Raw genomic sequence first — 72,089 nt, forward strand, 5'->3', positions numbered from 1 at the left:
TATGCAGTACCTCTTCCTCTCTCTCTCTCTACCTCCCTATAAAGTACCTCTCTCTCGCTTTCCACCTCCCTAAACAGTACCTCTCTCTCTCTCTCTCTCTCTTTCTCTACCTACTTATACAGTAGCCTCTCTCTCCCTCTCTCTCTCTCTCTCTCTCTACCTCCCTATACAGTACCCCTCTCTCGCTCTCTCTCTCTCGCTCTCTCTCATTCTCTCTGCCTCCCTATACAGTACCTCTCTCTCTCTACCTCTCTATTCCGTACCTCTCTCTATCGCTCTCTCTCCCTACCTCCCTATACAGTACCGCTCTCTCTATACCTCCCTATACAGTACCTCTCTCTCTCTCTCTCTCTCCCTCTCTATACAGTACATCTCTCTCTACCTCTATATACAGTACCTCTCTCTCTACCTCTATATACAGTACCTATCTCTCTCTACCTCCCTATAGAGTACCTCTCTCTCGCTCTCTCTCTCTCTATCTCTCTAAACAGTACCTCTCGCTCTCTCTACCTCTCTAAACAGTACCTCTCGCTCTCTCTACCTCCCTATACAGTTCCTCTCTCTCTCCCTCCCTATACAGTTCCTCTCTCTCTCTACCTCCCTACACAGTACCTCTCTCTCTCTCTCTCTCCCTCTCTATACAGTACCTCTCTCCCTCTACCTCTCTATACAGTGCCTATCTCTCTACCTCCCTATAGAGTACCTCTCTCTCGCTCTCTCTCTCTCTCTCTCTCTCTCGTTCTCTCTCTCTACCTCTCTAAACAGTACCTCTCTCTCTACCTCCCTATACAGTTCTTCTCTCTCTCCCTCTCTACCTCCCTATACAGTACCTCTCTCTCTCAATTCAATTTTCAATTCAAGGGGCTTTATTGGTATGGGAAACATATGTTAACATTGGCAAAGCAAGTGAAGTAGATAATATACGTAAGTGAAATAAACAATAAATATAAACAGTAAACATTCCACTCACAGAAGTTCCAAAAGAATAAAGACATTACAATATTATGTATATATACAGTGTTGTAACAATGTACAAATGGTTAAAGTACAAAAGGGAAAATAAATAAGCATAAATATAGGTTGTATTTACAATGGTGTTTGTTCTTCACTGGTTGAACTTTTCTTGTGGCAACAGGTCACAAATCTTGCTGCAGTTATGGCACACTGTGGTATTTCACCCAGTAGATATGGGAGTTTATCAAAATCGGGTTTGTTTTCGAATTCTTTGTGGATCTGTGTAATCTGAGGGAAATATGTGCCTCTAATATGGTCATACATTGGGCAGGAGGTTAGGAAGTGCAGCTCAGTTTCCACCTCATTTTGTGGGCAGTGTGCACATAGCCTGTCTTTTGCGAGCCAGACCTGCCTTCGGCGGCCTTTCTCAATAACAAGGCAATGCTCACTGAGTCTGTACATAGTCAAAGCTTTCCTTAGGTTTGGGTCAGTCACAGTGGTCAGGTATTCTGCCACTGTGTATTCTCTGTTTAGGGCCAAATAGCATTCTAGTTTGCTCTGTTTTTTGTCAATTCTTTCCAATGTATCAAATAATTATCTTTCTGCTTTCTCATGATTTGGTTGGGTCTAATTGTGTTGCTGTCCTAGGGCTCTGTGGGGTGTGTTTGTGTTTGTGAACAGAGCCCCAGGACCAGCTTCCTTAGGGGACTCTTCTCCAGGTTCATCTCTCTGCAGGTGATGGCTTTGTTATGGAAGGTTTGGGAATCGCTTCCTTTTAGGTGTTTGCAGAATTTAACGGCTCTTTTCTGGATTTCGATAATTAGTGGGTATCGGCCTAATTCTGCTCTGCATTATTTGGTGTTCTACGTTGTACACAAAGGATATTTTAGCAGAATTCTGCATGCAGAGTCTCAATTTGGTGTTTGTCCCATTTTGTGAATTATTGGTTGGTGAGCAGACCCCGGACCTCACAACCATAAAGGGCAATGGGTTCTATAACTGATTCATGTATTTTTAGCAAGATCATAATTGGTATGTTGAATTTTATGTTACTGTTGATGGCATAGAATGCCCTTCTTGCCTTGTCTCTAAGATCGTTCACAACTTTGTGGAAGTTACCTGTGGTGCTGATGTTCAGGTCGAGGTATGTATAGGTTTTTTTGTGTGCTCTAGGGCAACGGTGTCTAGATGGAATTTGTATTTGTGGTCCTGGCAACTGGACCTTTTTTGGAACACGATTATTTTGGTCTTACTGAAATTTACTGTCAGGGCCCAGGTCTGTCAGAGTCTGTGCAGAATATCTAGGTGCTGTTGTAGGCCCTCCTTGGTTGGTGACAGAAGCACCAGATCATCAGCAAACAGTAGTCATTTGACTTCAGATTCTAGTAGGGTGAGGCCGGGTGCTGCATACTTTTCTAGTGCCCGCGCTAGTTCATTGATATAAATGTTGAAGACGGTGGGGCTTAAGCTGCATCCCTGTCTCACCCCACGGCCCTGTGGGAACAAATGTGTGTTTTTTGCCTATTTTAACTGCACACTTGTTGTTTGTGCACATGGATTTTATAAAGTCGTATGTTTTTCCCCCAACACCACTTTCCATCAATTTGTATAGCAGACCCTCATGCCAAATCTCTCTCTCTCTTTTCTCTCTCTCTCTCTCTCTCTCTCTCTCTCTCTCTCTCTCTCTCTCTCTTTCTTTCTCTTTCTTTCTACCTCCCTATACAGTACCTCTCTTTCACTCTCTCTCTCTACCTCCCTATACAGTACCTCTATCTCTTCCTCCCTATACAGTACCTCTCTCTCTCTCTCTCTCTCTCTACCTCCCTATACAGTACCTCTCTCTCTCTCCTTCTCTCTCTCTCCCTACACAGTACCTCTCTCTCTCTACCTCTCTATACAGTACCTCTCTCTCTCTACCTGTCAATATAGTACCTCTTTCTCTCTCTCTCTCTACCTCCCTATAGAGCACCTCTCTCTCTGTCTCTCTCTCTCTCTTCCTCCCTATACAGTACCTCTCTCTCTTCCTCCCTATACAGTACCTCTCTCTCTCTCTCCTTATACAGTACCTCTCTCTCTCCCTATACAGTACCTCTCTCTCTCTACCTCTCAATATAGTACCTCTTTCTCTCGTCTCTCTCTCTCTCTCGCTCTCTCTTCCTCCCTATACAGTACCTCTCTCTCTCTTTCTCTCTCTCTCTCTGTCTCTCTCTCTCTCTCTTCCTCCCTATATAGTACCTCTCTCTCTCTCTTTTTCTCGCACTCTCTCTACCTCCCTATACAGTAACTCTCTCTCTCTCTACCTCCCTATACAGTAACTCTCTCTCTCTACCTCCCTATACATTACCTCTCTCTCTCCCTCCCTATACAGTACCTCTCTCTCTCTCTACCTCCCTATACAGTACCCCTCTCTCTCTCTCTCTCTCTCTCTCTCTCTCTCTCTCTCTCTCTCTCTCTCTCTCTTCCTCCCTATACAGTACCTCTCTCTCGCTCTCTCTCTCTCGCTCTCTCTCTTCCTTCCTATACAGTACCTCTCTCTCTACCTCTATTCTGTACATAACTCTCTCTCTCTCTCTCTCTCTCTCTCTCTCTTTACCTCCCCATACTGTACCTCTCTCTCTCTACCTCCCCAGACTGTACCTCACTCTCTCTCTCTCTCTCTACCCCCTATACAGTACCTCTCTCTACCTCCCTATATAGTACCCCTCTCTCTCTCTACCTCCCTATACAGTACCTCTCCCTCTCTCTTCCCCTCTCTACCTCCTTATACAGTACCTCTCTCTCTCTCTCTCTCTCTCTCTCTCTCTCTCTCTCTCTCACTATACAGTACCTGTCTCTCTCTACCTCCCTATACAGTAACTCTCTCTCTACCTCTCTATACAGTACCTCTCTCTCTCTACCTCCCTATACAGTACCCCTCTCTCTCTCTCTTTCTCTCTCTCTCTCTCTCTCTCTCTCTCTCTCTCTCTCTCTCTCTACCTTCCTATACAGTACCTGTCTCTCTCTACCTCCCTATACAGTAACTCTCTCTCTCTCTCTATACAGTACCTCTCTCTCTCTTTACCTCTCTATACAGTACCTCTCTCTCTCTACCTCCCTATACAGTACCTCTCTCTCTCTCGCTCTCTCTCTCTCTCTACCTCCCTATACAGTAACTCTCTCTCATTCTCTCTCTATACCGTTCTTCTCTCTTTCTCTCTCTATCTACCTCTCTATACAGTACATCTCTCTTTCTCTCTCTCTCTACCTCCCTATACAGTACCTCTCTCTCTCTCTCTACCTCCATAAACAGTACCTCTCTCTTTTTCTCTTTCTCTCTTTCTCACTCTCTTTCTCTCTCTTTTTCTCTCTCTCTCTCCCACCCTATTTCTTGCTCTATCTGCCTCCCTCTTAATGTCATCATTCTTAAAAGGAAACTCCACTCAAAAACAATATTTTGGTATTTTTTTCCATTAGTCCACTGTTGATACGGTCCCAAAATGTTTTGCATGTCAGTCAAGTTCAAAAAGTATACCAAAAGATAGTTTTTGAGTGGAGTTTGCTTTAAATTTTACTGCAGTGGGCTAAATCAGGGTCACACAGTGTTTCTTGGTAGTCTTAAACACATCTACAAAGTATACACCTCACATACATGGTTATGGTCTTTAAAAAAGAAGACACTTGTACCGTGTCAGATATATTGTCACGTCCTGACCATAGAGAGCTCTTATTTTCTATGGTTGAGTAGGTCAGGGCATGACTGGGGTTTTTCTAGTTATTATTTTCTATGTGGGGTTCTAGTTTAGTTTTTCTATGTTTGGGTGTTTGGTATGATTCCCAATTAGAGGCAGCTGGCTATCGTTGTCTCTAATTGGGGATCATACTTAAGAAGCATTTTTTCCACCTGTGGGTTATGGGATATTGTTTTGAGTTAGTGCACGTAGCATCTCTGTAGTCACAGTTCGTTTATTCATTTATTGTTTGTTTTGTATTTTGCTAAGTTTCACTTTCTAATAAAGATGTGGAACGCTACTCACGCTGCGTCTTTGTCCGACATTTATTCCAGCGAACGTGACAGAATATCCCATCAAACCAGGACCAAGCAGCGTGCCCAGGAGGAGCAGGGATCCTGGGCCTGGGAGGAAAGCCAGGAGTGGAGGACATCTTGGACGTGGGACGAAATCATGGCAGGAGACAGAAGCCTGCCATGGAAGCAGGTGGAGGCAGCGAAGGAACAACAGCGACGACACCGGGGTTCGCGGCCACAGAGAAAGCCCAAAAGACAGCCCGAAAAAGTTTTTTGGGGGGGGCACATGGAGTGGTCGGCGGAGCCGAGGAGTGAGTCAGAGACCATCGGAGTTATTGGATAAATTGGAGGAGAGTGAACGGAGGGGTGAGTTAGAGACCATCGAGGAGTTGTTGGATAAATTGGAGGAGAGTGAAGCGAGAGAGCTGTTGGTTTGGCGTAGTATGCATGGCATTTGCCCTGAGGAGCGTGTTAGCTGTCCGATGCCACCTGATTCAGCTCCCCGTACTCGTCCTGAGAAGTGTGTTAAAGTTCCGGTACAATTGAGGCCGGCTATACACACCAGGTCACCAGTGCGCCTTCATAGCCCAGTACGTCCTGTGCCAGCTCCTCGCACTTGCCGTGCGAAGTGTGTTAAAGTTCCGGTACAATTGATGCCGGCTATACGCACCAGGTCTCCAGTACGTCTCCACAGCCCGGTACGTCCTGTGCCTGCTCCTCACTCCTCGCACTCTCCCTCAAGTGCGCCTTCCCAGTCCGGTACGTCCTGTGCCTGCTCCTTGCACTCTCCCTGAAGTGCGTGTCCCCAGTCAGGTACGTCCTGTGCCTGCTCCCCGCACTCGCCCTGAAGTGCGTGTCACCAGTCTGGTGCCACCTGTTCCGGCTCCACGCACCAGGCCTCCAGTGCGCCTTCACAGTCCAGAGCTTCCGGCAACAGTTCCCAGTCCAGAGCTTCCGGCAACAGTTCCCAGTCCAGAGCTTCCGGCGACAGTTCCCAGTCCAGAGCTTCCGGCAACAGTTCCCAGTCCAGAGCTTCCGGCGACAGTTCCCAGTCCAGAGCTTCCGGCGACAGTTCCCAGTCCAGAGCTTCCGGCGACAGTTCCCAGTCCAGAGCTTTCGGCGACTGTTCCCAGTCCAGAGCTTCCAGCAACGTTTCACGGTCCGCAACCTCCTGAGACGGTCCACGGTCTGCAACCTCCTGAGACGGTCCACGGTCCGGAACCTCCAGAGACGGTCCACAGTCCGGAACCTCCAGAGACGGTCCACGGTCCGGAACCTCCTGAGACGGCCCACGGTTCGGGACCTCCAGCTTCAAGGCCAGAGCCTTCTTCTGCGTTTGTGCCCAGTCCAGGCACAGCGTCCAGTCCCGCTCCATGGCCGGAGCCTTCCCCTGTGCCGGTGCCCAGTCTAAGCACGGCGTCCAGTCCAACTCCAAGGGCAGAGTCTTCTTCTGCATTGGTGCCCAGTCCAGGCACAGTGTTCAGCCTAGGTCCCTGGCTGGACCCGCAGGATGAGCGGGTTCTTCGGCCCGCACCAGAGCCGCCACCAAAGCTGGCAGATCCGTAGGATGAGCGGTTCTTCGTCCCGCACCAGAGCCGCCCCCGATGCTGGTGGATCTGCGGGATGAGCGGGTTTTTTGCCCTGCACCAGAGCCGCCACCGACACTAGACACCCCCCCAACCCTCCCTTTTTGTTTCAGGTTTTGCGGTCGGAGTCCGCACCTTTGGGGGGGGGGGGGGGGGTACTGTCACATCCTTATTTTCTATGGTAGAGTAGGTCAGGGCGTGACTGGGGGGTTTTCTAGTTATTATTTTCTATGTGGGGTTCTAGTTTCGTTGTTCTATGTTTGGGTGTTTGGTATGATTCCCAATTAGAGGCAGCTGGCTATCGTTGTCTCTATTTGGGGATCATACTTAAGTAGCATTTTTTCCACCTGTGGGTTATGGGATGTTGTTTTGAGTTAGTGCACGCAGCATCTCTGTAGTCACGGTTCGTTTATTCATTTATTGTTTGTTTTGTATTTTGTTTCACTTTATAATAAAGATGTGGAATGCTACTCACGCTTCGCCTTGTTCCGACATTTATTCCAGCGAACGTGACATATATAGTGGAAATGTATCACATTTTTAGTTTGCATCTCAATATTACACTATATACATCACAGAAGACTTAAAAATATATCTTTTTAAACATTTGACATAGAAACAGCAGATTTCCACCATTTTTATTTTTTATATGATTATGAAATGATGAATAACATTGCACCCATGAGGCCACTAGGTCATTTGACTGCAGGAAAGGGCTACTGTTAATGAATCAGCTTTTTTTGAAGGACTTAAATCAGCCTTGATAGATATATTTTTCATTTCAGTTTCCATTAGCAATGAGGGAGAGAACATAAATAAAAGCAGGGAAGAAAATAATTTGACAACTTTTTAGTATTGGCCCTCTTATCCCTCTCACTCTCTCTCTCTCCCTCCCTTAAGGCAGCCCTCCGCACCTCTGATTCAGAGGGGTTGGGTTAAATGCAGAAGAAACATTTCAGTTGAATGCATTCAGTTGTACAACTGACTAGGTATCCCCTTTACTTTCCCTTTCCACGCTCTCTACCCCTCTCCCTTCCCCTCTATCGCTCCCTCTCTCTTGCTCTCCCCCCCTCTCAGGGTTGGACGCACTTGAATGCAGAGCTGAGAGAGTGATTCTGGCACGGTGGCTTGTATGTAATGACTTCTGACAGCAGTGGAGACACAGTGAAGAGCATGTCTGTCTTTGCATGAGTATTTCTGCGTCTGAGAACCACATTCCAATTCTGGAATCATTATTATACATGACTCGCCCCCAGCAACCGCATGTACAGGACGCTGAACAAACCGGAGAAAGAATTCCTTCCAAACACATAGGGAAGGATAAGATAGTCATCCAGTGACTTCAACAGTTGAAGGAGAATCCTGGCATACATTATCTGTACAAGGCATACATATATTATCTGCACAAGGCATACACACATTATCTGCACAAGGCATACATACATTATAAAACAATATCCTCAATCTCCTATGTTTTTTCCCCCAAAGAAATAAGCAGAAAATAGAGTAAGGTGTAAAAATATGGAAAATAGGGAACTACGGTGGAAAGAAAACCTGGGATATGTTAGAAGGGGTACATACATTATCATACGTTATCCTCAGTCTTCTAAGTTTTCTTCCAAAGAAACAGTCTGAAAATAGAGTAAGGTGTAAGAGTAAAGACTGTCAGACAGTAAAGTCCTGGAGATAGTAACTGAGGGGTCCAGAGAGGGGGGAAAGCAGCTGGCTGCTCTATCACACACACAGACACGCTGGCTTCAGTGAATCTGGGCCTTGTTCATGCCTGGCCCTAGTCCAATGCTGATGGGATTCTGCTCTGCTGTGTGTAATACTCTCCTTCGCTCAAAGAGAAACGCAGTCAGGAACACTACATAAGAAGACTTCTTCCTTTAGAGCTTTTAGAAAATGTAAATCATTCAACATAGATAATATTATACGTCTGAGGGCAATGTGATATTTCAGTAATGTAAACATGTTTTGCAATTTGTGGGACTGAATCACTGTAAATCACAGAGGCTGGGTTTGAACACACCCTGTTCCCTTATACAGGGCACTACTGTTGACCAGAGCCTACATAGGAGAAAGTGGTTAACAGATTCACTAAGAGGTGGTTTAATATGACTTGAGTATGATCAAACATGTGTGTAACACACTCATATGTGTGTAGTAACATGTGCACAGGGTTGGGTAGGTTACTTTCTAAATGTAATCCGTTACAGTTACTAGTTACCTGTCCAGAATTCTAATCATTAAAGTAACTTTTAGATTACCCAAACTCAGTAGAGTAATCTGATTACATTCAGTTTCTGTTAGATTACTTTCCCCTTAAGCGGCATTAGAAGAAGAGAAAAATGTATGTTACCAATTGAACCACATCTATTAATGAATGTAAAATTTTACTTCATAGGTTGGTAATGTAGGCTTCTTCTAACCCATTGCTTTCTACTACATATAATAACACAATTAAATTATATCTTCACATTAAATACCAAAGTCTATCAGAATTCCAGTCATCCAATAAATGTTATACTCCTTGATCTTCGAAAATAGGACTTGGAAATACGGAAGTATAGATTAGCCTATTTTTTTTACCTGAGTATAACCCCAAAACTATGGACTTATTAACCAGCCCTACTCGGTTGTTTATGATTTTGTTGTCATGGAGGACTGATTGGGCTCATTAATTCAATTTGAAAAAGAAATGCAGTGCTGTGCTCATGGAATGGCATGCTTTGAGCACTACTGAATAGTGCTATTTACATGTGAAAAATGAATGCCATATGCTGCATTTGCTATAGGCCTACTGTTAAACTTTTTGTTGGTGACACTTTGATATCTAGATAATCCACAGATAACAAAACGGTTGCCCCGCCTCTGTTTTGGTAAAAAGCTGAGGGATGGGCCTGGAGAAATGTAACCACTCTCAGATTAATAGGCAGAGCTATGGATGCAAGGACTGACCATCCATGAAATCAACATTACTGTTTTAACCATGTTATGAGGCTATACAGTGTTTATTTGCATTTACAATGTTTACAAACATTGGAGAAAAACAAGCTTATATTTTGGGTTCTCATGGAGTGTGAGAGTTGAACTAAACTCATGAGGCATTTATAAGTTATATTCTTCAAGAATCAATGTATATATACATATATACTTAATTTTGTATATATATATATATATATATATATATATATATATATAGAGAGAGAGAGAGACTTAATTTGATATATATATATATATATATATATATATATATATATATATATATATATATATATATATATATATATGTGTGTGTAAGTCCAAAAATGGATGTAGCAACTACAGATTGCCCCTTTATGTCAAAAGTGTGTGAGTTTGAACATGTGTCCATTAGGCCTATGGAGTTTTTATGTTTTTATCAGAATTAATTAGATTGAGCAATGAAAGCCCCACTTTTATTCCATAGGCTGGGATCTGCACTGTGCAGCTGTTGCAAGCGTGCATTTTTCACTGGCTGTCCACTGGTTTAAAAAACAAAGATTGATAGGCAGCTTAAACTTCTTGAACTCAATCATTATTGGGTTCAAATACACATTTAGATTTGTGAACAGCAATCTAAAACAACCACAATCCGTAAGGCGCAAATAGCTAAATGAGAGAGCAACAGTGTGATTCACATCAATGCACTATTTCGATAACATTAATAAGTGATATCTGTATCGCCGTATACCACACCACTGCTGTCATCCTTACCTCCAAGCGTTTATTAAAGTTGGATAATCTTTGGACGCCGACAGCAGTCGTACCAGCAGTCGTACCATTTGAAGACATAGCTTGGACTGTAGCCTACAAAAGCCTATTCCTACTCTTTTACCGCGATCCATCCAACCCAATTGTTGTGTCATCATAGTGGTCTCTGACTTGTGGTCTCTGACTTGTGGTCAGACTCGCTCAGGTGGAACAAACTTAAACTTGCCTTTATTCAATGCTGATTTGAATGTCATTGAGAAAACAGAAGTGTCAAATATATATTTTTGCTGGTAACGTAAACGTTTTTTTGTAATCCGTTACTCCCCAACCCTGCATATGTATTAGTTCAGATCCACCCATCTGTTTTGATGGAGCCGCTCATATTAAACTGCAGTGTACAGTCAGAGGAGGTTTGTTTGGATCGATCTGTTTTGTTCATATTAAACTGTAGTGTACAGTGGGCTCCCTCCCAGCTTGCAATAACCTTGTGTCTTTGATCAGCAGGATGGAGGGAAGCCACACAAGACCCCAAAGCAGCCAAAACAACACTTTCACACCAACTGGGGAAACGACCATGCATTTACATACTGTATGTACAGTATTACACCACTGCTGTGTTTAAGCATACAGCTTTTAGTTTAGAGCAGAAAATGATTGGTTTGAGAGAAGAAAAAAAAGTCATAATCTCATTGAAGTGTACAAAACCTTACCTCTCATCCTCACTCCTAAAAACACAAAAAATACATTTTTTAATTTTGTTTTATTTCACCTTTATTTAATAACCAGGTAAGCTAGTTGAGAACAAGTTCTAATTTACAACTGTGACCTGGCCAAGATAAAGCAAAGCAGTGCGACACAAACAACAACACAGAGTTACACATGGAATAAACATACATACAGTCAATAATACAATAGAGAAAGTCTATATACAGTGTGTGCAAATGAGGTAGAATAAGGGGGTGAGGCAATAAATTGGCCATCGTGGCAAAATTATTACAGTATGGCAAATTAAACACTGGGGTGATAGATGTGCAGAAGATGAGCGTGCAAGTAGCGGTACTGGGGAGCAAAGGAGCAAAATAAATAACAATATGGTGATGAGGTAGTTGGATGGGCTATTTACAGATTGGCTATCTACAGTTGCAGTGATCTGTGAGCTGCTCTGACAACTGGTGCTTAAAGCTAGTGAGGGAGATATGAGTCTCCAGCTTCAGTGATTTTTGCAGTTCGTTCCAGTCATTGGCAGCAGAGAACTGGAAGGAAAGGTGGCCGAAGGAGGAATTGGCTTTGGGGGTGACCAGTGAGATATACCTGATGGAGCGTGTGCTGTGGGTGGGTGCTGCTATGGTGACCAGTGAGCTGAGATAAGGCGAGGCTTTACCTAGCAAAGACTTATAGATGACCAGGAGCCAGTGGGTTTGGCTAAGGATATGAAGCGAGGACCAGCCAACGAGAGCATACAGGTCGCAGTGGTGTGTAGTATATGGGGCTTTGGTGACAAAACAGATGGCACTGTGATAGACTGCATCCAATTTGCTGAGTAGAGTGTTGGAGGCTATTTTGTAAATGACATCGCCGAAGTCAAGGATCGGTAGGATAGTCAGTTTTACTAGGGTATGTTTGGCAGCAGGAGTGAAGGATGCTTTGTTGTGAAATAGGAAGCCGATTATAGATTTAACTTTGGATTGGAGATGTTTGATGTGAGTCTGGAAGGAGAGTTTACAGTCTAACCAGACACCTAGGTATTTGTAGTTGTCCACATATTCCAAGTCAGAACCGTCCAGAGTAGTGATGCTGGACGGATGGGTAGGTGTGGGCAGCAATTGGTTGAAGAGCATGCATTTAGTTTTGCTTGCATTTAAGAGCAGTTGGAGGCCACAGAAGGAGAGTTTTATGGCATTGAAGCTCGTTTGGAGGTTAGTTAGCACAGTGTCCAAAGAAGGGCCAGAAGTATACAGAATGGTGTTGTCTGCTTAGAGGTGGATCAGGGAATCACCAGCTGCAAAAGCGACATCATTGATGTATACAGAGAAAAGAGTCAGCCCGAGGATTGAACCCTGTGGCACCCCCATAGAGACTGCCAGAGGTCCGGACAACAGGCCCTCCGATTTGATTTGACAATACAATAAAGTATATTCGCTCTCTGCCCCACCAGCAAAATTATATGCCAAAATTGCCCACATGAATACTCTGTATTTTATCTACAAGTAGACACTCAAGGCTAATATGATATGACGTCACCCTCTTAGAGGGTATACTGGACATCCTTGAGTGATTTGTCAGTTGGAGGATGTCACGTTTTTCAGATGACCTCGTCTTTGATGTGGCTGTAAGTGTAAGCTGACTCTCCAGCAGGCATGTTGCTCTGGTATGCCATCTGGAATGTCTGGAGCCTCTATGGGTGATATGAGTGTAATTTGTAGAAGAGAAGGGGGGGTGGAGATAGAGACATAGAGAGAGACAGAGGGTGAGAGGGAGATAGAGCGGGTGAGAGAGACGAGGAGAGGGGGGAGGAGAGAGAGAGTCGAGGGGCCTGGGGTAGCAGTGGGTTTTCTTCTGCTCTGCCTGAATCCTCTCTGAACTCACTAATTGGGGTAGGGGGTCCTCGGGTCTCCAGGCAGCTGCCAGAACTTTGTGGTCAGAATGGAGTGATATGACGGGGTGTCACAGGGGGCAGGTGTATCACAGTGACTGAGTGGTCCCCTCTGGTTTCTGTCTATTTCTGTCTGACTTCTGGCCTGGCCTCCGGCCCGGACATATGCTAGAGACCTATAGGGTACAGGGGCACCAAGGTGGCGGGCGACGGCTGAAGGGGACAGATGAAACACAGGCGACCATTGTAGGTGAAAATTCATGACTATGGTTGATTTTCAGTAACCTATACTGTTTAAGTTTAGATAAGTTTAGATATTAGACATGTGTAAACAGAAGGAAGGCTGAGCCCATGTGAGTGTAGAAAGCTGGATCAACATCGAATTGACCACTGGACATGTAAAAAACCAGAACGTAAGCAAAATCTGTGTGGATGAGGCAAGGTAGACTAACAAGACGTGACTGGTCTGGGCCATATCTGATCATGTGAAGGCTACTGGACACGCACATGGGTTAGTCATACATAGACAACATCGGCCTGAACTTGTAAAGACCTTTGGACAGGAACATTAGCTAATCAGTGAGGTGCACCAGTAGGAGGGGGCATGTCACGCCACCAATAGAATCTATGCCCCAATGTCTGAGCCAATAAGAGAATAGAAACTAAGTAAGACAACAAGATTCATAAAGTGGAGTGACGATGTTATGTAAGGGTAAGACTGTATGAAAGCCAAGTACTAAGAAGGAAGAGTTGGTTCTTCCATGGAATTGCTCGGCTTTGTTACTCTCTGTAATAAAGTCTATTTGAATTCACAAGCTCCGGTATCTGAGAAGTATTTGAGTCAATATTTTCCACAACACCATACACACACTTTATTTTTCTTCTGTGCTATTGTTCAAGGGGTGCCATTTATAATAATTTATAATGATTCTTCACTAACGCCAATGGATGTATTTTTAAAATCAAATCAAATCAAACCAAATCAAATGTTATTGGTCACATACACATATATATATATATATATATATAAATATATAAATATTAGAACGAGCAATGTCAGAGTGGCATTGACTGTATACAGTAGAGTAGAATAGAATACGGTATATACATATGAGATGAGTAAAGTAGTGTTCCATTATTTAAAGTGGCCAGTGATTCCATGTCTATGCATATAGGACAGCAGCCTCTAAGGTGCAGGGTTGAGTAGCCGGGTGGTAGCCGGCTAGTGATGGCTATTTAACAGTCTGATGGCCTTGAGATAGAAGCTGTTTTTCAGTCTCTCGGTCCCAGCTTTGATGCACCTGTACTGACCATGCCTTCTGGATGATAACGGGGTGAACAGGCCGTTGCTCGTGTGGTTGATATCCTTGATGATCTTTTTGTCTTTCCTGTGACATCGGGTGCTGTAGGTGTCCTGGAGGGCAGGCAGTGTGCCCCTGGTGATGGAGTTGCCATTTCAGGCGGTGATACAGCCCGACAAGATGCTCTCAATTGTACATCTGTAAAAGTTTCTGAGGGTCTTATGGGCCAAGCTTAATATCTTCAGCCTCCTGATGTTGAAGAGTTGCTGTTGCGCCTTCTTCACCACACTGTCTGTGTCGGTGGACTATTTCAGATTGTCAGGGATGTGTACGCCGATGAACTTGAAGCTTTCCACCTTATCCACTGCGGTCCTGTCGATTTGGATAGGGGCATGCTCCCTCTGCTGTTTCCTGAAGTCCACTATCAGCTCCTTCGTTTTGTTGACATTGAGAGAGAGGTTATTTTCATGGCTCCACTCTGCCAGGGCCCTCACCTCCTCCCTGTAGGCTGTCTCGTCATTGTTGGTAATCAAGCCTACTACTGTTGTTTCGTCTGCAAACTTGATGATTGAGTTGGAGGCATGCATGGCAACACAGTCATGGGTGAAGAGGGAGTATAGGAGGGGGCTGAGCACGCACCCTTGTGGGGCCCCTGTGTTGAGGATCAGCGAAGTGGAGATGTTGTTTCCTATCTTCACCACCTGGGGGCAGCCCTTCAGGAAGTTAAGGACCCAGTTGCACAGGGTGGGGTTCAGGCCCAGATGGCCACCAATTTTTCAACCCTTGTATTGGTCAGCCTGTTGCCTGCTTTGGTGTGTGTGTTCCCAAACAAGGACCAGTAGTGCTCTGAGATGGCTGATGTTGGTTGGATTGGAGGATGATGGAGGCAACAGGGGAAAGAGCCTCAGATTCACAAAGTCCCTTCCACCAGGTGGCTGATGAGATATGTTGGCACGACTGCCATGTTGTATCTCCATCCCAAAAGCCTTGCTTTGAAATGTACTTTGCCAGACTGCCAAGAACCTTGCCCTCAATCAGGCCAAGGTGGCGAGACATGGTAGTGATGACACCATGGGCCATGTTGATCTCTACACCAGACAGGACGCTCTTGCCAGCATACTTGGGGTCCAACATGTACACTATGGCGTGTATGGGCTTCAGGCAGAAGTCTTCTTGCTTTCTGATGTATTTCAGAACTGCAGTTTCCTCTGCTTGGAGCAACAGTGAAGTGGGCAAGGCAGTACGGATTTCTTCTCTTACATCTGCAAGCATAGTCTGAACATCAGACAGGATGGCTGTCACGCCCTGACCTTAGAGATCCTTATTATTCTCTATGTTTGGTTAGGTCAGGGGGTGACTCGGGTGGGAAAGTCTATGTTTTCTATTTCTTTGTTTTTGGCCGAGTGTGGTTCCCAATCAGAGGCAGCTGTCTATCGTTGTCTCTGATTGGGGATCATATATAAGTTGTCATTTTCCTTTTGGGTTTTGTGGGATCTTATTTTCTGTTTAGTGTCTGTGCCTGACAGAAATGTTCACTTTCGTTTTGTTGCTGTAGTTATTTTGTTTTAGTGTTTCTTGAATAAACGAATCATGAACACTTACCACGCTGTGCCTTGGTCTACTCTTCCTACCACCAACGAGAGCCGTTACAATGGCATTATCTCCCTCAATCCGTGCAATGGCTACCGCAATGGCTACTGTGTCGCACTGCTTTGCTTTATCTTGGCCAGGTAGCAGTTGTAAATGAGAACTTGTTCTCAACTAGCCTACCTGGTTAAATAAAGGTGAAATAATTTTTTAAAATAGGTTTCAGGAGTTTCAGGCTGCTTACCACTCTCTCCCAAAATACATAATCCAGGAGGATCCTCTTGATGGGGCTGTCCATATCGGCAGACTGTGACATGACCATTTCTTGGAGAGATTCCTTCCCCTCCCGCAGAGTGTCAAACATGATGACAACACCACCCCAACGGGTGTTGCTGGGCAGCTTCAATGTGGTGCTCTTATTCTTCTCACTTTGCTTGGTGAGGTAGATTGCTGCTATAACTTGATGACCCTTCACATACCTAACCATTTCCTTGGATCTCTTACAGAGTGTATCCATTGTTTTCAGTGCCATGTCCTTGAGGTGCAGATTCAATGCATGAGCAAATGGGTGTGATGTGAGGGTAGGACTCCTCCACTTTACCAAGCAGCCTTCATGTTCGCAGCATTGTCTGTCACCAGTGCAAATCCCTTCTGTGGTCCAAGGTCATTGATGACTGCCTTTAGCTCATCTGCAATGTAGAGACCGGTGTGTCTGTTGTCCCTTGTGTCTGTGCTCTTGTAGAACACTGGTTGAGAGGTGGAGATGATGTAGTTAATTATTCCTTTCCCACGAACATTCGACCACCCGTCAGAGTTGATTGCAATACAGTCTGCTTTCTCTATGATTTACTTGACCTTCACTTGAACTTTGCTGAATTCTGCATCCAGAAAATGAGTAGATAAAGCATGTCTGGTTGGAGGGGTGTATGCTGGGCAAAGAACATTCAGAAATCTCTTCCAATACACATTGCCTGTGAGCATCAGAGGTGGACCAGTTTCATACAGAGCTTGAGCAAGACATTCATCAGCAGTTCTCTGACTACGTTTCTCCATTGAGTCAAAAAAACTTCTGATTCCAGGAGGACCATGAGCTGTGTCTAATTCATCATTTTCACCTCGAATAGAAGTAGAGGGACTTTTGTCAGAGGTTGCTTGTTGTGAGCGCTGAGGGAACTTTATGCACTTGGCCAGATGATTCTGCATATTTGTTGCATTCTTCAGATATGATTTGGCACAGTATTTGCAAATGTACACAGCTTTTCCTTCTATATTAGCTGCAGTGAAATGTCTCCACACATCAGATAGTGCCCGTGGCATTTTCCTATAAAGATTAGAAAAAAAATAGTAAAAAAAATAATAATACAATTCCATGTACAGATAAATAGTTAAGCAGTTAGATTAAACAACTCCTTTGTATGATAAATGCTTTAAAATGAAACATGTATGGAAACAGGTGAATTAACACTCCTCAGTTAGCAGGCTCAAGCAAACTAAAACCTACATGGTAGCAAAAACTAACTAGCAGAAATTGTTAACAAGTTAGAAATTATTTAAACATACTTTGCTGTAGGCTACTATTTACTAATTAACAAAAAATCATGTATGTCATATAAAATATATTCACCCGACCCAGTATTGTAATCAAAACTTGCCAGAAAACATGTAGCCCTTGGCTCAGACAATGTAGTAGTGTGGGCTCAATAGCGTCTCATTAGTGTGCAAGATCTTGAGAATCAGCTTTACATGTGATGGAAGAGTGCACTGCACATGTGATGGGAGAATGCACTGTGCATGCAGAGGGTTGCAATTCCATTGAATTGGGGATAGTTTAACCAAAATATGCCACAAGACCTAGAATTGCCTTATGTGTATCCCACAAAAAAGGTTCACTGTCATAAGTTAACTTTGTTGATGAATTTAAGCAAAATTCCCCAAATTCCTGGGCTTAACTTCCCATGGAAAATTTCCAGAAAAATGCTGACCCTTTGCAACCCTAGTTAGAGATGATATGATCCTTAACTAGCCTCTGAAAACACTTCATGATGACAGAAGTGAGTGCTACGGGGCGATAGTCATTTAGTTCCGTTACCTTTTCTTTCTTGGGTACAGGAACAATGGTGGACATCTTGAAGCAAGTGGGGACAGCAGACTGGGATAGGGAGAGATTGAATATGTCCGTAAACACTCCAGCCAGCTGGTCTGAGCATGCTCTGAGGACGTGGCTAGGGATGTCGTCTGGGCCGGCATCCTTGCGAGGGTTAACGCGCTTAAATGTCTTACTCACATTGGCCACGGAGAATGAGAGCCCACAGTCCTTGGGAGCGGGCTGCGTTGCTGGCACTGTGTTATCCTCAAAGCGGGTGAAGAAGGTGTTTAGCTTATCTGAGAGCAAGACGTTGGTGTCCACGACTCAATGATCACATTTTGCTCGTATTCAGACATAGTGGCTCTGGGTTTGGCCACTCACTCAGTCACACACTGGCAGCACGTTGATACTGTTGCTCCGTTGATCATTTTCACTCGCCCTGGTCTGTAGGCTACAGTCTTTTCATCAACCGTTAACAACTCGGAAATAATGTTCTGAAAAAGAACAGCTATTCTTATGGGTTGAATAGCTGAGTATATATGAGGCCGACAAATGAGGTGTTTGTTTTTATCAGGTGAAAGAAGGTTATACTTCTCTTTTTTCAACGCTCTATTTCTTATTTTCTCTTCACCCTCCTGTCCTCCCTGGCTGGCATGTCTTTATTGGTGTACATGTGGTGACTGGTATTATTCACACGTGTGCTGTAACATAGGAAGGCCCTTAAGGCGTGTTAATACTCACTTATGTTGTGTGGAGGGTGGAAGGGAATGGAAAGGGGGGGGGGGTGGACAGGACAGCATGTGTTATAGCAGCTGTGAGGTGTGAGGTGAAAACTAGTGTACTATATAGTGAATTGGGTGCCATTTGGGATGCAGACTCTCTCTACGGTAGTTAGTCAACATGACCACAACGTTTCTAAAGACATTGTCCTTCACCACCTTTAGAATGATCGGTAGTTACTCAGTGTGATTATAGGTCAATCAACATTCACAGTTTTTGTTTCACTGGTAGTTGAAGTACAGGTTAGGCTACCACATGTCTCCTGTGATGGATGGCAGAATTTTCTTGGACTACCCTTTATGTCTTATTTTCATATGTTTGAAATGTTTGGGGAGAATAATTGACAACAAGTAAACATTTTGAAATAAAGAAAAAGTGATGTGAAGTCATATCATGTTTATTAGGGGCTCCTGAGTGGTGCACTGAATCTCAGTGCTAGAGGTGTCACTACAGACCCTGGTTCAATTCCAGGCTGCATCACAATTGGCCGTGATTGGGAGTCCCATAGGGCGGCACACAATTGGCCAAGGGTTAGGGTTTGGCAGGGGTAGGCCGTCATTGTAAATAAGAATTTGTTCTTAACTGACTTGCCTAGTTAAATAAAGGTTCAATAAATACATACAAATATTAGCCTATAATAACAATGTTATTAATCAGTTAAATCTTTATTATCAAAATGTACTATCCCTTTCCCCGGTTTACACTAGATTCCACAGCCACTGGGTTAAAATTGGCTATATCATAAAAATTAAAAACAAACATTTGCTTTTTGGTCTTAATTTAAGGTTAGGGTTCGGCATACGGTTAGAAGTGTGGTTAGGTTTAAAATGAACATTTTAGAAGATAAACGGTAGAAATGGGCGGGGTTTCTGACTTTGTGGCTGTGGAAGCTAGTGACGACCCTTTTCCTCTGCTAATTCATTGGTCACGTTTCCACCTTCACGTCACTGCCCTGAACAATGTAACAAATCACAACAACTAATTTGACCAATAAGGTAAGGAGGTTTTAGTCAACCGACGCAGATGAACGAGAGAGTCATTCCACAGTCTTCAATGGGGCGCATCGTTCATCGCATTCCTCATTCCTTTACATAATTGTATAGCTAAAGAAGACACCGAATGGCATGCTGCTTGCGCAGATAGCCTAGGCTACAGCATAACACTTTTCCTGGAACGGAGTTTGCCTTTCTGAACGGTAAAACGACGACGGAACTGTGCTTTCTACTTCATCTTGTTTGTGCGGCAAAGCAATGGAACGCAGAAGTTGAATAATTCAGTATTGTGAAGCCTCTACTGATGTGAAGATAAGTGGAGAGTGCCTGTGAATTTGTATTGTAACAGTGTATCAAACTTCGGGGAAAAATTGAAATCTAACAAATTGCAGGTGATGTGCGGTTTTCACACGGTATCACTGCATTGCACATTTTTTGGTGAACCTCGTTCATTCCCCACTGGCGCGTACTGAATGCGAGGGAATGGATTTGGATTAGTTCTTTTTGACACAGATTTAATGGAGATACTGCTACACAAATCCATATGTTGAAGTCTTACATTTATTCGGATCAGTCTACTTCGAAATGGCAAGTTTTGCCGGGTTTATAAAGTGGACTGGGAGATCAACTTTGTATTTATGCTGTGCGTTTGCCCTGTTCGGCTGTCTTTGCATCGCGTCCCCTACTCACGGTCGTCGGCTCATCTGTTGGCAAGCCATTATGAAGTGTCATGGAGAGCCGGAGTGCCACTACGCATATGACCAATATCTTTACGCCTGTGCGCCCGTTATCAACGGGGATAGGAAGAAGTGTCCCAGCCACTGCATCTCGTCCCTTATCCAGCTGAATCTAACTGAGACCGGTCCGTCTCTAGAGGACTGTGACTGCGCCTCGGACCCCGTCTGTCGGAGCACCAAACGCGCCATAGAGCCATGCCTGCCTCGGACCAGCAACATGGGCTGCACCGAAGCCCGGCGGCAGTGCGAGAGAGATTACCAATGTAGCTCGGCAATGCGTGACTATTTGTTTCACTGCCGTAAACTTTTCGGAGGCGAGAGATGTTCGGACGATTGCAGGAGGGTGATAGCCAACATGCGCAATATACCCAAAGCACAACAACTTGATACTTGTGTTTGTGATGGCACGGAGAGGACGATATGCGAGTACGTCAAAGTTAGTATGAAAAACTTTTGCTTTGACTCAATGGACAGATACGCAGGCAGCGGGTTTTCTGATTCGGACTCTGAAGATGATTATGATGATATGGAGGATTATGTCTATGTGGAAAACGCTAGTGGTTCACCTACATCCGCCTGTCGGGGTGTATGGACTTCCACTGTGGCCACCATTTTGGTTCTAATGCATCTTATCTGATAGGGCAGTCTACCCAAGTTGATTCAGCTGTTGGGGAAGTTGTTAGAGAAATAGAGAGGCCTGTGAAAAATTGACACAGACAGACAGAATAGCTCATGAAAGTGTTGTAACACCAGCACACCTGCTTTAGCGTATACTTTGTGTGTTTGGAAGATTTTATGGCCTTTGCTCTGCTATCTTCATAATGGGGCTTCTCAACATTCTAGCTGGTCTCAGTCTCTGTGCTGATAGGCTATGGGTCATCTTGCTCACAAATGTTTATATTTAAAATGTATACATTTTTATGTGAATCTCAAAAGTTTATAGATTCGTTTCCAGACAAGCTGTGCACCTCTAAAATATGTAATTGTTTGAACCAACCCTTGAAGAATGTTATAGGCCTACTATAAGCTTCTCATTACCTTGTGTCTCACAAAATAGCCCAAAAAGTTTGACACACAATTTTCTTTAATGTGGATAGCCAAGTGACTTGTAAGTGTACGCATGTATAATGCTGTTTCAAGACAATAGTGAAAACAGTATAAAACATGTTCTTGGTCACTTGGCTATAATGGGGACAGACTAATCAAGTTTTCTTTCATTATGAGCTAGACAATAGACATAGGCCTACATTTCATTAAGATGTCATTTAAGCTCTAGTCAGTTGGTAATCATCTAAGTGACAGATGTAAAACGCATGCACCTGACCACAGTTTGATTGGTTAATCAATATTATTAGCCTTAATTATGTCCCAGACATTTCCATAAGCTCAGTATCAATATCAAGTTAAAAAAATAAGTTAAGGGAGATTATTTTTATATGTCAAAATGTGTGAAGTTAAATTGTACAGTATATTGTATGATATGGATTTTTTCCCCAGAGTTATTTGTTTATTACTGCTAAGAAGATTTTTGCACTGTATAGAAATGTCATGAAATGCTTCACTGTGTCTACGTTGTATTTTAGAGAAAATATAAATGTTCTTGCTTAAAGTGCTATTGACTCTTGATTGTTTCAGTCTTAACTCTACTTTATGTAGCCGTATGGGTAGCAGCAGGTGACTTTAGTACTGTGTCTCGCAAATCTTTTGACTTCTGTACCAATCCTTTCTACATCACAACACCCCCTCAATACAAACCATCAGTTGATCTGAGCTACTGAATGTTATCTGACTCCTAGAGCAAATGAGTCAGATTTATATACACTTGACTTTGTCAACATTCATGTTTGCTGAAGGCTACACTGTTAATGCTGGAAGACTGTATAAACCTGAGGATGAAATAGCCTATCTCCTGGGGATTGCTGCTCAGATGGAGCCAAGATGGGACTGGCTAGTTTATTTATCCTCACCCCATGTGTTTGTTAGCAGAAGCATTCATACAGAGAGGAGAGAGGGCAAGTAAAGCTGTGTCTGGGTGAATTGAGACTTAAGTAACCATTACAAATGCACTCCGATTGGATTGCTGTTGGTGTGTATGCGTTTAGCTACGGACCATTGTTATGTATGTGTAACAAAGTAGTTTGTGTTTTTATGACACTTTCGCATAAACTATACTGTTATTATCATCCTGAACAGAAGTTGAAATGCTGGTTATTGACCTAGGTCTACTTGTAGAAGTTGTAGCCTAGCCTACCCACCACCACCATATACAAAAATATCTTAGAGTTCACATAGATTCACAATTGTTTTTTCTCTTGGCATCACTGAGAGACAGAAAAAAAAGATGGGACATCATCCTCTCCTTCACCTCTTGTCACAAGAGGGACTTGAGAGCCATGATGGCAGCCATGTTGTTTCTCTCTGGGAGGGGACGAGGGCCCTCCAGCCCAGTGAATGGAGGAGAAGTCGAGTGGCACTTCTGTCATAGAAATGTAAAACACACAATGGTGGAGCGGCACCATGTGCAGACACTTCATTCACTCTCTTTCTCTCCGACACCATCTCCTCAGCGAGAGAGGAGAGCTGGCCTGGGGGGAGAGACAGAGACTGCTAGCTATTGCAGATAGGGACTTCTCTGAAGGACGTGAAAACTTATTTCAAAGTTGTCTCTCCTTCACTCTGCTCCGTTTATGTCTTAAGTTAAGGCTATGTGATGCCTCCATGTTTAATATTAGGTGACACTCACTTGGCTTTGTTTCCAGGTGTGCCTATAAACTGTTTAGAAACATTCATATAGTTTGTCAACAATTAAAGTTAATACATTTACGGCCTGATGTTTATGATATGAGTACATAGATACATAATGAATAGAACAGACTTGGAACCTAAAACTCTGGCAATTTGACTGGTAAACTCATGGGTACACTCGCAATGGTTCACACACTGGCAGGAGGCCTAGCGGTTAAGAGCGTTGGGCCAGTAACCAAAAGGTCACTGGTTTGAATCCCTAAGCTGGCAAGTTAGACGAATCTGCAGTTCTGCCCTTGAGCAAGGCAGTTAACCCCCAATAACAACTTCGCCGATGACATGGACGTAGGTTAAGGCAGCCCCCCCGCACCTCTTATTCAGAGGGATTGGGTTAAATGCGGAAGACACATTTCAGTTGAATGCATTCGGTTGTTCAACTGACTAGGTATCCCTTTTTCTATGTATGAGTAGTACACATTATTTTATAATAATGTATTATGTAACGGGTGTCGTAAGGATTGGACCAAGGTGCAGCGGGAACGTGTATACTCATCTTCTTTATTTTTATTAAAAGAAGGAAAAACAAAAAAAACACGTATACAAAACAACAACCGACACTAAACATTCCTGTCAGGTGCACAGACACAAAACAAGAGACAACTACCCACAAACCCCCATAGCAAAACATCCCTATACATAGGACCTTCAATCAGAGGCAACGAGGAACAGCTGCCTCCAATTGAAGGTCAATCAAAAACCCTAAACATAGAAATAGAAAGACTAGACCAGAACATAGAAATATACTAACATAGAACATTAACCTGTTTGGGATAGGGGCAGTATTTTCACGGCCGAATAAAAAACATACCCGATTTAAACTGGTTACTACTCTTGCCCAGAAACGAGAATATGCATATTATTAGTAGATTTGGATAGAAAACACTCTAAAGCTTCTAAAACTGTTTTAATGGTGTCTGTGAGTATAACAGAACTCTGGCAGGAACTATGGCAGGCAAAACCCTGAGAAGATTCCAAGCAGGAAGTGCCCTGTCTGACAATTTGTGGTCCTTCTGTTGCCTCTATCGAAATTACAGCATTTGTGCTGTTACGTAACACTTTCTAAGGCTTCCATTGGCTCTCTAAAGCTGCCAGAAAGCAGAATGACGTGTCTCCTGTCTCTGGGCAAAGGACAGCAGCAGAGTTTGTAAGTGGCCTGCCTGGGGACAATGAGACTGAGATGCGCGTTCACGAGGCTTCTCCATTTTTTTCTTTCAGTCTTTGAATGAATACAACGTTGTCCGGTTGGAATATTATCGCTATTTTACGAGAAAAATTGCATAAAAAATTATTTTAAACAGCGTTTGACATGCTTCTAAGTACGGTAATGGAATATTTTGAATTTTTTTTTCACGAAATGCGCTTGCGCGTTACCCTTCGGATAGTGACCTGAACGCACGAACAAAACGGAGGTATTTGGATATAACTATGGATTATTTGGAACCAAAACAACATTTGTCGTTGAAGTAGAAGTCCTGGGAGTGCATTCTGATGAAGAACAGCAAAGGTAATCAAATTTTTCTAATAGTAATTCTGAGTTTAGGTTGCCCCAAACTTGGTGGGTGTCAAATTAGCTAGCCTGTGATGGCCGAGCTATGTACTCAGAATATTGCAAAATGTGCTTTCGCCGAAAAGCTATTTTAAAATCTGACATAGCGTTTGCATAAAGGAGTTCTGTATCTATAATTCTTAAAATAATTGTTCTGTATTTTGTCAACGTTTATCATGAGTACTTTAGTAAATTCACCGGAAGTTTTCGGTGGGTATGCTAGTTCTGAACATCACATGCTAATGTAAAAAGCTGTTTTTTTATATAAATATGAACTTGATTGAACAAAACATGCATGTATTATATAACATAATGTCCTAGGAGTGTCATCTGATGAAGATCATCAAAGGTTAGTGCTGCATTTAGCTGTGGTTTTGGTTTTTGTGACACATATGCTTGCTTTGAAAATGGCTGTGTGATTATTTTTGGCAGGGTACTCTCCTGACATAATCTAATGTTTTGCTTTCGCTGTAAAGCCTTTTTGAAATCGGACAACGTGGTTGGATTAACGAGAGTCTTATCAATCAAATGGTGTAAAATAGTCATATGTTTGAGAAATTGAAGTTATAGCATTTGAGGTATTTGTATTTCACGCCACGCGATTCCACTGGCTGTTGAATAGAGTGGGAAGCAAACGTCCCACTGGCCCAGAGAGGTTAACCAAAAAACCCCGGAACGCTCTAAACAAACACCCCTCTATATAAACACATAGCCCAACAAACCCCGAACCACATAAAACAAACACCCCCTGCCACGTCCTGACCAAACTACAATAACAAATAACCCCTTTACTGGTCAGGACGTGACAGTACCCCCCCCCCCCCATGTCATGGACATGGGAGGAAATTCTGGACGGGGCTGGACCTTGGCACCAGGCTGGGGAATACCGTCGCCCATGGGAGGAAATCGAGGCAGCCAAGGCGGAGAGGCGGAGGTACGAGGCCTTGTACGCGCTGAGGGAGAAGCACGAGAGGCACCCCCAATAATTATTTTGGGGGGGGCACATGGGTAGTTTGGCTGGGCCAAGGATGAGCCATAAGCCAGCTACCCGTGTTTATATGGAGGACCGTATGGAGTGGAGGGCGCCGTGTTTTGCTGAAGTGCGCACAATCTCGCCCGCATGCACAGTCCAGTGCGAGTTATTCCAGCCCCTCGCAGATGCCGTGCTAGAGTGGGCATCCAGCCTGGTAGGAGGATGCCGTGCGCAGCGCGTCTGGTCACCGGTGCGCCTCTTAGGACCAGGCTACCCTACGCCCGCTCTACGCACGGCAACTAGCAGGCCCCTGCACAGCCCAGTTCGCCCTGTGCTAGCACCCCGCTCGTACAGGGCTACTAGTTCCATCCAGCCAGGACGGGTTGTGCAGGAGGTGAGATCAAGACCGCCTGTGCGCCTCCATGGCCTGGTGTTTCCAGTTCCTGTCTCTCGTGCGGACCCGGAAGTGCAAAACCCCAGTCTGGCACGTCCAGTACCAGCACCACGTACCAGGCTTCCAGTGCGTCAACCCAGTCCGGCTCGGCCTGTTCCCGCTCCCCGCACAAGTCCTGAGGTGCGTGTCCCCAGACTGGCACATCCAGTACCACGCATCAGGCTTCCAGTGCGTCAGCCCAGCCTCGAGAGTTCGGCAATAGTGTGCAGTCCAGAGTATCCGGCAACAGTATGCAGTCCAGAGTATCCGGCAACAGTGTGCAGTCCAGACTATCCGGCAACAGTGTGCAGTCCAGAGTATCCGGCAACAGTGTGCAGTCCAGAGTATCCGGCAACAGTGTGCAGTCCAGAGTATCCGGCAACAGTGTGCAGTCCAGAGTATCCGGCAACAGTGTCTAGTCCGGAACCGAGGGAGACTGCCTGTGATCCGGAACCAAGGGAGTCTGCCTGCGACCCTGAACCGAGGGAGTCTGCCTGTGACCCGGAACCGAGGGGGTCTGTCTGTGACCCGGAACCAAAGGGGTCTGCCTGTGACCCGGAACCGAGGGGGTCGGCTTGCGACCCGGGACCGAAGGGGTCTGCCTGCGACCAGGAACCGAAGGGGTCTGCCTGCGTCCCGGAACCGAAGAGGTCTGCCTGTGACCCGGAACCGGGTGAGTCTGCCTATGACCCGGAACCAAGGGAGTCCATCAGCGACCCAGAACCGGGTGAGTCTGCCTATGACCCGGAACCAAAGGAGTCTATCAGCAACCCGGAACTAAGTAAGTCAGTTGACGATCCGGAACTAAAAATGATTAACTATGTATTTAATGAGTCTGCCTACAGTGTGGAAAGGAAGAGGTCGGCCTACGATCCGGAACAAGGGGAGTCTGCCTACGGCCCGAAACTAATCAAGTCTGTCTGCATTCTGGAGGACAGTAGGCCGGAGCCAGAACCACCTCCTGTATAGGTGGGTTGGGGAGGGGGGGTGTAGCACAAGTGCCGTTGGTGACGGCAGCCACCCTCCCTTCCCTCCCTTTAGTTTAGGGGGATTTTTTTGTTGTTGTTTTTGTTTTTTTTTTGTTTATTTATGAGGTGCATCCGGGGTCTGCACCTTTAGGGGGGGGGGGGGTACTGTCTCTTCCTGACCAGTATAAAGGTTATTTGTTATTGTAGTTTGGTCAGGACGTGGCAGAGGGTATTTGTTTTATGTGGTTCGGGGTGGTGGTTTATTTAGTAGGGCGTTTGATTTATTATTTCCGGGTTTTGGTGTATGTTCTATGTTTTGTACTTCTATGTTCTTTCGGGGTTGGTGTATTTCTATGTGTAGGTTAATGGGGAGTCCTATATATGGGTAATTGTTTGGTTTGGTGTTGTGGGAGATTATTTCTTGTTTTGCCTGTGTGAGCCTGACAAGACTGTTTTGTTGTTCGTGAGTTCTTTATTTTGTTATTTTGGTGTTCACTTTGGTTTCAATAAATATCAAGATGAGCATCCACATTCCTGCTGCGTTTTGGTCCTCCATTCCCGACGACAACCGTTACAGTATACAAAACAACAACCGACACTAAACATTCCTGTCAGGTGCACAGACACAAAACAGGAGACAACTACCCACAAACCCCCATAGCAAAACATCCTTATACATAGGACCTTCAATCAGAGGCAACGAGGAACAGCTGCCTCCAATTGAAGGTCAATCAAAAACCCTAAACATAGAAATAGAAAGACTAGACTAGAACATAGAAATATACTAACATAGAACATTAACCAAAAAACCCCGGAACACTCTAAACAAACACCCCTCTATATAAACACATAGCCCAACAAACCCCGAACCACATAAAACAAACACCCCCTGCCACGTCCTGACCAAACTACAATAACAAATAACCCCTTTACTGGTCAGGACGTGACATATTAGGTACAACATACATGAAAACATGAAGTATCCTTCATAATCAGGTTACTACTGATTAACAAACTATTTGATACTGGTTTGTAAAACATTTTATTATGAGGGCTTTATAAATAGTCTGAGAAATAATTTATTTGAGATTGTAGTTGTCACGTCCTGACCAGTAAAGGGGTTATTTGTTATTGTAGTTTGGTCAGGACGTGGCAGGGGGTGTGTTTTATGTGGTGTGGGGTTTTGTTGGGCTATGTGCTTATGTAAGAGGGGTGTTTGTTTTATGTGTTCCAGGTTTTTTTGGTCTATGTTCTATGTAAGTGTATTTCTATGTTAGTTCTAGTCTTTCTATTTCTATGTTTAGTTAATGGGGTTGACCTTCAATTGGAAGCAGCTGCTCCTCGTTGCTTCTAATTGAAGGTCTTATTTAAGAGGGGTGTTTTTTCTATGGGGTTTGTGGGTAGTTGTCTCCTGTTTTGTGTCTGTGCACCTGACAGGACTGTTTAGTGGCATTCGTTGTTTTGTTTATTTTTCCTTCTTTTAACTTAATAAAGAAGATGAGTATACACGTTCTGCACCTTGGTCCAATCCTTACGACACCCGTTACAGTAGTTTACTATCAGAATTAAATCAAATCAAATTTATTTATTTAGCCCTTCTTACATCAGCTGATATCTCAAAGTGCTGTACAGAAGCCCAGCCTAAAACCCCAAACAGCAAGCAATGCAGGTGTAGAAGCACGGTGGCTAGGAAAAACTCCCTAGAAAGGCCAAACCTAGGAAGAAACCTAGAGAGGAACCAGCCTATGAGGGGTGGCCAGTCCTCTTCTGGCTGTGCCGGGTGGAGATTATAACAGAACATGGCCAAGATGTTCAAATGTTCATAAATGACCAGCATGGTCAAATAATAATAATCACAGTTGTCAAGGGTGCAACAAGTCAGCACCTCAAGAGTAAATGTCAGTTGGCTTTTCATAGCCGATCATTGAGAGTATCTCTACCGCGCCTGCTGTCTCTAGAGTGTTGAAAACAGTAGGTCTGGGACCGGTAGCACGTCCGGTGAACAGGTCAGGGTTCCGTAGCCACAGACAGAACAGTTGAAACTGGAGCAGCAGCACGGCCAGGTGGACTGGGGACAGCAAGGAGTCATCATGTCAGGTAGTCCTGAGGCATGGTCCTAGGGCTCAGGTCCTCCGAGAGAGAGAAAGAAAGAAAGAAAGAGAGAATTAGAGAGAGCATACTTAAATTCACACAGGACACCGGATAAGACAGGAGAAATACTCCAGATATAACAGACTTACCCTAGCCCCCCGACACATAAACTACTGCAGCATAAATACTGGAGGCTGAGACAGGAGGGGTCAGGAGACACTGTGGCCCCATCCGACGATACTCCCGGACAGGGCCAAACAGGAAGGATATAACCCCACCCACTTTGCCAAAGCACAGCCCCCACACCACTAGAGGGATATCTTCAATCACCAACTTACCATCCTGAGACAAGGCAGAGTATAGCCCACAAAGATCTCCGCCACGGCACAACCCAAGGGGGGGCACCAACCCAGACAGGAAGACCACGTCAGTGACTCAACCCACTCAAGTGACACACCCCTTCTAGGGACGGCATGGAAGAACACCAATAAGCCAGTGACTCAGCCCCTGTAATAGGGTCAGAGGCAGAGAATCCCAGTGGAGAGAGGGGAACCGGCCAGGCAGAGACAGCAAGGGCAGTTCGTTGCTCCAGAGCCTTTCCGTTCACCTTCACACTCCTGGGCCAGACTACACTCAATCATAGGACCTACTGAAGAGATGAGTCTTCAGTAAAGACTTAAATGTTGAGACCGATTCTGCATCTCTCACATGGGTAGGCAGACCATTCCATAAAAATGGAGCTCTGTTTGCTTAGAGATTCTAGGGACAATTAGGAGGCCTGCGTCTTGTGACCGTAGCGTACGTATAGGTATGTACGGCAGGACCAATTACAATTATGTACTCCCTGTTCACCCACGACTGTGTGGCCACACAACTCCAACACCATCATCAGGTTTCCTGACGACACGACGATGGTAGGCCTGATCACCGGCGACGATGAGACAGCCTACAGGGAGGTCAGTGACCTGGCAGTGTGGTGCCGGAACGACAACCTCTCCCTCATCATCAGTAAGACCAAGGAGCTTTTTGTGGACCACAGGAAATGGTGGGGCGTGCACGCCCCCATCCACATCGACGGAGCAGGTCGAGAGCTTCAAGTTCCTCGGTGTCCAAATCACTAAGCACTTAAAATGGTCCACACGCACAGTCATAAAGAAGGTGTGACAGCGCCTCTTCCCTCTCAGGAGGTTGAAAAAATGTGGCATGGGCCCTCAAATCCTCAAAAAGTTCTACAGCTGTACCATTGAGAGCATTTTGACTGTCTGCATCACTGTTTGGCATGGCAATAGCATCGCCCTCGATTACATGGAGCTAAAGAGGGTGATGTGGACAGCCCAGTACATCACTGGGCCGAGCTCCCTGCCATCCAGGACCTCTATATCAGACAGGGTGAAAGGAAGGCCCTGTAAATCAAATAAATAGCTTACTAAATAGCTAACTAAATTGCTACACGGACTATCTGAGTTGACCCTTGTATTTTATTTATTTTTGCACTGTCTCTATGCACACTCACAGAACCCTACACACTCACAGGACCCTACACACTCACAGAACCCTACACACTCACATGGCCCTACACACTCACATGACCCTACACACTCACAGGGCCCTACACACTCACAGGACCCTACACACTCACAGGACCCTACACACTCACAGGACCCTACACACTCACAGAACCCTACACACTCACATGGCCCTACACACTCACATGACCCTACACACTCACATGGCCCTACACACTCACAGGACCCTACACACTCACAGGACCCTGCACACTCACAGAACCCTACACACTCACAGGGCCCTACACACTCACAGGACCCTACACACTCACAGGACCCTGCACACTCACAGAACCCTACACACTCACAGGACCCTACACACTCACATGGCCCTACACACTCACATGGCCCTACACACTCACATGGCCCTACACACTCACAGGACCCTACACACTCACAGAACCCTACACACTCACAGGACCCTACACACACACAGGACCCTACACACTCACAGGACGGTACACACTCACATGGCCCTACACACTCACAGGACCCTACACACTCACATGGCCCTACACACTCACAGGACCCTACACACTCACAGGGCCCTACACACTCACACAAACAGTCACTCCATAATTTGCTCACACACACATAATATGAACCTACATTTATTCTGACTCTACACACACACTCACATACAATCACCATATACGCTGCTACTACTCTGTTTATCATATATCCTGATGCCTAGTCACCTTATCCCTATACATATCTACCTCTATCAGTCCAGTATCCCTGCACATTGTAAATATGGTACTAGAACTGACTGACCCTGTATACAGTATGTATATAGTATGCTTATGTAATTTCTTATGTGTTTTTATTCTACCTTATGTTATTTTTAGTATTACATTATTGATTACTGCATTATTGGGGTTAGAGCTGGAAAAAAGGCATTTCACTGTACTTGTGCACATGACATCAAAACTTAACTTGGTCAAGTTACTTTTGCTTTCCTTCCCACTCAATGTAAAAAAAAAAAAAGAAAACTGTGGAAACGCTGCAGCTTTGTCACGGTGATGTGGCGAATGCATTTATGGGCCTTTGTTTGCCGTCACAAAAGAGGGTCCTGCCGCTTTAAGAGGGCAGGCCTGGTCTCCAACCATTATTAACTGTAATGCCTCTTTATTATTGCTAGGGATAATGAAGGAATGAGAGTCATATGGGGCCCCCAAAACCATACTTTCTCCTGAAATGTTTTCAATTAACTTTTGGCACTGGAGGAAAATAGGCGAGATGTTTTTTTTCCATCATGCTGAAATAGAGGAGAGGCTAGAGGGGGATGGGTGCAGCGCTGCGGGACACACTACCTCATTAAAGTCACCTCATCATAACTCAACCCTCCACCTCTAGTACCCCCCCCCTCCCCCTTTATCCACATACACAGATGCATGCAAGCACAAACACATACATACAGAAGGGCACACACACACAAGCACATAGCATACACACACACTAACCCCTCCTTCTGGGTAACTCTGTGATCTGCAGAAGCAGACTAATGGTCTTACGTTAGTGGACATTCCAATCTTGACACAATTAAGGCGATGATATGACTTATGGTTGAGATGCTTCTTGGAACAATCATGATTAACAAACCCCTGAGCATACTGACCACATTTTCCTCTCTGAACTTTCTCTCAGTTGAAATACATTACTAGAAGGTAAACCATTAACATTTTACACAATGTAAACTGGGTAAATTAAATAAGTATCAATACTGGATATCTAAGGTAATTGTGTGGTATTCTAATATCAAAAAGGGCATATTTCATAAGATGCATACATGTTACACAGTTACACAAATACCTTTTTTTTATTTGTTAACATTTTTATTTAACCTTTATTTAACCAGGTTGGCCAGTTGAGAACAAGTTATCATTTACAACTGCAACCTGGCCAAGATAAAGCAAAGCAGTGCGACAAAAAAACAACAACACAGAGTTACACGTGGGATAAACAAAAGTACAGTCAATAACACAATGAACAACAATAATAAATAGTAAATAGTAATAAATAGTAATAAAAATGCCAGTAATGAAATTAGTCCCTTTCTCTTTTAAGCTTCTGTGAAACTCTTAAAAATTCCAAACTGCCACATTGATTCTGTCACGTCAAGCCCTTTGTGAGTTCACTGGCCTTTGAAAAAAAACGGCCTCTAATCCAGTTAGACTTCCTTGTGCCTCCTGTGAACCCTAAGCTAGATGGAGAGAAAAATAGGCGAGTGGGGAAAGAGAGGCAGAAGAGTAAGACTAAAGTTGTTCTGAAAGAGAAGATTGATTTCCTATTTGTGTGTAAACAATCAGCCTAACTTAGAAACTTTGCTTATTTGAAATTGAACTTTAAAGTATAAAGCAAGTGTGTAATGTTTTTTAAATATACAAGCATGCAGATATAGGATCTTAATTTGATCACTCTTTTGTTGCTGAGAATTGTCCTGCACCGCTGGAAGTGTACAAGCTTTGTTATTTAGGTAAATTCCCTGAAAACCCACACTAAAACACGGTTGACACTACTTTTTATGTAGCCTACTTTTGGCTAGCTAATAGACTATCCGATCAAGCAACATGATGGACTAAACGTTCAAATCCGGTTGCTGCAGGATTATTTTGTTGTGACAATACTGGTAAAATGTAGATCCTACAGCTGTATGCTACAGTATATTTGTTTAAATGCAAGCTCTTAGGACAGGGCGCATTTTTTTATCTTTCATTGACATATTTGCTTGTCATGACTGTATTTAACCACACCACGTCTTGTGGAAGGGACTTCTGACAGTATTCTTGACTACTTACCTCTCAGGACTAACCAGAGAATAAACAAACTCACCCACAGACAAGCTGAGTAGGTAAACCCCCAGACCAGCGGTCTACTGGGGGCTGTAGAGGTTATAGGGGTGTGAGGGAGGGGGCTGCCTGGTTCACCCTGGGCTTTAGGAGAGGTGAGGGGGTTACATGGGGGAGGGGCTGATTTATTGTTTTTAAGTGCCTGGTGGGGGGGGGGGGTGGATGTTGTCGAGTTCAGATCTCTCTGAATGATGATGCTGACACAAAGGTGATGTCCCAAATGGCACTATATTCCCTATGTAGTGCACTACTTTCCTGGTCAAAAATAGGATAGGGCTATGGTAAAAAGTAGTGCACTACATAGGGAATAGGGTGCCATGTGGGACATAGGTAAAGAATGGGGATATTCACCCGGGCCAATCAGATAACTTCTTCCAACCCATGCAGGGATCTCTGGAACGCTGGAGTTGAGCTCTCAGTGGGGCGCCCTGATTGGTTTCTCATTCCTGCCTCTCCCTCCTGCGTCCAGGGCCAGAGAAGACCAATAGAGGAACGCTAATGTTTTGAAAGGACCGAGGGAGTCGAGAGTGAAGCGTAGGTTTTGAGTTTTGGTTGCGGGGGAGAGTAGAGGAGGAGGAGGAGGAAGGAACACAAAACATTGCTGACACGGGGCATAATTTCATTTCCACGGTGCTGGGACAGCTGTGTGTAGTAATCTGCCATGGCGGCCCTCTAACACATAAATGGCTCCACTGACCCCAGGGGGGGAGACTTCAACTGTGTCCAGCCGTTTAGAGGAGAGGACCAGGGAGTGGAGCCCCTTTCACACCATTCAGGGGTTTGTCTTAAAGCAATATACCCCCCTATACTTCTCTGAGAGGGGAATATGCAGGCCTGTGTGTTTAGGTCCGAGGACGCAAGGAGACAACAATGGGTCATTTTTTAAAGCAAACTTAGAATTCATGCCTTGGTTCTATAGCTGTTTGATCAATGAGCTGGGAAACAATTACACACACACATACACACACACACACACACACACACACACACACACACATCCCTACATGCAAGAGTTTGGATCTTGGGCAAAAATATTTTTTTGAAGTTAATTGACCTTTATTTATTTTATTTTACTTTTAGTTACCATTCTGTAAGTTGCTATTTGTTGTTTGGAAAATGTACAAACATAACAATAATCTATTATCATATGGAATATGGCTTTATATCACCTTTAAGCAACCACATCACTTCTGGCCTGGGGATACATAGATACTTACATGGGATTTGAGTGCATGATCATTTTTGGGAAATAATATATAATATAACCAACGTGTTTTAGCATACAAACAGAATATTAAAAAAACAACTCCCTCAAATATACTCTTCTTTCAAATGATGTTTCAAAGTAGTTTTCCCCTTTTGCGTGCTCAACAATTAACCGATATAAAAAACATGAGTAAACAGAGAACTGGGAGAGTCTATCGATGGAAAGAGGTTCATTATTTTGTGCTAACCGTTTTGTTGTAGAGAGGGGTGAGAACAAAAGATTTTATCCTAAGATAATGGCCCGAGGCAAGGGTGATGTCGGTAGTGAATAGGGTCTCCCTGGAGCTCAATGGGAGCCCAAAGCTTTACTCCATTATCTTGACATCCTGAGGGCCAGGGGCCACCACCCCCAGCCACTGTCTAGGTATTCATCCATCACACATTCCTCCCACTCTCACTATTTCTCTCTCTCTCTAGCTCTATGCTCTGAGGCTTTTTCTTTTTGCGATGAAGGGAGAGTAGGTCGATGGTGTTATTTTTGAAAAACAAAATGTAGGTCAGTCTTGAGAGTGGATGAGATGGAGTGATAGAGAGAGGAAGGGAGAGGCACTGGATATGAGAGATAGAGAACATGCAATTACAAGAGAGAAGAACAATAGAGTTTTGGTAGAGGGAGAGAGACAGCACAGACAGACAGAAAGACAGACACAAACAGACAGACAGACAGACAGACAGACAGACAGACAGACATTGGGGCGGCAGGTAGCCCAGTGGTTAGATTGTTGGGACAGTAACCGAAAGGTTGCTGAATTGAATCCCCAAGGTAAAAATCAGTCGTTCTAACCCTGAACAAGGCAGTTAACCCACTGTTCCCTGGTAGGCCATCATTGTAAATAAGAATTTGTTCTTAACTGACTTGCCTAATTAAATAAAGGTTAAAGAGAGAGAGAGAGAGAGAGGGGGGAGAGAGAGACAGCACAGACACAGAGAGAGAGAGAGAGAGAGTGAGAGAGAGAGAAGTCAAGGTTAAGACTGAGGCCAAAAAGTGTTTGAGTCGTAGCGGCTATTGAAACAAGCCAAGCAACAAGCACTCAGAATATGAGGGTTTATCACAAGATTTGTTTGTGGAACCAAAATATAATTATAAGAGGCCAATCATATGCCTTTTTCCCTTCCGTTTCCTTATCTGTGTTGCACAAATGAAATGATAAGATTAATCTCTACTGTCTCCATTACCTAAGCATAACAGCAATGGAGAAGTGATCACATTGGAAAGGTTGCCTAAAAGATCTCATGCCAGTATTTTAAATGTGTTAGAAACACATACCTTTAAGGTATGCTGCAGTGCTGCAGTTCATTTGATGTATTACTGTGCAACTTTCAGACAGTGGCAGCAGTGGCAGTACTCTCGTTGCTTTGTAAGCAAACCAACACTTTGACACCCCCACATTTTCTCCCTCCCTCCCTCCCTCCCTCCCTCTGCTTTCTCTCTCTCTCTACCTCTCTCTCCACTCTCTCCCCCTTCTCCCGCTTTCCCTCCCTCCCCCTCCCTCTTGCTCTACCACTCCACCACTGTTTGTTTAACAAGCTTGGCTCAGGCGCAGGGATCTCCAGTCATGCTTGCAGTGTTGACGGTAAATGACTCAATTTAAACCCGAGAGCAAACAGGCAAATCAAAGCCAGCCGAGCTAGGCAAATATCACAGTTCATCTCAAGCCTTTTCTAGCCATTGTGAGAGCAGGATCTAGGAGCATTAGGCCAGTGCTAATGACTTTGTTCACAGCTCTCAGATGGAAACAGATAAACAACGTCACAAAAGGGGTCAGGACACTTGTGGATGTTAGCAGAGGCCTTAACAAAGGCAGAATGGACTTGACAGTGAAGTGCTATGTAGTAAAAAGGATAATACCTTCTGGTTGTGAAAAGTAACGTGTGTGTGTGTGCGTATGTGTGTGTGTGTGTGTGTGTACCATATGTGTGTGATGTGTTATGAATGTGCACGTGTAAGCCATACGGAGCATGAGTCTGTGTATCAGTAGTTTCATGACGAGAGGGTAAAAGTTCAAACACCAGGGAGCTGCTATCTTTCTGCCTCATCAACATCCACTGTCACTGTCACTGTAAAACCCCAGATAAATCTCCATCCTGGTTTTATCCAGCAGAACACAGAGACCAGCGAGACACAGAGACCAGCGGGGCAGAGAGACCAGCAGGACACAGAGACCAGCGGGGCACAGAGACCAGCGGGACAGAGAGACCAGCGGGCCAGAGAGACCAGCGAGACACAGAGACCAGCGGGACACAGAGACCAGCGGGACAGAGAGACCCGCGGGCCAGAGAGACCAGCGAGACACAGAGACCAGCGAGACACAGAGACCAGCGGGGCAGAGAGACCAGCAGGACACAGAGACCAGCGAGACACAGAGACCAGCGGGACAGAGAGACCAGCGGGCCAGAGAGACCAGCGAGACACAGAGACCAGCGAGACACAGAGACCAGAGGGACACAGAGACCAGCGGGATGCAGAGACCAGCGGGACACAGAGACCAGCGAGACACAGAGACCAGCGGGACACAGAGACCAGCAGGACACAGAGACCAGCGGGGCACAGAGACCAGCGGGACAGAGAGACCAGCGGGCCAGAGAGCCCAGCGAGACACAGAGACCAGCGGGACACAGAGACCAGCGGGACAGAGAGACCCGCGGGCCAGAGAGACCAGCGAGACACAGAGACCAGCGAGACACAGAGACCAGCGGGACACAGAGACCAGCGGGACACAGAGACCAGCGGGTCAGAGAGACCAGCGAGACACAGAGACCAGCGGGACACAGAGACCAGCGGGGCACAGAGACCAGCGAGACACAGAGACCAGCGAGACACAGAGACCAGCGGGACACAGAGACCAGCGGGACACAGAGACCAGCGGGACACAGAGACCAGCAGGACAGAGAGGATCAGAAACATCTTTACGACCTGGCCTGTCTGGTTCCAGTTTGCTCAATCTAGGAACCCTGCTGTTACCAGTTCAGACTTGTGTTAAATGATAAACATGGCTATGTGAGAGGTAATGCCCAAATATGTTCATATACATACTTATTGCTAGCCTAAGATGTCTACATACTGCAAACCTAATTTACAGCCAAAGAAACATTTTAGGTTCTAGATAGCACCTTTTTATCGAAGAATGTATACACAATAAAAAATATATCACATATCTTATTTTTCTCCTGTCCATGTCAAAATAAACCATCTCTGAATCTCAATCACCTTCATTCGTCAGTCTCCATGTCCTGTCCAGATCTTAGTTTGTCTTTCCCCCTCTCTCTCTCCCCCTCTCTCCCCCACTCCCTCTCTCTCCCCTCTCTCCCTCTCTCCCCCTCTCTCCCTATCCTTCTATATCTCTCTCCTTATCACTCTCTTTTGCTTTCTCTCTCCATCCTCTCCCGTCTCTCTCCCAGCTTCAGCGCATCTGTTTCTCATTTCCATGGTGTAGCTGCTTGGAATGTGGCCATGTTTTTAGAGATGAGTTATTAGGCCATTAATACATGCTTTACCCAACACTTTTTGAAGTGGGCCAAAGTGGAAAGATACACAGGAGCACTGTGTTTTAGGAACAATGCTGTTTTGGATGACTTCTTTTAGTATGGTTTCATGGTTTCATGCATATTTGGAATGTAGGATACATGTTTTGTAAAATGTGTTCTATATGTTTGTGACAGCAACGGGCTGATCAGATTTACCGGCTGTTGTTTTTCTGTAAATGTATATGGCCCTCCAGTGCCGTTAGGTACATTTCCTTAGTAGACAAAAGAGGATAACTTTTTTGTGGAAGCTCTCTAACGATAACGCATTTAACTTACAGTGCATTCGGAAAGTATTCAGACCCCTTGACTGTTTTGACATTTTGTTACGTTACAGCATTATTCAAAAATTTATTAAATAGTTTTTTTCTTCTTATCAATCCACACGCAATACCCCATAATCACAAAGCAAAAACAGGTTTTTAGAAATGTTTGCAAATGTATAGCATTTTTTAAACAGAAATATCACGGGCCGCCCCCAGGTGGTGAGGGTAGGTAGCCACGCCCCCAGGTGGTAAGGGTACACATCTGCCACGCTGATCCTCAACACTGGAGCTCCCCAGGGGTGCGTGCTCAGTCCCCTCCTGTACTCCCTGTTCACCCACGACTGCATGGCCAGGCACGACTCCAACACCATCATTAAGTGTGCAGACGACACAACAGTGGTAGGCCTGATCACCAAAAATGACGAGACAGCCTATAGGGAGGAAGTCAGAGACCTGGCCTGGTGGTGCCAGAATAACAACCTATCCCTCAACGTAACCAAGACTAAGGAGATTATTGTGGACTACAGGAAAAGGAGGACCGAGCACGCCCCCATTCTCATCGACGGGGCTGTAGTGGAGCAGGTTGAGAGCTTCAAGTTCCTTGGTGTCCACATCAACAACAAAATAGAATGGTCCAAATACACCAAATCAGTCATGAAGAGGGCACGACAAAGCCTATTCCCCCTCAGGAAACTAAAAAGATTTGGCAAGGGTCCTGAGATCCTCAAAAGGTTCTACAGCTGCAACATTGAGAGCATCCTGACTGGTTGCATCACTGCCTGGTACGGCAACTGCTCGGCCTCTGACCTCAAGGCACTACAGAGGGTAGTGCGTACGGCCCAGTACATCACTGGGGCTAAGCTGCCAGCCATCCAGGACCTCTACACCAGGCGGTGTCAGAGGAAGGCCCTAAAAATTGTCAAAGACCCCAGCCACCCCAGTCATAGACTATTCTGGCAAGCTGTACCGGAGTGCTAAGCCTAGGACAAAAAGGCTTCTCAACAGTTTTTACCCCCAAGCCATAAGACTCATGAACAGGTAATCAAATGGCTACCCGGACTATTTGCATTGTGTGCACCCCCCCCCCCCCCCAACCCCTCTTTTTACGCTGCTGCTACTCTCTGGTTATCATATATGCATAGTCACTTTAACTGTACATTCATGTATATACTACCTCAATTGGGCCAACCAACCATTGGCTAACCGGGCTATCTGCATTGTGTCCCACCCACCACTCGCCAACCTTTCTTTTACACTACTGCTACTCTCTGTTCATCATATATGCATAGTCACTTTAACCATATCTACATGTACATACTACCTCAATCAGCCTGACTAACCGGTGTCTGTATGTAGCCTCACTACTGTATATAGCCTGTCTTTTTACTGTTGTTTTATTTCTTTACCTACCTATTGTTCACCTAATACCTTTTTTGCGCTATTGGTTAGAGTCTGTAAGTTAGCATTTCACTGTAAGGTCTACACCTGACAAAGAAACTTTGATTTGATTTGATTTGATTTACATAAGTATTCAGACCTTTTATTCAGTGCCTTGTTGAAGCACCTTTGGCAACGATTACAGCCTCAAGTCTTCATGGGTATGACGCTAAAAGCCTGTATTTGGGGAGTTTCTCCCATTCTTCTATGCAGATCCTCTCAAGCTCTGTCAAGTTGGGTGGGTAGCATTGCTGCACAGCTATTTTCAGGTCTCTCCTCTGGCTGGCCACTCAAGGACATTCAGAGACTTGTCCCAAAGCCACTCCTGCATTGTCTTGGCTGTGTGCTTAGGGCTGCTGTCCTGTTTGAAGGTGAACCTTCGCCCCAGTTTGAGATCCTGGACGCACTGGAGCAGGTTTTCATCAAGGATCTCTCTGTACTTTGCTCCGTTCATGTTTCCCTCGATCCTGACTAGTCTCCCAGTCCCTGCCGCTGATAAACATCCCCACAGCATGATGCTGCCACCACCATGCTTCACCGTAGGGATGGTGCCAAGTTTTCTCCAGATGTGACGCTTGGCAAAAGAGTTCCATCTTGGTTTTTATCAGACCAGAGAATCTTGTTTCTCATTGTCTGAGTCCTTTAGGTGCCTTACGGCAAACACCAAGTGGGCTCTCATGTGCCTTTTGCTGAGGAGTGGCTTCTGTTTGGCCACTCTACCATAAAGGCCTGATTGGTGGAGTGCTGCAGAGATGGTTGTCCTTCTGGAAGGTTCTCCCCTCTCCACAGAGGAACTCTAGAACTCTGTCAGAGTGACCATCTGGTTCTTGGTCACCTCCATGACCAAGGCCCTTCTCTACCCAATTGCTCGTTTTGGCTGGGCGGCCAGCTCTAAGAAGAGTTATGGTGGTTCCAAACTTCTTCTAGTCCACTGTGTTCTTGGTGACCTTCAATTGTGCCAACCTTTTTTGTTACCCTTTCTCAGATTTTTGCCTTGACACAATTCTGTCTTGGACCTCTACGGACAATTCCTTCGACCTCATGGCTTGGTTTTTGCTTTGACATGCACTGTCAACTGTGGAACTTTCTATAGATGGGTGTGCGCCTTTCCAAATCATGTCCAATCAATTGAATTTACCACAGGTGGACTCCAATAAAATTGTAGAAACATCTTAAGGATGATCAATGGAAACAGGATGCACCTGAGCTCAATTTCGAGTCTCAAAGCAAAAGGTCTGAATACTTATGTAAATAAGGCATTTCTGTTTTGTTCTTTTATAAATTTTCAAAAATGTCTAAAAACCTATTTTCGCTTTGTCGTTATGAGGTATTGTGTTTAGATTGATGAGGAAAATGTTTTACTTAATCCATTTTAGAATAAGGCTGTAATGTAACAAAATGTGGAAAAAGGGAAGGGGTCTGAATACTTTCTGAATGCACTGTATATACACTGAGTGTTCAAAACATTAAGACCAGCTTCCTAATATTGAGTTGCACCCCCCATTTGCCCTAAGAAAAGCCTCAAATCCTTCTTTAACCTTCAAAAATCTTCCCCTTCTTCTACACTGATTGAAATAGATTTAACAAGTGACATCAATAAGGGATCGTAGCTTTCACCTGGATACACCTGGTCAGTCTATGTCATGGAAAGAGAAGGTGTCCTTCATGTTTGGTACATTTTGTGCATATTTTAACACGAGAACATTATGGTTCTAGATATGATTTGGCCCCCTGAAGGAAGGATCATGACATTATGATTGCCAAACAACAACGATAGGTTTCGGTTAAAAGGCATTAGCATTTCAAGCCTCCATTTCCCTTAACTTCCAGAGATTATGAGATTTTGAAAGATGATCATGAAGACAAACCTAAGGTTTCTAAGGACCATATGAATTGTATTACCCACTGTTGGCCACAAGGCGGAATAATTTTCCTTGTTTGACGATCAGTCAAAGGAAGCTACTTCAGGTCACAGTTTAGTGAACACTTGAGATTAGGATGAATTTTAAATTTGTAATGTAATTGGATGTTTTCATGTTTTGTGTGGATACCTTTCATCATGAACTCTCAATTAAAGGTCAAACTTGATTGGAAAATGTTTATTTGTTAAACAGAACTAGGCCTACTTCAAGGAATACATTGATACAGTTTTTAATATAAAAAATTAAATAGGCCTGTGTGTGTGTGTGTGTGTATAAGATGCATTAACTCCTCTTTGTCTACATGTATGGGGTTCCGTGTCTGGTGCATGCAGGTGGATGTGTTTGCGTGTGTGTATGAGTGTGAGTGTGTGTGTATGACGGTTTGCGTGTGTGTGTGTATGAGTGTGTGAGTGAGTGAGTGAGTGAGTGAGTGAGTAAGTGTGTGAGTGAGTGAGTGAGTGAGTGAGTGAGTGAGTGAGTGAGTGAGTGAGTGAGTGAGTGAGTGAGTGAGTGTGTGTGTGTGTGTGTGTGTGTGTGTGTGTGTGTGTGTGTGTATGAGAGTGTGTGTGTGTGTGTGAGTGTGTGTGTGTGTGTGTGCGGACATATGTGTATAAGATGCATTAACTCCTCTTTGTCTACATGTATGGGGTTCCGTTAGTTATGCTGTGTCATCATAGTGTTCTGAACGAGAGTGTGCTCAGCAGTAGTCTTCAGCGACTGTGTCTCCACTGCAGGTGGCACCAGAGAGGCCCTGTGTGTTACAGCTGCGGGTCCTGATACGTTTTCCTCCACTGCAGCCTGACCAGGCTGCCCAACACGACCAGTTCCCCTCCTGAGGAACACTCTCCACGGGGGTTTTAGTATTCTTATCTGGAGAACAAAACTATATTTTCAGCTTGACAGCTTTAACTATATACATAGGACAGTGTGCTTATGCGTGCATACATGCTTGGGCATGCGTGTGTATACAACGGCTGGCTCCACTCACTGTTATCAGCCTTGGCATCCTGGCAGGCCAGACCTTCAAACTGGGGCAGACAGAGACACAGGCACTTCCCGTCCAGCAGGGCCAGAGTGCCCCCGTTGTGACAGGGCTTACACTTGCACACACTGTACTCAGCCTCGTACTCCTGAGTGGCTCTCTGCATGTTAAGCCTCCTGGTGTTGGCATCAGGCATACTCAGTGGGATCAGGGTCTGAATGGGTTCTGGCTACGAGGGGAGACAGACAGACAGACAGACAGACAGACAGACAGACAGACAGACAGACAGACAGACAGACAGACAGACAGACAGACAGACAGACAGACAGACAGACAGACAGACAGACGGAGAGGAGAGGAGAGGAGAGGAGAGGAGAGGAGAGGAGAGGAGAGGAGAGGAGAGGAGAGGAGAGGAGAGGAAACTGACTTACTGTAACATTCACTTCAGTTCAATTCAATACAACTCAAGGAAACTGAGGGTTGTGATGTGAACTGGAGACAAATGGAAGTGGAGTTATTGGGCGGGGGATAGAATGACGGTCAAAGATAAAAGTAACAAATAAAGTCAAAATAAACAAATTTGAATGACACTGAGGGGCAACGCTGTTACATCCACTCGCATTCAAACCCATGCATGTGCACACACACGGACACACACACAGATGTAAATAGTGCAAACATGCACTGAAACGTATTCAGTTGGCCGTGCTGTTATGATGTTTGTTGTCCTGGATGTATTTTGTTTTCTCTTGTTGTTTTCAGTTGTTGATTTCTGTTGTTATGTTTTGTTATTTTCTGTTGTTGTTTCTGTTTTCCTTTAAAAAATATATATATTTTGTTCATTTTGTTGGTTGTTGGTGCGTTGGGGGACAGTGGCTTGGGGGGAATGCAAGGTGAGGTTTTGTTTGTTTTTTCGGGGGGGGCTTCACTGCAGGTAGATTGTATGTTTTAATATACATACAGTATATATTTTTGTATACAAAAATACAACTTTACCAATCCCCTTTTGGGCAATGTAACACCTTCTTTCAGATCTACACAGTGTTTCTAGGAATGAGACAGTATGGGATGGATTTGGAATTGTGCCCTCACCTCACTACTGAGGAGTGCAGGGGCATCGCCGACTGTCCGGGCCCAGTTCTGATAGGTATTTATGTCCACTAGCCCCTCCTTCATTATCTGGGTTCTCATGGCGACAGCGGTCTCCAAGGTTCCGCCCCTGACTACAGTTATCACCTTATCCACCAGCGCCTTGCCCTCCTTCTCATCTGTGGATACAGAGACACCATAGGAATCAGGAAGGTGTTTGTGGTGTGCGTGCGTGCGTGCCAGCAGCATACCACCCTGCATGCCACTGCTGGCTTGCCTCTGAAGCTAAGCAGGGTTGGTCCTGGTTGGTCCCTGGATGGGAGACCAGATGCTGCTGGAAGTGGTGTTGGAGGGCCAGTAGGAGACACTCTTGATTGGGGACATTGCCCTGTGTAGGCTGCCGTCTTTCAGATGGGACATTAAACGGGTGTCTTGACTTTCTGTGGTCACTAAGGATCCCTTGGCACTTATTGTAAGAGTAGGGGTGTTAACGCTGGTGTCCTGGCTAAATTCCCAATCTGGCCCTCATACCACCAGGGCACCTAATCACCCCCAGCTTCCAATTGGCTCATTCATCCCCTCTCCTCTGTAACTATTCCCCAGGTCTTTGCTGTAAATGAGAATGTGTTCTTAGTCAACTTACCTGGTAAAATAAGGATTAGATAAACGGTATGTTTGTGTTGACGGACCTGTGTTTTTATTCACAGTGTCTTTACAGTATCCCGGTCTGATGTGGGCATCTCCTCCAATCCCGATGTTGGTGTCAAAGTTTCCTGAGATTCCAACTTTAATGCAGTTCTGGAGCTTTCTCTCAGTCAGCTCTATAGGAGAGACAACATTGCTAAAACATCAAATACGGACATCACTGCAAACAGGAGAGGTTTCTATATGGTCACATTTCATTAATTTTCCCAAATCATTATAAAAAACATTCATATAGAACCAAATATTTTCTCTCTGATCCTCAATACAATGTTGAGCTGTTTTGAATAAGAGCCCTAGCTAGTATTGATGTTTCATGTAGCAGTGGTAGCCGGTCCAGTGCAGTCAAAATCGTGTTTTTCTTATATCTTATGTACAACAGCTGATGAAACTAACACTGTAAAAGTGTGATTTAAACAAAAATCAGATGGCAATTGTGAAAGCAAAAGTCCCGACTTTAAATCTTCATCATACATCTTCTTATGCACACTACTCCTCTTTCACCATTTAAGCTAGAAACACCACTCAAACTTTAAAATGTGCAGACTGGTCTGAAATAGTGTGCTTGCACACAACTGATCCTATTTACGCTTTTTGTCCAACTTCATTCACTTTAATTGTGACATCATCACTTCAAACTTCCATTCACTGTAAATGCAACAATGCAACTTTTGACACAAATCAGCTACTTTGGCTAAACACTTATACAAAACACTTATACATCTTCATCTACTTCTCTGCTATTCAAATCTGAAATAATAACAGAATTATATGGTACCGTTACAGCATCGATAACATTTTCTGTAACTTTAAAAACAACTGACATTTTGACCACTTTCCGAACAAGTTAGACAAGAAGTTAGAGGGTATGAAATCTTCATCCACTTCTCTGCTATTCCAATCAGTCCACGGAACAAAAATATCTGCTACGGATCTAACAATACAGCTGTTTTAGTAACTGCATTAACAATTTTTTGCCAACTTTTTACTAACAACTGACGTTTTGACCACTTTCAGAACAAGTTAGACCAAAGTTGAAGTAGACATCTTGGTCTACTTCTGTGCGATACATATCTGGAAATAAGAACAGAAATATCTACTACCAATCAAGAGCTACATATGTTTTAGTAACCACATCAACTAATTTAGCTAAGTTCCACACTGTTGAATTAATTGCTATGGAACTTTTCAGAACTTTCAAATTAGAACAATGTGGGAGAACATTCTAAGCATGAGACAATGAGTAAACGTTGCTACTAATAACACTAGTCAGCTACCTTGACCACTCTTCTCAACAATGTGTGTCGTAGACAAAAACTTAAAGGGTATGACACCTTGGTCTACTTCTCTGATATTCAAATCTGAAATCAGAACAGCAATAACAATAACTACTTAAGTAAAATATTTGAAACTTCTTCCACTACCACAAAAATACTTGTAAAGAGTTTAAAGCAAGTCCCACCAATTTTTCTTCACGGAAAATTACCATCTAGTTTCCTGATAGTTGCTGGTAAAAAATACACTCTACACAGGAACTTCTAATCAGCAGGTTTGCATTGGCGGGAGTTTTGTCTTTCCATGGTGACATCACCATACAGTAAATAGGTTAATTGACCAATAACAATGTTCTAAACCTCTCTGCCAATAACAGCTAGTTTTCCGTTTTCCCCTCCCCACTCAGACCACTCCCAGCCAGTCCTATAAAATTATTGGTTGAGAAATAGTTTCTTTCCTAAAAAGTTATTTTTGCCAATTTTAATGGAAATCTATTACAATAAGGTATTTAATTGTTACCCAGAAATGATTTGATATTGATATAAAAACAGCTGCATTGGACCTTTAAGAGTGGTGTTGGTAGAAAGACACAACACGATTTTAAGATCCCTACTTTTGTCCTTGATGGTGTCCTGGTTGAGAACGTAGACCAGCTGGTACTCTCCTCCAGACTTCCCATTCCTGGTGTAGTGAGTCCCGTAGTCCTCCAGAAAGCTGCATTCCATTCAATTCAATTCCATTAAATTCCATTCCATTCAACTCAACTCAAAATATTTTATCCATCCCGCAATTGTCCAAGCAGGAGTAGGCAAATACATACACAACAATTTATATACAGTATATATCAATTTACATAAGATATAGTCACAAAAACAATGTGTTTCTAGTGTAATGATAACAGTCCAACCTGAAGTACTGTCCTTTCTCGTACTCCAGAGGTAGAGACTTGACATGCTCTAGAAACTCCCCAGCCACCTGAAGGTCCCGGGAACGCATCCTATAGGTGCTCAGCTGCACATGGCCGTTCACACGCATGAAACTCTTGTTCTGATTGGACAAGGACCAACATCAATTCATAAATTCAAATCAGGGAGTTTAAACTCAAAGTCAGCCAAGACATTTTAGACTTCCATCAAATATAAAGCCTCTGTGATTTACAAGACGGATGAAATAAACAAATACTGTCACGTCCTGACCAGTAAAAGGGGTTATTTGTCATTGTAGTTTGGTCTGGGCGTGGCAGGGGGTGTTTGTTTTGTGTGTTTTGGTGTTTTTGGTTTAGGTTCTATGTTTTCTATTTCTATGTTTAAATCTAGTTTTCTATTTCTATGTTGGGTTTTTGGTAGGACCTCCAATTAGAGACAGCTGGTTGTCGTTGCCTCTAATTGGAGGCCATATTTAGTTGAGGTTTGTTTCACTTTTGTGGGTGGTTATTTCCTGTATAGTATGTGCACCTTATGGGACTGTTTTGTCGTTTATTTAAGTGTTATTTCGAATAAATTAAGAAGATGAGCACTTTACCCACTGCACCTTGGTCCAATCCTTACGATGCCTGTGACAAATGCAAGTGGACTGAAAGTACATTTTCCATGGGGTACAGAGAACGTACACTACAGTATAACATGAAGCCTACTGTACCTTGATGGTAGAGTACTCCGAGACCTCCTTGATCATCTGTGTCCTGTCATACTCAGCATCCAACCCAACCCCTCCTGACACAGTCGTATTGGACTTGGCCATAGACTTTTCTGTGGGGGTGTATTTTAAGTTCAAACCAGCGCTCACAGTCAACTTGGTCTCAGTCATCAGTTCCCTCAGCAGGGTGTATGTGTCCTCATAGATCTCTTTGGAAACGGTCTCCTCTGCTATAGTCTGGGAAAGACACATGCAGGGGTCAGAGGTCAATCACAAAGGTTTGAATTTGCTGAAGTGTTACATACTGTACTGTCTAATCTTCAAACCCAGAAGCAAATCTCACATGCTCATTGGCCAGCTACTAAACGTTAACAGTCTGTCACAATGTGGGATGGAACTTTGATCAAATATACAGACAACATCATAAAGCCAGAATGGTTTGGGTCAGTGCAATTTAAGAACTGATTTGAAATGACATAAAGATGATGACATAAAGATGATTTGGAATTACAATGCAAGAATTGAAAGGTCAGAGCATGACTAGGGGGGTGTTCTAGTCATTCTATTTCTATGTTGGTGAGTTGTATGGTTCCCAATTAGAGGCAGCCGGTAATCGTTGCCTCTAATTGGGGATCATATTTAGGAAGCCCTTTCGCCCACCTGCTTTGTGGGATATTGGTTCAGTTAGTGCCTATGTGCTGTGCTGTGCTGTGCTGTGCTGTGCTGTGCTGTGCTGTGCTGTGCTGTGCTGTGCTGTGCTGTGCTGTGCTGTGCTGTGCTGTGCTGTGCTGTGCTGTGCGTTAAAATTATGTGGCACTCAACTCACGCTGCGCCTTGGTCCGCTCTGTACGACGATCGGGACAATATCTCTCAGTTTCAATATTGTTTTACTGAAGTGAAGGCAAATTCCAGGCTAGGTCTTACTCACCTCATAGTTGAGCAAGCCCACGTTCCAAGGCAGCCTGTTGTACTCGTTGTTATTGGTGTTCTTCACCTTGTTGCACATCCCATTGAAGTAGTCGTTGTTGAAGGGGTTTATACGGGGCTCCATGCCCAAGATGTTGATTCTGTCACAGCATAAAGACATAGACACAGAACTTAAAAGAACACTAATATAATATGTATTTCTATGGACATGTTGTAGATCTCTGTATTCAGTCAGGGACCTGAATGGCTGCTGGAGAGCATGCAGGAGCAGACCTGAGTTCAAATAGTATTTGTTTTCTTTACTTTGTGTCTTTGACTGTGCCTGGAGCCGAGGTCTGCATTTTTGGGACTATTCAATTGATTCTATTGCACCAGACATACTCAATCAAGTGCAGCTATCATCCCCGTGCTCAAGAAAGGGAAAGTAACTGAACTGAATGACTAGCAATCCATAGCACTAACTTCCGTCATCATGAAATGCTTCAAAAGGCTAGTCAAAGACTACATCACCTCCTTCCTCCCGACACACTCAACCCTCTCCAATTTGCCTACCGCCCTGACAGATCCATGAACGAAGCAATCACCATTGCACTGCACACTGCCCTCATCCACCTGGACAAAAGGAATGCATACAGTATGTGAGGTTGCTGTTCATTGACTACAGCTCTGTCTTCAATACCATACTGCCATCTAAACTCATCACAAAGCTCACGACCCTGGGACTGAACTCCTCCCTATGCAACTGGGTCCTGAACTTCCTGATGGGTTGCCCCCAGGTGGCATCATTACTTCCGCCACAATGATCCTCAACACAGAGTCCCCAGAAGGGTGCATCCTCAGTCCCCTTCTGTATTCCCTGTATACCCACGACTTCGTGGTTTCACACAGTTCCAACTCCATCATCAAGTTCGCTGACGACACGGCAATAGTAGGCCTGATTACCAACAACGACAAGACAGCCTACATGGAGGAGGTAGGCACTCTGACGATGTGGTGCCAGGTAAACAACCTCTCCTTCAACATCAGCAAAATAAAGGAGCTGATTGTGGACTTCAGGAGGAACCAGGTTGGGCACGTCCCCATCCACATCAACGGTGCCCAGTGGAGACGATAAAAAACGTAAAGTTCCTCGGTTTACACATCTCTAATGAGCTGAAATGGTCAAACCACACGGACACCGTAGTGAAGAAGGCAAGGAAGCAACTCTTCAACCTCAACAACAAACATTTACCCTTCCTACCCTCCAATGGACATTTATCATTGTTACACTGTAAATATGTATATATTATTAGTTTCTATTATTGTTTCATTCACTTCTCATTCCCTCCCCTGCTGCTCCCCCCCTCTACGGACACTTACCCTGCCTTCACCCCCCCCAATGGACATTTATCATTGTACAGTTTTATTATTATTATTATTATTGTCTCATTCACTTCTTTTTTGACCTGCACTGTTTGAGCTGGGAGCATTAGAATTTCAGTGTACCCTGCGATTACATCTGCGATCCTGTGCATGTGACTAACAAACTAAACTGATCTAAAATATTTAAAACAAAAATAAATGCTATTTGAACCGCTACTGTGCAGGTGTTTGAGAGGTGAGTGCTGCTGTGCTGACCCATATCCTGCAGTCCTGCCCTGTTCGTTGGTGTCGTACAACTTTGTGCCACATGGCTTACGTACGGGCTCACAGTCCTCGTCTGACCCGTCCTCGCAGTCATAGTCTCCGTTACACGACAGTCTCAACTTAATACATGCACCTTCACAAAGAGAGGGAGAGAGAGCGAGAAACACAGACAGAAACGTGCATGATCAGTGTATGATGACAGTTTTAATTTACATTTATTTACATCATTTAGCAGACGCTCTTATCCAGAGCGACTTACAGTAGTGAATGCATACATTTCATACAATTTCATACATTTTTTCTTACAATTTTTTTTCTTTTTTTTTTCTGTGCTGGCCCCCCGTGGGAATCGAACCCACAACCCTGGTGTTGCAAACACCATGCTCTACCAACTGAGCTACAGTTGGTAGAGCAATTAATTCACTGCAATAGCACTACTGCAACTGTGTAAATTGTATTACTGTTAACTTAACTTTAGTCCATAGCTGCTCAGAGTAAACAGCCTGCCCTAACTGAAATATTGTTGCCAGCTTGATGCACACAGATTCAGTGTCATATTCGATCTGAAAGATGGAGGCACCATTGTGACGTCCCCTCCCTGCTCTGTCTACTGGGTTTTGCTGTGCTTACTTCCTGCAGGAGATTGGTGTGCGGCGCTGGGAGGGTCGTCAGTGCTGATGGGGCACACTTGTGAAAGCTCAGCTGTGGCATAAAGCCACTGTTTCCCCACTTAGCAAGAGATTCCTCTCTCCATGCATACCTTTGGTTGTTTTGATGTGGCTTTGGCAGTTGACACACATTGGGCAGTGTTATCTCTTTGTTATTTTTTGTGTGGTGACCGTGGCTGGAGCAGTTGTCTCGGGAGCACATCCGTGGCTCAGAGGGGTAACCAGCTTGCTGGGAGCTTTGTCTGTGACTGCGGGCTGAAGTGCATTAATACCCACCGCCAGAAAGTGCATGAAGACAAGGGTTGAGCTAGTAATAGGTCTTGGGGATGCTCCATTGTGGTTGACACTGATTCTGTTTGTCTGGTTTGGGGTACTCAATTGGGGTGAGAGCAGTATTTTGTTCGGTCATAGTTGGTTGACTGTTTGACTATGGCAAACATTGAGGAATTATTCCTAGTTCTGAGGGAGGAGCTTCTGGATTGCTATACTAAACATCAATTGTTATGAATTGCGACATATAGCATTGAGATTGATGATAAACGCCTGAAAGAGACGGTTAAGTCCATACTAAAGGCCAACTTGATTGAATCCAGCATTGTAATGGAATTGTTTTCTCCTACATTTCGATCCACTACAAACGCTCATAATCCTGTATTATCTTTTGAACAGCAAAAGGAACTGTTGTTGCTACAACTAGAGCATGATAGGCTGAAACAGCAACAAGACATGGAAAAGGAGTTGGAGGTAGAAAGGTTTAAACAGGAAATGGAGCGTGCCAAACTGATGCTGCAACAAGTCCGTTTAGATTTGGTCAGAGCTGGTAAGCTCTCTGACATGTCTCTTAATGACAGTTAAGGTGATTTCTCCGGAATTCGTGCTCAGCTTTCCTTCGATGTAGCTGGAAAATTGAGGCTCTGGCCGAAATTCAGTGAAAAGGGTCGCAGATTCCATGAATTGGCCTGACACCGACCGTGCGTTGATGTTGCAATGTGTGCTAACTGGAAAGCACAAGAGGCCTACTCAGCTCTTAACGTTGCTGACAGCCTAAACTATGGCAAAGTTAAAGCTGCTGTGTTGCACACCTATGAGTTAGTTCCTGAAGCGTATCGCCAGCGGTTTAGAACCTGGAAAAAAGCTAACAAACAGACTTTTGTGTTGAGTTCGCACGGGATTTGCACACCCAGTTTAATCGATGGTGCACTTCGTTCGATGTTACAACCTACGAGCAGTTGTGTTGGAGCAGTTCAAAGATTGTCTCTGACCGCCTTGCCACATACATAAATGAGCATAAGGTGCAGACCCCCCGGAGGCTGCCGTGTTGGCTGATGAATATGTGCTGAGGCATAAAGGTCACTTTGGGGAACCCCGTCTTAGCAGTGATGGTCGCAGGGATAGTTTTGGGGCTAAATTCTTTCCTACTGGGCCTGACCTTGTCTCAAAGGTTGACTGTGGTTCCCATGTGAAATCAGATCATGGTAAATTCTACAATTACTGCCATGGTAAAGGTCATTGAAAAATGAATGCCCTGTCCTTAGAGTTAAAGCTATGCCTTCTGGGGTTAATGTGCCCGTAAAGCCTATGGCATTAGCGGCACCTGCTTCTAATTTAAGGGTTTAAATTGTTGCACCTCAGGACTAGTTAAAAGAACCATTGGGTATGGTTGACAGTGCATCCATTTATTAACCCTTCATTACTGAGGGTTACGTATCCCTGATAGGTAACCAAGAGAGTGTCCCGGATGAGCCCCCACTTGTTACAACCTGGCTGAAGATTGTAACAAACAATGGGAAACCACACACTGAGTAAAGGAATAACAAAATGAATTTATCCCATACATAAAGTAAACACTCTCAACAATAATCAGATGAGGCAGGAAGGTCAGTAAATTAGGTGTCAACTGCCAAAGCCACAACAAAACAACCAAAGGTATGCATGGTGAGAGGAATCTCTTGCTGAATGGGGAAAAAGTGGCTTTAGCTGAGCTTTCACAAGTGTGCCCCATCAGCACTGACGACCCTCCCACCTCTACTACTCTGCGTAATGCACCAGCCACTTTTCAACGCCTTATGAACAGGGTTGTTTCTGGATTGGAGGGATGTGCTGTGTACCTCGATGATGTAGTTGTGTACAGTGATACATGGGAACAACACTTGTGCCGTGTAGCAGCACTGTTTGGTCGCCTGGCAGAAGCTCGACTTACCATTAACTTGGCAAAGTGTGAGTTTGCCAGGGCAACTGTGACATACCTTGGTAAAGTTGTCGGTCAGGGGGAAGTACGGCCGGTACACGCTAAAGTTTTGGCCATTGATCACTACTCACCTCCAACCACTAAAAAAGATCTCCAGCGTTTTATTTGGGATGGTCGGCTACAACCGCAGTTTTGTAAGAATTTTTCGACTGTGGCCGCACCCCTTACTGACTTGCTTAAGGCAAAGGCCCACTTTGTCTGCTCTCCATTATGTCAATGGTCCTTTGAGGATGTTAAAGCTCTTCTCAGTACTGCTCCTGCAGGAGATTGGTGAGCGGAGTAGGAGAGGTGGGCGGAGCTGGGAGGGTTGTCAGTGCTGATGGAGCACACTTGTCAAAGCTCAGCTCTGGCATAAAGCCACTGTTTCCCCATTCAGCAAGAGATTCCTCTCTCCATGTTGACATCTAATTTACTGACCTTCGTCTGATTATTGTTGTGAGTGTTTACTTTATTTATGGAATAAATTAATTTAGTTATTCCTTTACTCAGTGTGTGGTTTCCCATTGTTTGTTACAATCTTGAACCAGGATGTAACACCATACACAGACATACTCATGGCTATGACCTAATTGTGAGGTACAGTACCTGATTCACAAGTGAACTCAGTGCTGGAGCACTCAGGGGGCAGGGCCTGTTCACACACAGCATCGATGGTGCACGCCTGCTGCTCTCCTATTGGCTGTCCTTGACAGGGCTTCCCACCGAATTGGCCGAACACCTCCACACTCCGAGAACGGTGCTGCCAACATGACAGAGTTCACACACTTAAGGAGCATACAAAGTTTCACTCATGCTTTTTAAGCCATGAATAATTTGAGACTGACATTTGAGAAAAATGAGAGACTGGGAGGCAAAATTGCTAGGCCCTGATCTGTATATTTTATTAATCTGAGACCCACCTGTATCTTGGTGCAGCTGTTACAAGGGGTCCACTCAGACCAGAGGCTCCAGGCACAGTCTACCGGGTCGGGGGGAGCCACCTTGACCTCCCGAGTGTCCCGTTTGCCTCTATGGGTTACACATACAAGGTTCAGAGCTCAGATTACTAGAACAAGTGTCCTCTAATTGTCATTTGTGTAATGGGAGAATAAACAAGAGTAATGAGAGTATTTTGTGTCAAATAGAGCATACGTACGTTCTGTTTTCATCACCAGACACGGACACAGACACAGCCACGGCACAAAACACCAGGAGAAGAGCAGCAGCTACCTCAGACCTCATAATGGCAGAATGATAAAGAAAAGGTTGGTCTGTCTTGCTTTATATGTACGGCCTTTCTGTTAATGATTGCAGAACAAATCGATAGTTTGGATCTTGATTTATGGAAAAACGCAACCCAGAGTGTCATCAGTGGACTCATGGTAGAGTTAGTGGACTATCCCCTATTTCACAATTTATTACAATTATTGTGTATTTGAATAAATGGACAGAAGATTTTCGAAATACAGTGTCTTTTGCATTTTTCTATCCAACATATTATCCCAACACATGATACATTTCTGAAATCCTCAAGACGTTTCCTGATCACAAAAAAACGACAAATGTTAATATCATATTCATAGGAGGCATTACACACCCATTTGTGTACTCTGAGCCAAAACCATATTTTCAGTAGGAGACAGTTAATTTCTTGATCTGACAAGTGAAAATCTAAACTATTGTTACTAAGCCCTTCAGAGAAACCACATGATCAAAATCACATCACTTAATTGGTGCGACCTTATAGAGGAGGGAAAAGCCAGCTTCAAACAGGAAGCTCACCTCTATGAAGAACACAGTGAGATCAGTGACAGCTTTTTTTCAGTTTTTTTTCTTCAGTTTTGATGTTAAGGTTATAAAACTGTCCTAAATAATGCACTGTGCCAAACTGTGATGTAAATGTGTATACTATGTACTGGTGCATCAAAATAAAATAAAATGTTGCCAATATTATGTTAAAATGTTGTAATTCAGTCATTTTTTGTTGTCCCGCTTTACCAACCATAGCTAGCTAAAGTAGGACAGCATAGCTAGCTAAAGTAGGACAACATGGAGTAGCTAAAGTAAGACAGCATAGCTAGCTTGTAACGCCCTGGCCATAGAGAGGGGTTTTCTGTTCTTTATTTTGGTTAGGCCAGGGTGTTACAGTGGGTGGGCGTTCTATGTTCTTTTTCTAGGTTTTTGTATTTCTGTGTTTTGGGCCGTGTGTGGCTCCCAATCAGGCACAGCTGAAGTTCGTTGTTGTTGATTGGGAGTCACACATAAGGAGCATGTTTTTCCTTTGGGTTTTGTGGGTAATTGTATTTTGTTAGTGTGTTTTCCTAACAGAACTGTTTGCTGTCGTCTTTTGTTTATTTTTGTAGTGTTCTCTTTTTCATTAAAACACTAATGATGAACACATCCTCCGCTGCGTATTGGTCCACCTTTTCCGACGATGACTTCTCTGTTTCATCTGACGACGAAGACAGCCGTTACATAGCTAGCTAAAGTAGAACAACATGGAGTAGCTAAAGTAGGACAGCATAGCTAGCTAAAGTCGGACAACATAGCTAGCTAAAGTAGAACAACATGGAGTAGCTAAAGTAGGACAGCATAGCTAGCTAGCTAAAGTAGGACAACATGGAGTAGCTAAAGGACAGTCAGCAAGACAGTCTTATACGCTTTTCCAATGGATGAAAGAGATCCAGTTTACATCAGGGACCCCCTGTACTCAGGTTAGGCAGAGCTCTGGTTCTAATAGTACTATATCCTGTTTCATTTACATTTATTGGCACCAAACAGAACTATTGTAAGCCTACTGTATCTACCATTAACAAATGATTACAATTAGCTACGTCTAACATCTGCAAAGTTATTGATGCAAGAGTGTTACGGGAAAATGTCCGCTGTCCCCCTGACCACTGGAGTTTGTGTAAATAGAAGAGCAAATATTTAAATAGTTCCTTTGTTTGTAGAAACTTGTGACGCAATGGTATTATTGACAAGATAAAAGTCCAACAAAAATTTTGGGCCAGTTTTCCATTCTGGGAAAGCATTCCCATTAAACTGTTTTTAGTCCAGGCTGGACTAGGTTTAATCTGTGTCTTGAAACCTGGCCCTAAATTATTTATAAAATAGCCTCCAACACTCTACTCAACAAATTGGATGCAGTCTATCACAGTGCCATCCGTTTTGTCACCAAAGCCCCATATACTACACACCACTGTGACCTGTACGCTCTCGTTGGTTGGCCCTCGCTTCATACTCGTCGCCAAACCCACTGGCTCCAGGGCGTCTACAAGTCTCTGTTAGGTAAAGCCCCGCCTTATCTCAGCTCACTGGTCACCATAGTAGCACCAACCCGTAGCACACGCTCCAGCAGGTATATCTCACTGGTCACCCCCAAAGCCAATTCCTGTTTTGGCCACCTTTCCTTCCAGTTCTCTGCTGCCAATGACTAGAACGAACTGCAAAAATCACTGAAGCTGGAGACTCATATCTCCCTCACTAGCTTTAAGCACCAGCTGTCAGAGCAGCTCACAGATAGCTGCACCTGTACATAGCCCATCTGTAAACAGCCCATCCAACTACCTCATCCCCATTCCGTATTTATTTATTTATCTTTCTCCTTTGCACCCCAGCATCTCTACTTGCACATTCATCTTCTGCACATCTACCATTCCAGTGTTTAATTGCTATATTGTAATTACTTTGCCACCATGGCCTATTTATTGCCTTACCTCCCTTATCTTACCTCATTTGCACTCACTGAATATAGACTTTTTTTTCTACTGTATTATTGACTGTATGTTTGTTTATTCCATGTGTAACTCTGTGTTGTTGTATGTGTCGAACTGCTGTGCTTTATCTTGGCCAGGTCGCAGTTGTAAATGAGTACTTGTTCTCAACTGGCCTACCTGGTTAAATAAAGGTGAAATAAAAAAAATTACAAATTAAATCTGTCTCCAACAAACAGGGAGGGTCATCTGCGTCTCTAATGTGTGTTGTTTAACAAATGTCCACAAGGTGGCAACCCTTGACAGATCTGAAGTCTGTGGAGATCATTTTGCCTCAGTCTGAAACTGTGAACTCATTATGCATTACAGTTGCTTTTAAAACAACCTGCAACAACATTACAAATGTTCCGCTCTGGTTCTTTTTCCTCATCTTTTCGTGTCATATTTAAAAACATTTGCAATCACTGCAATGTCTGTTTACATTTGCTGCCCTCCTGTAGGCATTTATGGAAAAACCCCAGTAGGCCTATTGAGCAACATGACTAAAGTACAGTACATTAAAACATAGCCTAACACAAAAAAAGTTAGCTTCTGAGAACATTTCAGAATGTTCTACTGAATGTTCTACGGAATGATCTAGCCGTCATGTGATCTGATCGTTCAGGAAGCAGGAGTGTTCTGTGTTTAGATAAATGAGAGAAGAGAGAACAAGAGATGTTAGGGCAAGAGAGATAAATGCTCATTGTCAGCACGGTATGCTATTGGATGGAAGCTCTTTTACACTGAAGGGGTTTGTTGAAGTTTGGTTTGATCAATATTGATTGATGTTTTATTTAATGGTGGATTATTTCATGTTGAAGAAATGTTGGTCACATATTTATTGTGAGTGTTGTTATGTGAGTAAAAGTGTAATTATTTGGTTTATGTACTGACCTTATGTTCTATATGTCTGAAATAAAACTCCCAGCCCAAGCTGCTAACAATTGATGAAGAGTTAGCAGTAAGCTGCGAGCAATTCTTTAACCAAAGCAACCCTCCTTTTAACCCCTACCGCCCCGCCAGTCAATTTGGAGGCTGCCTGCTCCTGACTACTCTCCTCCTTTCCTCCCCTCCTCCGCTACTCCCCTCTGTCCCTCCTCCGCTCCTCCCCTCTTCCCCCCACCTTTCCTCCCCTCCTCCACTCCTCCCCTCTTCCCTGAGCCGTGATAAATGACAGGCAGAGAGAGAGGTAGAACAGAGGCCATCTGGCCAGGGTGTGTGTGTACACGCCGTGCATGCATGTGTGTGTGTCTCTCTCTTAGGTCCTGCCTGAGAGGCACAAATATGTGCTGTAGTCACCATTTTTCACCGGGCTCTGCCGCTGCAGCCGGTTTCCTCCCAGCCTTCTCAGGAAGCCAGAGGGGAGGCAAGGTGCTGCTTGGTCAAGGTTTCTCACTAGAAATACTTCCTGATTTAGAGGGGGGGTTGGGTCAGTGTCATCAGCAGGAACAGAGTTTGAGCAATGATGTATAACATTATAGGATATGTAGAAACATCTCTACTCAAAAGAAGTAAGAAAGTGAAAAGATGAATCATGGTTCAAAGCCAGACAGGGTTCAACATCACCAGTAGTACCTTCGAGTGTACTCTAAGAGAGAAAAAAATGCTTTATACTCTGTCTTCCATAGGGGGTGGCAGCCAGAGGGCCATGGGGCCGTCAGATAATAAACCAGTACAGGATTCAAAGTAGACATTCAGGGAGACCAGGATGAGAAGCATATCAACTTCTCCTCTGGCACAGTCAGAAGACTAAAATAAGAAAAAAAAGCCAAAGGAAGAAGACTCCCTCAATTATGGAGTGAATTGTCTCCTTTGGGTCCAGGCTGTGATCTGATTGGCTCCTTTGGGTCCAGGCTGACGCTGTGGTCAGGTGGCCAGAGGTGATGCCAGAAGTCACTCCTCACATTGTTCCTGCAGGGACTGTAGCCTTCCTGTGGTATACTTGAGTCAGCTGCACTGCTGTGGACATGGCTATTGGCTAGTTCCCAGGTACATTTGGTTTTAAAAAATTACATGGAACTCTTACTCATCACATTCAGCAGAATTTCATCAGCAGAATCATTTATCAGAATAATTTAGTAGAATCATTTAGCAGAATCATTTAGCAGAATCATTTAGCAGAATCATTCAGCAGAATCATTCGAGTCATGGCTAATACATCAATATGAATTGGTATCTCTTGTTTGGATCCTATTTGTTGCAGGTTTGGCAACACATTGCCTTCATAGTGCACAACTACAGAGCCCTGGTCAAAAGTAGTACACTATTTAAGGAGCCATTTGAGACGCAGTCTTGATGTCTGTTCACTAAATCACATTCCCAAAATATAGATTGTGGAATGTTTATTCAACTTTGTGTGTTGTTGTTATCTCTGTCGTCCCCATGTTGACCCTGCCCACTGGGCACAGATGTCAGTTCAACGACTAGTTTGATTTACATTTGTTTGAGTTGTCAACTAATGTGAATTCAAAACATGAAATCAACAAAGAATATCACCATGCCATTGGATTTATGTTTAAAGTTGGGTGAAAAAAAGACAAAATGCTCCTTCGTTGACTTTGCAAATCCAATTAGTTTTCCACATTGATTGAACATCATCACATAGATTTTTGGGGTTGAAATGATGTGGAAACAAGGTTGATTCAACAGTTTTTGCCCAGTGGGTGGATACTAGACAGGGAAGTTGGGACATGTATGTGTGATCGGAAGTGTCCCAATAGTGTTCTTGTTATTGGATGTGCTTCACAACTAAATGGAATGGAAGTGATTTATATTCAACAGAAATATGAAACACCATTTTTTTCCACTGACACCAGAGTCATTGAAAGAAGAATGAACTTGTCACCATTGACAGTTTTGATAGAGGGCATTGTTCTGTGTCTACATTGAATATGTCTATAGGATACTATGTGTCTTGTACACATGCGTCTACATCTGTTTCATAAAGATTCTATATCTATTGCTGAATGGAAAATAGTTCTACACGACCACGGTAATTCCACCCTAACCTGTATCATATGTGGTGGGTTGACATAACAGAATCGTGCTGATACACTCCACTAGCCCTGACTGGCCATTTCTCAAATGGCACCCTATTCCCTTTATAGTGCACTACTTTTGACTAGAGTACTTTTTGTTGTTGTTGATTTATTTGACCATTTAAAAGCACAATACAACCACATGTGGAATCAATGCATTTAAAAATGATTGAAGATGACACAAAAAAGATATAAAATACATTTCCATTCTTGTTGTGTTGAAAACAGAATATATACACAAGATTAGAACATGAAAACAAAATACACATCATCAAATTAAAGCGTATTGGTCGCATACACAGCTCCAGCAGGGCAGGAGAATGTCTCTCAAACAAAATACAAATACACACATAATCAAATCAAAGATCAAATCAAGAAATGACAGAATAAGTCCAATAAACAACCCAGAGTAGCTATACTAGAGTGAGAATGTGTCAGAATCCAGAATATAAATACGTGGTGTGTATAGACCGTATATACTTCATATACTCTATAGACTTCAGACGCAATCGTTAGGCAAGTGTAATTTCAGTGTAGGAAAGGATGAAACAGCGTCTGTGCCACCAGTAAATACAGATAGTAGTTTAAATCCCCTCGCACAGTCCCCGCAGCCGGACAACTTTCTCATGGCTTCTGGAGGGAAATGCTGTAGGAATGCTCAACCGGTGTCGCTCATTCAGCCGACAGAAACTTTCAACCGGTTCTCCCCATTAAGCAACGGGTCGGTCAGAGGCCGAGACTTCTCTAGTCTATACTCCTCCCGTTACGGGGTCTGAGACGCCGAAGCCTCCCACCATTAGCTCTGACAAATTGAAAACCCTAGTCATTGGCAACTCCATTACCCGCCGTATTAGACTTAAAACAAATCATCCAGCGATCATACACGGTTTACCAGGGGGCAGGGCTACCGACGTTAAGGCTAATCTGAAGATGGTGCTGGCTAAAGCTAAAACTGGCGAACAAACATTCACAGACACACACTTTCGAAATAGGTGGAGGATTCCTTTTTTGTTAGGATGAAACAGTCAGAGGTCACCAAGCGCAACATAGCTTCAACGTGTAAATCAGCTAGAAAGATGTGTCGGCATCGAGTAATTGTCTCTGACCCCCGCCCAGTTAGGGGTAGTGATGAGCTCACAGCAGAGTCTCACAACTCAATCGCTGGCTGAAAACTGTTTTTTGCACCTCCAAAAAGATAGAATTTGTAATTGGCACTCTTTCTGGGACTGACCCACAAACAGGACCAAGCCTGTTGAGGAGTGACGGACTCCATCCTAGCTGGAGGAGTGCTCTCATCTTATCTACGAACATAGACAGGGCTCTAACTCCCCTAGCTCCACAATGAGATAGGGTGCAGGCCATGCGGCAGGCTGTTAGCCAGCCTGCCAGCTTAGTGGAGTCTGCCACTAGCACAGTCAGTGTAGTCAGCTCAGCTATCCCCATTGAGACCATGTCTGTGCCTCGACCTAGTTTGGGCAAAACTAAACATGGCGGTGTTCACCTTAGCAATCTCACTGGAATAAAGACCTCCTCCATTCCTGCCATTATTGAAAGAGATTGTGATACCTCACATCTCAAAATAGGGCTACTTAATGTTAGATCCCTCACTTCCAAGGCAGTTATAGTCAATGAACTAATCACTGATCATAATCTTGATGTGATTGGCCTGACTGAAAAATGGCTTAAGCCTGATTTATTTACTGTGTTAAATGAGGCCTCACCTCCTGGTTACAATAGTGACCATATCCCCTGCGTATCCCGTGGCGGAGGTGTTGCTAACATTTATGATAGCAAATTTCAATTTACAAAAAAAGAAAAGACGTTTTCGTCTTTTGAGCTTCTAGTCATGAAATCTATGCAGCCTACTCAATCACTTTTTATAGCTACTGTTTACAGGCCTCCTGGGCCATATACAGCGTTCCTCACTGAGTTCCCTGAATTCCTATCGGACCTTGTAGTCATAGCAGATAAAATTCAAATTTTTGGTGTCTTTAATATTCACATGGAAAAGTCCAAAGTCGACTCAGTGGGTTTTGTCCAACATGCCTCCAGACCTACTCATTGCCACAGTCATACTCTGGAACTAGTTTTGTCCCGTGGAATAAATGTTGTGGCTCTTAATGTTTTTCCTCATAATCCTGGACTATCGGACCACCATTTTATTACGTTTGCAATCACAACAAATAATCTGCTCAGACCCCAACCAAGGATCATCAAAAGTCGTGCTATAAATTCTCAGACAACCCAAAGATTCCTAGATTCCCTTCCAGACTCCCTCCGCCTACCCAAGGACATCAGAGTACAAAAATAATTTAACCACCTAACTGAAGAACTCAATTTAACCTTGCGCAATACCCTAGATGCAGTTGCACCCCTAAAAACAAAAAACATTTGTCATAAGAAACTTGCTCCCTGGTATACAGAAAAAACCCGAGCTCTGAAGCAAGCTTCCAGAAAATTGGAATGGAAATGAGGCCACACCAAACTGGAAGTCTTCCGACTAGCTTGGAAAGACAGTACCATGCAGTATCGAAGAGCCCTCACTGCTGCACGATGATCCTATTTTTCCAACTTAATTGAGGAAAATAAGAACAATCCAAAATTTATTTTTGATACTGTCGCAAAGCTAACTAAAAAGCAGCATTCCCCAAGAGAGGATGGCTTTCACTTCAGCAGTGATAAATTCATGAACTTCTTTGAGGAAAAAAATCATGATCATTAGAAAGCAAATTACCGACTCCTCTTTAAATCTGCGTATTCCTCCAAAGCTCAGTTGTCCTGAGTCTGCACAACTCTGCCAGGACCTAGGATCTAGGGAGACACTAAAGTATTTAAGTACTATATCTCTTGACACAATTATGAAAATAATCATGGCCTCTAAACCTTCAAGCTGCATACTGGACCCTATTCCAACTAAACTACTGAAAGAGTTGCTTCCTGTGCTTGGCCCTCCTATGTTGGACATAATAAACGGCTCTCTATCCACCGGATGTGTACCAAACTCACTAAAAGTGGCAGTAATAAAGCCTTTCTTGAAAAAGCCAAACCTTGACCCAGAAAATATAAAAAACAATCGGCCTATATCGAATCTCCCATTCCTTTCAAAAAAATCGAAAAAGCTGTTGCGCAGCAACTCACTGCCTTCCTGAAGACAAACAATGTATACGAAATGCTTCAGTCTGGTTTTAGACCCCATCATAGCACTGAGACTGCACTTGTGAATGTGGTAAATGACCTTTTAATGGCGTCAGACCAAGGCTCTGCATCTGTCCTTGTGCTCCTAGACCTTTGTGCTGCTTTTGATACCATCAATCCCCACATTCTTTTGGAGAGATTGGAAACCAAAATTGGTCTACACGGAGAAGTTCTGACCTGGTTTAGATCTTATCTGTCGGAAAGATATCAGTTTGTCTCTGTGGATGGTTTGTCCTCTGACAAATCAAATGTACATTTCGGTGTTCCTCAAGGTTCCGTTTTAGGACCACTATTGTTTTCACTATATATTTTACCTCTTGGTGATGTCATTCGGAAACATAATGTTAACTTTCACTGCTATGTGGATGACACACAGCTGTACATTTCAATGAAACATGGTGAAGCCCCAAAATTGCCCTCGCTGGAAGCCTGTGTTTCAGACATAAGGAACTGGATGGCTGCAAATGTTCTACTTTTAAACTCAAACAAAACAGACATGCTTGATCTAGGTCCCAAGAAACAAAGAGATCTGTTGAATCTGACAATTAATCTTGATGGTTGTACAGTCGTCTCAAATAAATCTGTGAAGGACCTCAGCGTTACTCTAGACCCTGATCTCTCTTTTGACGAACATATCAAGACTGTTTCAAGGACAGCTTTTTTCCATCTACATAACATTGCAAAAATCAGAAACTTTCTGTCCAAAAATGATGCAGAAAAATTAATCCATGCTTTTGTCACTTCTAGGTTAAACTACTGCAATGCTCTACTTTCTGGCTACCCGGATAAAGCACTAAATACACTTCAGTTAGTGCTAAACACTGCTGCTAGAATCTTGACTAGAACCAAGAAATTTGACCATATTACTGTAGTGCTAGCCTCTCTACACTGGCTTCCTGTTAAGGCAAGGGCTGATTTCAAGGTTTTACTTCTAACCTACAAAGCATTACATGGGCTTGCTCCTACCTATCTTTACGATTTGGTCCTGCCGTACATACCTACACGTACGCTATGGTTACAGACGCAGGCCTCCTAACTGTCCCTAGAATTTCTAAGCAAACAGCTATAGAGCTCCATTTTTATGGAATGGTCTGCCTACCCATGTGAGAGACGTAGACTTGGTCTCAACCTTTAAGTCTTTATTGAAGACCTATCTTTTCAGTAGGTCCTATAATTGAGTGTAGTCTGGCCCAGGAGTGTGAAGGTGAACGGAAAGGCACTGGAGCAATGAACCGCCCTTGCTGTCTCTGCCTGGCCGGTTCCCCTCTCTCCACTGGGATTCTCTGCCTCTAACCCTATTACAGGGGCTGAGTCACTGGCTTACTGGTGCTCTTCCATGCCGTCCCTAGGAGGGTTGCGTCACTTGAGTGGGCTGAGTCACTGACGTGATCTTCCTGTCTGGGTTGGCGCCCCCCTTGGGTTGTGCCGTGGCGGAGATCTTTGTGGGCTATACTCGGCTCTTGTCTCAGGATGGTAAATTGGTGGTTGAAGATATGCCTCTAGTGGTGTGGGGGCTGTGCTTTGGCAAAGTGGGTGGGGTTATATCCTGACTGTTTGGCCCTGTCCGCGGTTATCGTCGGATGGGGCCAAAGTGTCTCCCGACCCCTCCTGTCTCAGCCTCCAGTATTTATGCTGCAGTAGTTCATGTGTCGGGGGGCTAGGGTCAGTCTGTTATTTCTGGAGTATTTTTCCTGTCTTATCCGGTGTCCTGTGTGAATTTAAGTATGCTCTCTCTAATTCTCTTTCTTTTTCTCTCTCTCTTTCTTTCTTTCTTTCTTTCTTTCTATCTCTCTCTCGGAGGACCTGAGCCCTAGGACCATGCCTCAGGACTACCTGGCTTGATGACTCCTTGCTGTCCCCAGTCCACCTGGCCGTGCTGCTGCTCCAGTTTCAACTGTTCTGCCTGCGGCTATGGAACCCTGACTTGTTCACCAGACGTGCTACCTGTCCTGGACCTGCTGTTTTGATTTGATTTTATTTGGATCTCTTTTAGTCCCCATTTGGACTAATCTTCCAAGAGTCCTTAAATATTAAAATACAATTTATATACGAACACATTTTCACATATAACACACTATTACAAACATACATAATATACTAACGTAATAAACCAATAAATAATCAATCTAAAAAATATGAATTCTTCATCTACTGAAATCCCACAACATTTCTGTGTATTATATTTAAATTGTTTTAAAATAATGTTTACATTTATATATTGAAAGGTTTCTGGTTTCTGTTTTCAACTCTCTAGAGACAGCAGGAGACAGCAAGAGACAGCAGGAGCGGTAGAGATACTGAATGATCGGCTATGTAAAGCCTACTGACATTTACTCTTGAGGTGCTGACCTGTTGCACCCTCGACAACCACTGTGATTATTATTATTTGACCCTGCTGGTCATCTATGAACATTTGAACATCTTGGCCATGTTCTGTTATGATCTCCACCCGGCACAGCCAGAAGTGGACTGGCCACCCCTCATAGCCTGGTTCCTCTCTAGGTTTCTTCCTAGACAGTAGTAGGTACAGTATATAAGGATGGGCAATGTTGAGAATACAGTATATACATACCCATTGAGTAAACAACAGTATATAAACAGTATATGAAGTGACCAGCGTTCAATGACTCTTTATGTATGAGGCATTCATCTCAAGGTGCAGGGTAGAGTACCGGGCAGGTAGCTGGTTAGTGATGCTGTTCAACAGTCTGAGGGCCTCAGTCATCTCGTTAATAGGGAGGAAACAGTAAACTGAATAAAATAGATGACCAAGTTAGTATTCGTTAATAGATTATACTTTCTCTTAGCCTGTTCTGTCTCAGCCTGGCTCCCAGACTAGACGTAGCATGTCTAGCATTAATGTACATTTGTGACACTCAAATTAGTATGATATATTACGTTTGGTTACATAAGACAGAAACAAAAGGAGGGAGGTTGGCCGGGGAGGACGGTGCATATAACGAGAACGTGGAGGACGGGTGGGCATATAACAAGAACGTGGAAGACGGGTGGCCGAATAATGAGAACGTGGAGGACGGGTGGCCGAATAATGAGAACGTGGAGGACGGGTGGGCGTATAACGAGAACGTGGAAGACGGGTGGGCAAATAACGAGAACGTGGAGGACGGGTGGGCAAATAACGCGAACGTGGAGGACGGGTGGGCGTATAATGCGACCGTGGAGGACGGGTGGGCGTATAATGCGAACGTGGAGGACGGGTGGGTGTATAACGTGAACGTGGAGGTTGCGTGTTCGAATCACATTAGGGACAACTTATGCATTTTAGCTAATTAGCAACTTTACAACTACTTAACATGCTAGCTAACCCTTCCCCTAAGCCTAACCTTAACTCTAACCTTAACCCCTAAACCTAACCTTAACTCTAACCCCTAACCTTAACCCCTAACACCTAGCCTAGCTATCATTTGTCACCTAGCTAATGTTACCCACAACATATTGGAATTCATATAAGATATCATATGTATTGCAAATTCGTAACAAATTGTATGAATTGCTATTAGTAACATATCATACTAATTGTAATTCCTAAAATATTATAAGAAATGTATGATGGACATCCACAAATTACAAAACGTAACATATCAAATGAAATGGAGAGAGACAGATTTACATTTTGTCACATCCTGACCAGTAAAGGGGTCATTTGTAATTGTAGTATGGTCAGGGCATGGCAGGGGGTGTTTGTTTTGTGTGTTTGGGGTTTTTTGGTTCTAGGGGATTTTGGTTCTAGTTTTCTATTACTATGTTTCTTTTTCCATGTTTGGCCGAGTATGGTTTCCAATCAGAGGCAGGTGTTTTTCGTTGTCTCTGATTGGAAGCCATACTTAGGCAGCCTGTTTTTTCCTTTGGGTTTGTGGGTGGTTGCTTTCTGTATAGTCTGTGTACCTTGCAGAACTGTTGATTGTTGGTTTGTTGTTTTCGTTTAAGTGTTCACTTTATTAATAATAAAAGAAGATGAGCACTATAACCGCTGCGTTTTGGTCACCTTTCATCGATGCCTGTGACACATTTACTATGTTACGTCTACCCCTGAGTCCGGGTTTGTCTTAAAGCATTTTGCCCATTAACAAATCAGGGGCCCATACGGCTCTGGTCAAAAGTAGTGCACTGTAGTATGTAGGGAATACGGTTCCATTTGGGACGAAACCACTGGCTATCCATTCCAGAGGTCCCAGGAATGGGGAAAAGAGGTTCTTCCTCAGCTTGACAGTGATCTGGTTCAGAGAGGTTCTTCTCCCTAACTCCTCCTAAACAACATCCTCTGTCAGCAGATCTACACAGGAAACCTAGTCAGGAAGGAAAGCTTCCCTCTGTCTAATTCTCTCCCCTGCTCTGTCTCCTAAGGCTAGTCTGGAATCACACACACGGACACATACATGCACACATGCACAGACACACACACACACACAACACATACACACATTCTATGCACAAACACACGCACACAACACATTCTATGCATGCACACACACACACACACACACACATACACACACACACACACACACACACACACACACACACACACACACATTCCATGCACGCACACACACACACACGCACACACACACACACACACACACACAAACACACATTCCATGCACGCACACACACACACACGCACATGCGCACACACACACGCACACACACATGCATATACACACACTGTGGCGGCTGTGAAACCCTACTTCAACAACCACTTTCCATTCTACTGTCATCATGCCCAGTGTGAACAATAGAAGTGTAAGGTTAAAAAAAATTAACTGATATCCTACTCTTCCTTTTTCTCTGAAGGAAGTTCTGACAAAATGCTGCCCTATGCAACATGTCTTACTGAAATAGTTTCCCTTAATGGAAATTGCATTTCAAATATTTGTCTTTGGCCTAACATGCCTACTAAATTTGGGTCAAATAAACCTGGGGCAGTGCAGTGGGAAAGTATTATATGTTTTAATCTGCAAAACATCAGAAAATATCTGATATGTTCTTATTAGGCTTAGGCTACACAGATCCCGAGTAGTATGGCCCAAATATTAGAATGTACATTTAGAGAGCAGTTACATTGATTTGCATAAAACTAAAGGCAACATAAGAGGGGTATACTAGTACAAAGTATGTTTAATGAGTTAGCCAGCTAACTTTGATGAACAGACAGAAATAGCTCGATTTTCTGGTTCATTAGGAAAGCTAAACTTAGATATGTGTTTTTGGTTGTTGACTCAAGTAGACCATTCCCATTTCCCAATTTCTTTTCTGAGAAATGTAAAGTTATTTCAAAATATTTAGGCAAGTTTGCTGGCTAATTCATTGATTCTGCTTTGTAGTATGCATCTCTTGTTGCGATGTGGTGTAAGAATAAAATAATGGTTTCATGTCAATCATCATATTGGTCTCATCATTGGTTGGTGTAGATTTGGGGGCTCCTGACGTTCTGGCGTGCAAGGGGTTAAATTGGGAGGTTGCATGATCCCGCTGCGGTGGGGGAGTAGCCAATTCACTGCATAGCGGCGCGTTCTGGGGCACATCTCAGCGGTAACATCTGATTCCAACACGTCTCTGAAAAGCTGCGTTTGATTTAACCCTCATAGCGGACAGGAGACGTGTCGACGGGGAAGGTAGTATTCGCATGACATTCAGAACGCTGGAAGACAAACCTCGAATATGAAGAATTCTGTCTGGAGCGCTTGTTAACGGTACGTGACAGGCACATTCTTTCGCAGCCACAAGTTCACCAGGCAGGGAACGCTATTTGTGTTGTCTTGTCACGGAGTCCTATATGAAATGATACATTTGGGATGATATTTGTGACATGTTTTACATGCTAAATCAAACAAACTCAAGAAGACCCCTGGTTTTTCCATTAGTTCCAGCTGTGCGCACGTCACTGGTAATTGTGGGAGGTCGCTATTTATCTTGCCGAAAATGTACTTCGGCTGAATAACGGATCGCCTTGTTGTCTGTCTTGTTGAATGTAAGGCTAAAACGACGTTGAAATCATATTTTGGTCACCTTGGATGTTTATCCATCATGGTTAATAATTGTCCTAGTGGCGCAACCAGATGTATTCATGTCCTTCCTATAGTCTACTGCTATTCATGACTGCATCTTTGAGTTTATAAAACACAATACAAATAGCTGCCTTTATCCCTAGTAGACGGTTGTTTCCCTGTAGTCTTTGTCTGTAGTCCAGGCCACTGTCTGTACCCACAGTGGGCCTATAGGCTGTAGTGTATTTCACCATCCTATTGAGTCTGTGATTAATCCCATGATCTCCTCCAGATGTGCTGAATCTCTTTCTCTCTCTCTCTCTCCAGCAATTCTGCTGACTTGGTGAAAAAAACACAATGTATTCAGTCTATGCATTTGGGCAAGATGGCCAATGTTCATGTTGATCTCCTAGCAGCTTTCAAATGCCTTATAGCTATTTGTTATGCGTCTGGTGCTTCTCTCACTTCTAAAGCTGTGGAAATGCCTGGGGGCAGGTTTTTCATGCAGTGTGTCAGCCAGGTTAGTTAACATGCTGACACTGTGATGTTGTATTTTATATCGTTGCTGACACACCACTTATCTGGGGCAAAGTTACCTGGACTGTCACTCCATGGTAGTTATAGACCAGCTAAGATCATGTGGGTCGTGTCACCACCCCTAAGTTATTTCAGTCTTCAACCTTCCTGTCTGACAGTATCCCAAATTGTCCTCTTCTCACCCATTACTGGAGGTCCTTTGACTTGTCACACACACAGAAACCCCAGTGTTTCCCCTATATTCATTTAGCAGCGTCAGGTCGTCCTGTCTAATACATTTTGTATTTATTATAGTTTTTGTTGAAGAATTTATAATGTTTGAGTCCCTCAGATAGCATAAGAACACAGCATAAGCGACGGTATGTGTAGAATTGCAGGAAATTAGCTTTAAAACAGCAATATTCTCAGCCCCATGGCAAAATGTGTAGAATTGCAGGAAACTAGCTTTAGAACTGTACATTTCTCTCCGACCCTTGCCAAAATGTGCAGAATCGCAGGAAATTGGCTTTAAAACGGCAACATTGTCTCTGGCCAAGAGGATTGCCTCTAAAAATGTAGGACTGCGCCATTGGCCACACCCCCTATCACGCCCCCACGCTAACTTTGCCACTGCTGAAAAAAATCTTGGGGTAACACAGTCAGTGTGATGTGAACCACAGATGAACCAATCAGTCATGAGGTGCGATCTGGGATGTGATTGGTAGTGTATCCCTTATTGCTGCATGGTATCTAACTCCTAATTTACTTGGAACCTGGGCTTAATTGTCTTCTCTGTGCTAGAGGCCCACTAAACACACATGTAATGAATAAGAACACTTGCACTCGGTGACAGATGGTACCAGAGGTTATGTAAGTCTTTAAGTGGGGGACTCAACCAAACCCTGCTGTCTCTGAATGCATCAGCTATCATGTCATGACCGGAAAACACTTCTGGACGCTGCTGTTGTAGACTCTGAACATGGTAGCTCTAGAAAGCATTTCATCTGACTTTGAAAATCAAATGGCTTTAGAAGAGCTGCATACTTCTCATAGTGGAAGTTTAAACAGTTCAATCTCTTTGACAGCCTCCAGTCTTTATCATTGTAGTTTTAATGTCATCAGGCTAGAGCTCAGAATGGACTTTACTTGATGAGAGTTGGGTTAATGTTAGCTACTCTTCAGCAGTCACTGACTGTGCTTTGGGTTTTAAGTGCCTCTAGACTGTCAGCTTTCTACTTGTTTTCAGGAAATGGACTGTTGTTTTTATGAGTAACCCCCCCAGACTGGCACAGGGGGAGGGAGAGAAAGGACTACAAGAGGCATCTATGTAAAGGGGAGGGAATTCAACTTGAGCTGTGTCAAACAGGAGGTTCTTGGCCTTGCATGTCTCCCTATTCCAGAGTTGTGATGACGTTTGTTGAAAGAGTTTAGCCAGCCTGGAGATTAGACATACACTGAGTATACCAAACATTAGGAACAACTTCCTAATATTTGGCCTCAATTCGTCGAGGCATGGACTCTACAAGGTGTCGAAAGCGTTCCACAGGGATGCTGGCCCATGTTAACTCCAATGGTTCCCACAGTTGTCAGTTGGGTGGTGGACCATTGTTGATACACACGGGAAACTGTTGCGTGTGAAAAACCCAGCAGCGTTGCTGTCTTTGACACAAACTGGTGTGCCTGGCACATACAACCATAACCTTTTTTTCAAAGGCATTTAAATATTTTGTCTTGCCCATTCACCCTCTGACACACATACACAATCCATGTCTCAATTGTCTCAAGGCTTAAAAATCCTTCTTTAACCTGTCTCCTCCCCTTCATCTACCATGCTTTCCACCTGGCTACCCCTACCTCGGTCAACAGCACTGCACCCCCCCACAGCAACTCACCCAAGCCTTCCGCATTTCTCCTTCTCCAAAATTCAGTCAGCTGATGTTCTGAAAGAGCTGCAAAATTTGGACCCCTACAAATCAGACAATCTGGACCCTTTCTTTCTAAAATTATCTGCCGAAATTGTTGCAACCCCTATTACTAGCCTGTTCAACCTCTTTCGTGTCGTCTGAAATTCCCAAAGATTGGAAAGCAGCTGCGGTCATCCCCCTCTTCAAAGGGGGACACACTCTTGACCCAAACTGCTACAGACCTATATCTATCCTACCCTGCCTTTCTAAGGTCTTCGAAAGCCAAGTCAAGTCAACAAACAGATCACCGACCATTTCGAATCCCACTGCACCTTCTCCACTATGCAATCTGGTTTCAGAGCTGGTCATGGGTGCACCTCAGCCACGCTCAAGGTCCTAAACGATATCTTAACCGCCATCGATAAACAATACTGTGCAGCCGTATTCATTGACCTGGCCAAGGCTTTCGACTCTGTCAATCACAACATCCTCATCGGCAGACTCAATAGACTTGGTTTCTCAAATGATTGCCTCGCCTGGTTCAC

At 43.9% G+C, this 72,089-nt stretch overlaps 3 protein-coding genes across 7 annotated transcripts in view; 2 read left to right on the forward strand and 1 right to left on the reverse strand.

Annotated features, from left to right (window-relative positions):
- Positions 1-19,597: 19,597 nt before the first annotated feature.
- Positions 19,598-21,967, forward strand: LOC115149360 (growth arrest-specific protein 1). The gene has a single exon (XM_029692159.1). The coding sequence runs from the start codon at positions 20,203-20,205 to the stop codon at positions 20,989-20,991; it is 789 nt and encodes a 262-aa protein (XP_029548019.1). The 5' UTR covers positions 19,598-20,202; the 3' UTR covers positions 20,992-21,967.
- Positions 21,968-42,508: 20,541 nt separating this feature from the next.
- c9 (complement component 9) lies at positions 42,509-54,396 on the reverse strand. The gene is made up of 12 exons (XM_029692161.1): positions 54,285-54,396; positions 54,049-54,157; positions 53,735-53,888; positions 50,225-50,366; positions 48,609-48,747; positions 47,684-47,917; positions 46,953-47,092; positions 46,659-46,759; positions 44,758-44,889; positions 44,072-44,247; positions 42,986-43,208; positions 42,509-42,867 (listed from the first exon to the last, which is right to left on the reverse strand). Exons 1-12 carry the CDS (start codon positions 54,368-54,370, stop codon positions 42,695-42,697), a joined length of 1,809 nt encoding a protein of 602 aa, XP_029548021.1. The 5' UTR covers positions 54,371-54,396; the 3' UTR covers positions 42,509-42,694.
- Positions 54,397-68,618: 14,222 nt separating this feature from the next.
- The window catches only part of LOC115149362 (disabled homolog 2), a 17,354-nt gene continuing 13,883 nt past the window's right edge, over positions 68,619-72,089 (forward strand). For 3 of the 5 annotated variants that reach the window (XM_029692162.1, XM_029692163.1, XM_029692164.1), the window contains exon 1: positions 68,619-68,830. The gene's annotated coding sequence lies outside the window, so the exon portion shown is untranslated. The remainder of the gene's footprint in view (positions 68,831-72,089) is intronic. The other 2 variants (XM_029692165.1, XM_029692166.1) reach the window with 1 other exon arrangement.

Source organism: Salmo trutta, chromosome 15, assembly GCF_901001165.1.
Source record: "Salmo trutta chromosome 15, fSalTru1.1, whole genome shotgun sequence".
Classification (NCBI taxonomy): domain Eukaryota; kingdom Metazoa; phylum Chordata; class Actinopteri; order Salmoniformes; family Salmonidae; genus Salmo; species Salmo trutta.

Bases quoted from the DNA above. Each gene is read 5' to 3' on its own strand.
- LOC115149360 (XM_029692159.1), top strand. From the start codon at position 20,203: ATGGCAAGTTTTGCCGGGTTTATAAAGTGGACTGGGAGATCAACTTTG.
- c9 (XM_029692161.1), bottom strand. From the start codon at position 54,370: ATGAGGTCTGAGGTAGCTGCTGCTCTTCTCCTGGTGTTTTGTGCCGTG. The intron at 54,158-54,284 runs GTACGTATGCTC...TGTAACCCATAG, and splicing joins TCTGGTGATGAAAACAGAAC to AGGCAAACGGGACACTCGGG. The intron at 48,748-50,224 runs GTCAGCACAGCA...ATGCTGTGACAG, and splicing joins GGCAGGACTGCAGGATATGG to AATCAACATCTTGGGCATGG.